The sequence below is a fragment of the Carya illinoinensis genome, chromosome 13 (genome assembly GCF_018687715.1).
Source record: "Carya illinoinensis cultivar Pawnee chromosome 13, C.illinoinensisPawnee_v1, whole genome shotgun sequence".
NCBI classification, from domain to species: Eukaryota; Viridiplantae; Streptophyta; class Magnoliopsida; order Fagales; family Juglandaceae; genus Carya; species Carya illinoinensis.
In genome coordinates this window covers 9,257,167-9,328,615 of record NC_056764.1, presented here as the reverse complement: position 1 = coordinate 9,328,615, position 71,449 = coordinate 9,257,167, and the positions used below count along the sequence as shown (strand labels likewise).

The 71,449-nt window shown below is 33.9% G+C and overlaps 9 protein-coding genes and 1 non-coding gene across 16 annotated transcripts in view; 6 read left to right on the top strand and 4 right to left on the bottom strand.

Moving 5' to 3' along the window:
* The window catches only part of LOC122290816 (protein THYLAKOID ASSEMBLY 8-like, chloroplastic), a 2,386-nt gene extending 1,375 nt beyond the window's left edge, over nt 1–1,011 (top strand). The window contains exons 2-3 of one of the 2 annotated variants that reach the window (XM_043098480.1): nt 223–613; nt 721–1,011. In XM_043098480.1, the coding sequence (XP_042954414.1) occupies nt 223–612 (390 nt within the window). In that variant the 3' untranslated portion in view covers nt 613; nt 721–1,011. Of the gene's footprint in view, nt 1–222 lie in introns of both variants that reach the window. The other variant, XM_043098479.1, reaches the window with a different exon arrangement.
* Nucleotides 1,012–6,628: 5,617 nt separating this feature from the next.
* On the top strand, nt 6,629–6,710 carry TRNAS-AGA. The gene has a single exon. It is a non-coding gene; the product is annotated as a tRNA-Ser (tRNA).
* Nucleotides 6,711–20,207: 13,497 nt separating this feature from the next.
* Nucleotides 20,208–22,970, top strand: LOC122292006. Of its 2 annotated transcripts, XM_043100153.1 has the most exons (6): nt 20,210–20,705; nt 21,445–21,541; nt 22,005–22,171; nt 22,287–22,362; nt 22,458–22,518; nt 22,762–22,970. In XM_043100153.1, the coding sequence occupies exons 1-5, from the start codon at nt 20,583–20,585 to the stop codon at nt 22,472–22,474; spliced, it is 480 nt and encodes a 159-aa protein (XP_042956087.1). In that variant the 5' UTR covers nt 20,210–20,582; the 3' UTR covers nt 22,475–22,518; nt 22,762–22,970. The 2 variants fall into 2 exon arrangements, with proteins under 2 accessions (XP_042956086.1, XP_042956087.1); XM_043100152.1 differs by lacking the exon at nt 22,458–22,518 and having other exon boundaries at nt 20,208–20,705.
* A 121-nt stretch (nt 22,971–23,091) lies between these two features.
* LOC122292002 (D-inositol 3-phosphate glycosyltransferase 1) lies at nt 23,092–25,991 on the bottom strand. 4 transcript variants are annotated; one of them, XM_043100146.1, is made up of 3 exons: nt 25,848–25,991; nt 25,598–25,679; nt 23,092–24,904 (listed from the first exon to the last, which is right to left on the bottom strand). In XM_043100146.1, the coding sequence occupies exons 2-3, from the start codon at nt 25,651–25,653 to the stop codon at nt 23,539–23,541; spliced, it is 1,422 nt and encodes a 473-aa protein (XP_042956080.1). In that variant the 5' UTR covers nt 25,654–25,679; nt 25,848–25,991; the 3' UTR covers nt 23,092–23,538. The 4 variants fall into 4 exon arrangements, with proteins under 4 accessions (XP_042956080.1, XP_042956082.1, XP_042956079.1 ...); XM_043100148.1 differs by lacking the exon at nt 25,848–25,991 and having other exon boundaries at nt 23,092–24,899; nt 25,598–25,728; XM_043100145.1 differs by lacking the exons at nt 25,598–25,679; nt 25,848–25,991 and adding an exon at nt 25,140–25,341 and having other exon boundaries at nt 23,092–25,061.
* LOC122292004 lies at nt 25,688–26,655 on the bottom strand. The gene has a single exon (XM_043100149.1). It carries the CDS (start codon nt 26,394–26,396, stop codon nt 25,782–25,784), a length of 615 nt encoding a protein of 204 aa, XP_042956083.1. The 5' UTR covers nt 26,397–26,655; the 3' UTR covers nt 25,688–25,781.
* Nucleotides 26,656–27,003: 348 nt separating this feature from the next.
* Nucleotides 27,004–28,400, bottom strand: LOC122292005 (universal stress protein PHOS32-like). The gene is made up of 4 exons (XM_043100150.1): nt 28,037–28,400; nt 27,796–27,905; nt 27,509–27,627; nt 27,004–27,314 (listed from the first exon to the last, which is right to left on the bottom strand). Exons 1-4 carry the CDS (start codon nt 28,209–28,211, stop codon nt 27,224–27,226), a joined length of 495 nt encoding a protein of 164 aa, XP_042956084.1. The 5' UTR covers nt 28,212–28,400; the 3' UTR covers nt 27,004–27,223.
* Nucleotides 28,401–36,060: 7,660 nt separating this feature from the next.
* On the top strand, nt 36,061–38,492 carry LOC122291296. The gene is made up of 5 exons (XM_043098967.1): nt 36,061–36,553; nt 36,653–36,949; nt 37,049–37,370; nt 37,844–37,954; nt 38,054–38,492. The coding sequence occupies exons 1-5, from the start codon at nt 36,248–36,250 to the stop codon at nt 38,167–38,169; spliced, it is 1,152 nt and encodes a 383-aa protein (XP_042954901.1). The 5' UTR covers nt 36,061–36,247; the 3' UTR covers nt 38,170–38,492.
* Nucleotides 38,493–53,656: 15,164 nt separating this feature from the next.
* LOC122292561 (copper transporter 6-like) lies at nt 53,657–54,466 on the bottom strand. The gene has a single exon (XM_043100971.1). The coding sequence runs from the start codon at nt 54,420–54,422 to the stop codon at nt 53,940–53,942; it is 483 nt and encodes a 160-aa protein (XP_042956905.1). The 5' UTR covers nt 54,423–54,466; the 3' UTR covers nt 53,657–53,939.
* A 7,173-nt stretch (nt 54,467–61,639) lies between these two features.
* Nucleotides 61,640–64,246, top strand: LOC122291219 (UDP-glucose iridoid glucosyltransferase-like). 2 transcript variants are annotated; one of them, XM_043098864.1, is made up of 3 exons: nt 61,640–61,792; nt 62,123–62,697; nt 63,027–64,246. In XM_043098864.1, the coding sequence occupies exons 2-3, from the start codon at nt 62,163–62,165 to the stop codon at nt 63,905–63,907; spliced, it is 1,416 nt and encodes a 471-aa protein (XP_042954798.1). In that variant the 5' UTR covers nt 61,640–61,792; nt 62,123–62,162; the 3' UTR covers nt 63,908–64,246. The 2 variants fall into 2 exon arrangements, with proteins under 2 accessions (XP_042954798.1, XP_042954799.1); XM_043098865.1 differs by lacking the exon at nt 61,640–61,792 and having other exon boundaries at nt 61,864–62,697.
* A 404-nt stretch (nt 64,247–64,650) lies between these two features.
* Nucleotides 64,651–71,449, top strand: part of LOC122290922 (18.5 kDa class I heat shock protein-like) — an 8,000-nt gene continuing 1,201 nt past the window's right edge. Inside the window, exon 1 of the mRNA XM_043098593.1 lies at nt 64,651–64,785. Coding sequence (XP_042954527.1) covers nt 64,651–64,785 — 135 coding nt within the window. The remainder of the gene's footprint in view (nt 64,786–71,449) is intronic.

Here is a 71,449-nt window from a genome sequence, read left to right as displayed (position 1 = left end):
TTTTTTTTTCCTTTAAGAAAACTTGGACTTTTCTTTGTCTGAAGTTATGCTTCTTCAGAATGCAGAAACCACAATTTGGTTAGGCCATATCTTTGATTAGAATCTCTATCATCTTCCGCTTGGTTACATTTAACAATAAAATTATGCTTGGTTTTTTACATCAGTGTTTATTTTAACTAAAATTATGCACTTGGGCTTACGAGCAACTAAATGAATTTTCAGATGTTCAGGGTGATACAGAAGCAAGACTGGTACAAGCCCGATGTCTATCTTTATAAGGACCTGATTATTGCATTAGCAAGACGTCAAAAAATGGACGACGCAATGCAGTTGTGGGAAGATATGAGAAAGGAGGACTTATTCCCTGATTCTCAAACATATACTGAAGTCATCAGGGGCTTCTTGAAGTATGGATCTCCTGCAGATGCAATGAACATATATGAAGACATGAAGAAATCCCCAGATCCTCCTGACGAGTTGCCATTCAGGATTTTGTTGAAGGGACTTCTGCCACATCCCTTGTTGAGAAACAAAGTCAAGCAAGACTTTGAAGAGCTCTTTCCCGAGCGGCATGTGTATGATCCTCCAGAAGAGATATTTGGGAGATGCTAAGGTTTCCTTGTGCCTTTATTTATTTATTTTTAAATATTTCCGTTTGATAAAATACTCCTTTACTTGTATTTTTCTGACACCTGAAATGCCTTCTATGAGGATATACAGTAGCATATTCAGATACATGGTATTGGAATCCTTTAGAAAAATTGTTTGACTGGTCGAAGAAAAGAGAAACAATATTTGTGTGGAAGGGAAGTTCTTGATTACCCGCAAGTATGCAAGGGATCCGCACTTCAACTTTTTCAACGTGAGATGGTAGTTCGACACCTTGAACCTGCCTGAGCTTAGAAATAATACAAGAATATGTCAAACATGTATGAACAGTTCAATGATGTCAGAAAATAACTCGTATGACCAAAGCTGTTTGTAATTGAAGATAGAGCTGCATTACATGAATTTGTCTTGGTTCACCGGTACAAATTCGACCTATATATGTACCTAGCGCATCATGATAATAGGATTAAATTGCCCTTTCGAATGATGAACAGCTTGAAGATGCAATAAAGAAAATATGGTGCACCGCCAATTAGATTGATTCAACATCATAGAGTAAGGCTCCATTTGGATACTAAGAGTATATCTGATGATCTATGAATAGTAATAAGAATTGTACTGATATAGTAGTGAATAGTTTGTGAAATAATGAAGTAGTCTGAGAATATTTGAGATCAATTGTGTTTTCAAACAGACCATAAGATTGTACATTGTTTTGTATTTCTTTGTAAGGAATCAAGAAAAATGCAAGTTCTATATAGGCTTATATATGCCCAAAGGATAATGTTGAATTCCATTCACCACCCCTCCACCCCCATACTGAATCTAGAATTTTACGATCTTCCTGATTTTTCTTTTTATGGGGGTGGGGTGTTGGAAGTATTAAAGGCTTTGAGGCTCTGGCTTATCGCGTGTTTATGTTGGTTTAGGCTTGATGTGACTTAGGGTTGATTTGGGCACTTAGAGTATTTTAAAATTCTATAAATAATAGTAAAATAATCAGTAAATAGTAATGAAATAGTTTGAGTTAACATGTTTTATTAGATTTTGATTTTTTAGGAAAGGAAAAAGGGAAAAAATTGAATAAAAAATTATAAAATTATATAAGTTTTATATTGAATTTTGAAAAAGTTGTTGAATTTTGTGTTTTGTTTTGAAATTTGTAAAAGTTGCAATGATTAGGTAGTGATTAGATAAAAAGGTTAAAAATTAGAAATTGAAAAATATTTTATATTTGAGTAATGTTTTGGAAAAGACCTAGTTTCCATAGAGGAAAATTTAGAGGAATAAGGCACCTCTCAAAATAGTATTCTTTACTTGGACAGTAGTTTTGGGGAAGATCTTAACAACTAACAATGTGATACCCCCAAATCCTCACGTATGGACACGGGAAAATCGAGACGTCCGGATGGTGACATCGCGGGTCACCACCCTATCGACGAGTGTCAAGTGTGTGTATAAGCAACAAATGTGCACAAAGAAACACGCAGCGGATAGCAAAGTCATATAACTAAATATCAGAAATTTTCTTTTGTTTAATACAAAGCTGTTCAAAATATACATAATAAAATATTACAAAACACAAATATAGTTCAAATCCAACGACAAAGCATAGACTTCAACTTAGAACTCCGGCGGAGCCGCATCCCCGAGCTCAGCCTCCTCCTCCTTTTCGAACTCTGCATCAAAATCTACGATACCAAAAATGGTGCCGCAGGTAAGTAAGATCCAAACACCACTAGATAAAAACATATTAAAACTCAAACAATATGCATAAAATGCCAATGCACGAAACCCATAAAACCATATTTTTCCACGCACGCCAAAAATCCTATTTGGCCCCAAAAACATATTATTTTCCAAAAACTCGCCAAAAGTCTCATTTGGCTCATAACCAACTCAATCCATTAACCAATTAATCCGTATGCACCATGACCTCCCCTATGGGTCATTCACACACCTTGGTTCATGTGCCACACCGCGGGTAACGACCACTCGTATGACACCTAAACGAGTGATGCCTAGTTTCGCGCCTCGCGCGTTCGTAGCCAAGCATCCTCTAGCCCTCGTCAGCGAAGGGTCACGGAGTCGGTGCGTAGAGCGTTACTATCCCGCCCGCTCCCGTTGTCGCCCAGCGACAACTCAGGGGACATCACTCAGTATTTCACGCTCCCGAGTGAACAGAGGAGTTTCACCGAGATAATAACCCATCTTGACTTGAGCTCGTGAGACACACGCACCCGAAAATCCATTTACGCCAATAAAACAGGATTTTCTCAATTTAAATAAAATGCACGTGCATGCACCATGTAAAATGCAACCACAAGGCACAAACCAACCAACCAATCACACTTCAACAAACCAAGCAACTCCGTCCTCAATCCATCCGACCTCCGAACTTATCGGATTCAGTCCGGAATCAACCAACCAACCAGATAATATATTGTAAGAACAAAATATATTTAAATCTAAAAGTAGAGTTTGGAAAATACTTAGAGCGCTATACGGTATTTTTCGAAAGCTCGCGGCGTTGCAAAAGGAGGAGGAAAAGCAATGTAATAGTGTATTTTACACTGTGGCCGTGGGTAATAAATTATCCATTTTCGAATGGGGACAAACTAAGACACAAAATTGATAGGGAATGGTCTTGAGATGTTTATGAAGTTAAAGGAAGTGAGTTTTGGCCGTGGGTGGCGGTGGAAACGGCGGTGGAAGGCCAAAAAGGGGCTGAACGGAGTTGAGCTTGTGGGAGCTGCTCCGGCAACGGATTCAGATTGAAATTAGGTGGGTTAGGTCGGCAAGAGGTAGGGGATGAAACTGTGAAGAGATTGTGGCCAGAGGTGGAGCGACGGCGCCGGAAAAACTCAAAAACCGTGTGGCTTGGAGGTGCTCATGGCGGCTAACAGTGGGTCGGATGGAGGTGAAACTTGGTGGGGATGTTCACCGGTGGAAGGGGAAGAAAACTGGGTGGGTGGTGTAGGCCACGCCGCCGGCGAGCGGCAGTTCTGGGCTGAGAAAGCAACCTGCGATAGAGAGGAAAAAGAGGGCTGGTGCCCTGACTTCCAGCCATGCGTGGCGGCTAACGGCTGGTCGAATGACCCTGAAAATTGGAGGGGATGATCACTGGTGGGAGGGGAAGATTTTGGTAAGGGTGGTGTACTACACGGCCGCTGGACGGTGGCAGTCTGGGCTAGTCAACAGGCGACAATGGGAAGGAGAAATGGAAGAAGCAGCGCGCGGGGAGAGAGAAACCGGGGAAGAAAAGAAGAAGAAAAATAAAGAAAAGAAAGAAAAGAAGAAAAAGAAAAAGGAAAATGGAAAAATGAAAAAGAGAAAAAAAAACAAATGAGATCCAATCCTCACTCCCGGAAACCAAAAATTGATCCGCCGAAAACGATTTTAAAAACATAAAACGACTAAAATAAATTAAACAGAATATCAAATAAATTAAAACCAATTAAAATACATTAATTTAAAATAAAACGACTACTATATTAATTAAATTAAAAACACTCTCTCAGTGAAAATACACGTAAAAGCGGATCATCACAAACAACTTGAGAAAGAGACACCTTGTTATCCTAGATTGCACCAATTTGGTGATTGTGAGACAGCTAGAGCCTTGTGGGCTGAAGTGTTTAGCTGAGTTGAGTTATCTTTTGTGATGCCGACCATGGTGATTGATCTATTAGCTAGTTGGACACTCTCGAGAGGTGTCCCTCAAATCAAGGCTGTTGTGGAAAATGGTCCCGACCTACATTTTGTGATTGATTTGACAAGAGCGTAACGATTGGACTTTCGAAAACTAGGAGCAGTCACTAGAGGAACTTAGTTTATTGTTTCTTCTGTATTTTATTTCTAAGGGCCATAACTTTAGATTTTAATGGCCTAAATTTTCATAAATTTCTTGTTTCGACCACCTCGACCTAGATAGGTCTTACCTCTTATATACCATCTTGTATACTTGGGTTATGCCCATTTCTATTAATAAACTTTGTTCACTTATAAATATATATATATATATATATATTGGAAAAAAATTGTGAAAAATATTAAGAATTTTCCATTTCATCTTATTATCTAAACGTACCTGCTGCGTCATTTGTTTTCAGAAATGAGATGAGATGAGATAAGTTGAGATTAAAATTGAAAGTTAAATAAAATATTGTTATAATATATTGTTTTAATATTATTTTTGTATTGAGATTTGAACAAGTTAAATTTTTTATTTTATTTTTATATTAAGATTTGAGAAAGTAGAATTGTTTATTTTATTTTATATGAGAATTTGAAAAAATTATAATGATTAAAATGAGATAAGATGAGATGAGATGTGAGTTTTCTGAAAATGAACAATTCGATTGAGTTGGCTTTGAAGATAAATTAATTCAGTTGCTTGCTTTTTCTTTTATACAATTTAATTCACATTTCGAGTTAGTCATGGTGACTTTTTATTGTTCAAAAGGGCAAAATAATGTGCATCACCTAAGTCGGTCTTATTCAGAGTAATAGTAACGTTAACCATACTCAAGGATAATGTGAGCAAACGACTTATATTACCACCTGTTGATGCATTTTTCAGCCAAAGCTGAATGCCAACGGTATGGTCATGAATTGATTCATAGTGGCGCTTAGACAAAGGTACAATGCTCGGAATGCTCTCATCCATAGCTCAAATGGTAAATAAGATGTAGGAAATATAAGTAGAGAGAGAATGATTTAAGTAGTTCGGCATTAAAGCCTACATTTATGGTTAACGTGGAGGAGAAACTCGCTATTTTTTTAGTTTGTTAATGCAAACTCTCATAGTCTCATAAGCTCACTAACACAATGGTAATGGAAGTAGAAGAGAATGAGAGGTTGAAGGTGATGATCAGGTCTTGTGGTCCGTAAAAGTCTTATTGCCTTGATCCTGCCTCCTCATTTTTGTACAGCTATCTCCTTGCTTTATGTCAATTCATTGACCGCTTTAGTCAATCAATCAGTGATTGAGGCCATGTTTGAATTTGGGGAAGAGATGGAATCATCTATCTCTGCTTGTATGGTAAAACCATTCTCAATCCAAACGTATGTTTTCAAATTACTTGAGATTGTTTCATTATTTTCACTAAAGACAAACTAGCCAAAAGGCAAAACTACTCTCATCTTTTTGTTACCTATCACTTTTTTGCTTTTGCAAACCATACTACAATGGGTGAGAGACGAATCTATGTGGCGTGTAATTACTTCAAATCCCTTCCCCTATTCCGTGCCCTTCCTTCTACGCACCCCATTTCTGTATCTCGCATCCCTCTGCAAAGAGTAAAGGTATCTCACATCCATTTGCAAAAGTTCTTAAGATCTCTGTATCCCGCAAAGGTAGGAGTTTCTTGAACCTCATCTTGCCTTAGTCTTGTGTATGTCATCTTGCAGCTTTACTTTATATCCCCTCATAACTAACATACCAAACCACTTATCTTTTATTTCTTCTTTCTTCCATTAGGATGGACTTTCAATATGCACATAGTTCTCAATTGACCGGTAATCATGGTGATTTTAATTCTTTATACTCGACACACCCAATCATTCTTGTGGATATGGGAAGTGCATCATATAAAGAACTACTTTTGTTTTGTTTGTTAAGTTTTAATTTTGCCTTGGACTCTCAAGCGACCATTTTTATGGTTACAAGTTATCTCAAGGCTCCCTAATCCCTCTCTTGCAACTAATTATTCTGATAATTGTTTACTTCCTAAAAGAGATCATAAGTACTAAAGTTTTCTCAATGGTTCTTTCTTACCTCCAAAAATCATCAATCTCATCACTTTGCTTTTGTAGTCATCCCAAGTTTCTCTCTCTCTCTAAATTAAGACCCACATCTGTAACAAATGTTAAATTAAGACTTTGTTATGTATTTTCCTTTTTGTTTTTGCTAACTAATTCTTTGTTATGTGTGATTCACATTTTTCTGCATGGGAAATGGTACTGGAACATAGAAAGTACTGTATATATTATTACAGATTCACCTACAGCCCATCGAGTGGGCGTGCCGGAGTGGTTATCGGGCATGACTAGAAATCATGTGGGCTTTGCCCGCGCAGGTTCGAATCCTGCCGCCCACGGTTTTTTAATGTTCTTCTGTTTGGTCTTTTTTTAAATTAGATAAATGATTTGTAGAAATACTAGACTCCATTAATAAAGAATGAAAAATTTTATACATCATGTTACCATTTCACTAAATAAAATATAAATAATCTATTAGATGTTTCTTTATCATTCAATAGTGATAAATATGTCATATTTTACTTAAAAAAATGAGAGTACGATGTATAGAATTACTCATACAGAATATACCTAGCATTGCTCTTTACTTTCTTAATTTTCTGTACGTCTGTGTGCATTATGACCAAAGTGTAAATGGTCCAATTGAGCTAGGCTTGCAAATGCTCCAACTTCTTCTCCTCATGTCATCTCTAAAGTGTATATTGTAATATTATTAATAGCCTAATAAGATCAATAAATTTATAAGAAGTGCTATTTTGGAGTCCAATTACCTTTCTATATCAAATAATATTTGTGGACAAACCTCTTTGCAAAGTTGGGATTTGGGTAATAGTTTGTGATGGAGAAGGTAATGTCTAGGCAACGTTAAGGGCATGGTTGGGGTTATGGTAGGAAGTTATTTAGATGTTATATAGTAAATAAGTTAAAAAGTAGGTTTGAGAATTTTGATGTTTTTTCTCAAACCTACTTTTTTGGATAATGCAAAACATAATTCAAATTTTAAAATAATTGTTAATGATAGAAAATACCCATACAACTTTCGGATGATTACAAATTTCAAACTTTCAAAATTATAATCATAATCTTAATTTAAAAAAAAAAAAATTATCATTTCTATATCAGAAATCGCTTTTTAAATTTATTTCTATATAAATGTAATATATTTGAAAGTGTTTTAAACATATAATTATCAAATAGTAAATAATTTTTTAATAATATAACTCATTATTTAAACTATAAGCTATAAATCTTAAAATTATAAACTATATTTCTTAACCTATTGTAATTCTAAACATGCACTAAGAGCTAGAAAAGATCTTTTCCGAGACGCTTTTCTAACTAAGACTCTTGCTGCAGTTAAGGCTTCAATCTTTTGGACAGAATTGGGCTTAAGGCAGGTTATTGTAGAGGAAGATTCTTTAAAAGTGGTTACTGCCATAACAAGCCTTAAAATGCAATAAAGTGGTCTCATTTAGTTACACAATAAAATGATATGAGATATTTTATTAAAAATTAAATAAAATATTATTATAATATAATTTTTTTAATATTAATTTTATTTTAAAATTTAAAAAAATTAAATTATTTATTATATTTTATATAAAAATTTATAAAATTTATAATAATTATATGAAATGAGATGAGATAGTTTAAATTTGGATATCGAAACCAACAGCCATGTCAAGTTTGATCAGTGGTCTCTTCAGCATGTCAACTGGGAAGCAATGTGGCTGATGTACATGATGTACTAGCAAAAAAAAGGCTCGGGGGATATCTGAGGATATATTGCTGATATTGATGAGGAACCCTCTTGTGTTCAATTCTTGTTATAAAGATACATTTCTAATAAAATTTAATTTTTCTATAAAAAAAAAAAAAGAGGATAATATTTAGTGATGACGATGGTGCATGTATTACAATGAGAGTACTTTTTTTTTTTTGTCCTTCTAGCCAAGGTGTTACAACTTACAACTGTATCTTATAATGGTGGTGATAAGTAGATACGTTCATATAGACTATGAGCAAAACAACATTTAAGGTCTAAAAAAATAGAATAATATTACATATAGTCGTAAAGTGTATAAATATCATATAATTATTTTAAAAAATTAGGGTCTATTAGTAAAAAATTATTATTTTTCATATAAATTCTGTATTTATATATATATTTTAAATAATTACGCGGCGCTTGAACACTCACAACTAAAATTTTCATTTTTCTAAAAAATAATATCAATTTGGGATTGAGTTTTGCTACATACAAGCACAGTCGCGCACTAATCTGTGTACCAATACTGATTTATTCATACTTAAAATTTAAATTAACACTGTTTTCAATAAAATCTACTTTTTAACCAATCACATCACATTGGTACACAGATTAGTGCACAATTGTGCTTGCAACTATATTTTTCCTTTGAGATTGGATTCATGCGATTTCACAAGCAGTGTAGATTCAAGGGATAACTTTTTATTTTTTTTAGTAATATTATATGTGATATCCCGTTTTTACGTGTATTTTCACTGAATGGATATTTTAATTTAATTAAAATATTAGTTCTTTTATTTTAAATTATCTTTTTGAGTTTAAATTGTTGTGTAATTTATTTTAGTTTGTTTTTGGATTTAAAATTTAGTTGTTAGTTTTTACTACTTATTTATTATATTTTAGCTTGATGTGGCATTTAAATTATTTTATTTGTTTTATAGCTTTTAAAATTGTTTTTGTCGAATTAGTTTCTAGACTCCAGAAGTGAGGATTGGACCTCATTTCTTTTTCTCATCTTTTTTTTTTTTTTCTCTTTTTTCTTTCTTTTTCTTTTCCTCCTCCGGTTTCCTCTCTCTCTCTCTCTCTCTCTCTCTCTCTCTCTCTCTCTCTCTCTCTCTCTCTCTCTCTCTCTCTCTCTCTCTCTCTCTCCACCTTTCGGCGTTTTCTTCCACCGCCCAGAACTGTCGCCTGCCACCGCCGTGACCTGCACCACCTACCCAAAAATCTTTCCCTACAGCCGGCGCACCTCCCCACCAAGTTTCACTTCCATCCGAGCCACCGTTAGCCGCCACGAGCTCCTCCAAGCCACACGATTTTTGGGCCATTTCGCCACCGTTGTTCCACCTCTGGCCACCACCTCTTCACCACATCATCACCTACATCTTGCTGTCCTAAACCACCTATTTCTAGTTCCGATCCGTTGCCGGAGCAGCCTCCACGATCTCATCTTCGTTTTTATCGTTTTTCGCTTCCACCACCATTTCCTCCGCCACCCACAGCCCATTCTCAGTTCTACTAGTTTCATAACACCTCTAAATCATTTCCTATCAATTCCAAGTCTTGGTTTGTCCCCATTCAAAAGTGGATATTTTACAACCCACGACCACAGTGTATTTTATATTATTACGTTATTTTTTCTTTGCCGTTTGCAGCTCCTTGATCTTTCAAAAATTATTATATAGTTGTAAGTATTTTCCAAACTCTATTTTAAATTTAAATATATTATTGCTTTTACAATAAATTCATTGACTGGTTGGTTATTTCAGACTGAGTCCGAGGAGTAGGGGGTCAGATGGATTTGAGGACGGAGTTGTTTGTTTATTGTTGATATTATGATTTGTTGGATAAATTGTGTCTTGAGGTGTGCATTACATGGTGCATTTATGTGCATGTATTAAATTGAGAAAAACTAGTTTTATCAGTGTAAATGGATTTTCGGGTACATGTGTATCACGACCCCAAGCCGAAATGGGGTATTATCTAGGTGGAACTCCTCTGGTTACTCGGGAGCCCAATATACTGAGTGACATCCCTTGAGTTGTCCCTAGGCGACAACGGGAGCGGGCGGGATGGTAACGCTCTCGTATCGACTCCGTGTCCCCTTTGCTGGCGGGGGCTAGAGGATACTTGGCTACGTACGCGCGGGGTGCAGAACTGGGTATCACTCGTTACGAAGTCACACGCATGGTCGTTACCCGTGGTGTGACAACGGGTACCAGGGTGTGCAACGAGTTTTACATACTTTTTATATAATTTATTGATGTGATCGATTAAAATAATTATTTTATATTAAAGAGTAATGCAATCAATTATATTAATAAAAGAAATTAAAATATATATGTAAAAATCATTCATATAAAAAGTTTTGTTAGGTAATTACGAAGGTAGAAGCTAGCAGAGAGTGAAAAGAAGAGGAAAGAAAAAAGTGGATCTATGATCTATCTAAAAGATTGTGATCAACATCTTCGGCTTTCAGTTTTTATAGAGAGAGAAACTTTGACTTCTCTCTAGAAAAATCGATCATTTCGTTCAGTTTTGTCAAAGAGGAAGGTGTGAGTCTCGACTCTATCTTTCTCTTCATCTCGCTTTCTTTTTCGGTTTCTTTTCTGCTAATTATATGTGAATATGTTTATATGGTAATATTTTTTTACTGGTTCAGATTTTCTCATTCCGGTCTTGAAAAGTCGACAAGTGCCCCACCACGACGTTTCCCTCTCGTCAATCCACTAGGACGACACGGAACCGTACCCAAAATATCAGCGCATGACCCTCACGTTCGGCTTGTTTCCACGCGTTGCCTCTCACCAACAACTCTACGGGCTACACGCTCCATACTAACAAACTCCTTACCCTTCGATCCTTCATATCGGCATGATCCCACCACATTTTCACTAGTGTGTGGCCCTCGTGCGCCACTACAAGAGTGCAGGTTGTGTGACGCCCACAAATTCCGTTTGGGATTGGACAAACATTTGAAGCGTTGAGACATGCAACACAAGGTTACCTGCCCCCGTTCATGACATATAAGATGCAATGTTCCTAACATGCATATAATAATATGCAATATTCGCAGCGGATAAATTTTTTTCTTTAGCAATACTATGCACCAAATTGAAAATATCCCAAATGCTTAAAACATACTTCATACATAAAAACCCATTGAACAACTAAGATCACAACACTAGTCCAAAATGGTTATGATCCAAAAAGTACTAAAAATGCAACTCCATTATACAAGTAGTAATTTACGTTAACTACTATATTAGTCAACTGTGTCTAGTTGATCAACTCCTGATTCTCCTTCAGGTCCTGTAATAAGATCTACCATTCGGAGGGAATGGTAGTTGAGACTACCAAAGTGAGATTTGATTACAAATCTCAGTAAGTTAACAAAAAACTTCCACACAAACTAATGATGCATGCATGACAGTAAAAGCATAAATGCATAATCAAATTGATAAATAATTAAAGCATAACTTAGCGTACAACATAACATAATTAACATAACTTAAATTGAAACATGAACTGAACTTGACTTGACATGAACTTGATCTGAAACTTGACTTATCATGAACTTGTTCTGAAACTTGACTTAACATGAAAAATACATACTCCACAGTTGTTGTGGCCCCATGTATTCTACGTGTAAATACATACTCCACAGTTGTTGTGGCCCTATGTATTATACACATCATAATGCAGTTAAATACATACTCCACAGTTGTTGTGGCTCCATGTATTCTACACAAACTGAATGTACTCAAGATGAAACGTGACTGGAAAGCGAAAGGACTGGAGCCCTGACGTAACATAACGTGATTTGAACATAACTTGAAATACATGACCAACTTGAGATAGAAACATTTCGTAACATGGCATAACATATAATAGACAACATATTTAACATGACATACTTGTAATGTACAGTACTACATGACAGAAGATATTATGTAACAAATAAAAATTGATGACAGAATAAATTCTGTATAATAGATAATTACGTGATAACTTGGTATGGCATGAGATATATGATAACATACATACATACACTGTAGTTCCTTTACTTAGCACACCTACACAGTAAACTGCTAGTAAGTTAAAAGCTAACTTACCTCGATCTCCGTGTTTCTTATAAAACTTCAAGTGCGATCACGAGGAATTGTAATTGTGATTCTAAAAGTTAGAACTAAATCACTAATAATTTGTAATATGGAAAATACTAACTTAAAGAGTAAAATTTTCATTTTACTCTCTACATGTGGAAAAATGACCGTTTTACCCATAACTTAAAGATTTTGCATATTAACTCTAAAAGTTTCCAAAATTTACATTCCTCATGTAAATTTTGTTCTAAACTTAAATATCAACTCAGAAAAATTTAAAACAAAACACAACTATGGAAAACACACTATGACCGAAACATCCATAGGCCATTTTCCTTGATTTTTTTTTTTTTTTTTTTTGCAATTCCTTTCAACTTCAAAACTCATGCTTAAACCAAAATTTTGCAACAAACATCTTTCAATCCTAAGTTCAAAACCATACTTAAAATATCCATTTAGAAAAAGCTAATAATTAACACCAAACTTTTTTGTAAAAAGATCCAAGCACTTGAATCACAAGTTTTGACTTTAAATCAAAACATCTCCAAGAATTTCAAAAATCAAATCTTACTTCTAACATATTCATAATATCATCCTAACATCAACCATGCTTTAAATCATCAAACTAAAGTCACCAAAATCACAAAATAACATTTGGAGTTTTTGGTTTTACACTTAGTCCAAAAACAGAAACTTTTTCCTCAACTAGTTTTGATAAATCTCTTGATCTATGACTTATAAATATATGATCTTCAAACCAAACCATTACATGGTTTAAAAAGATGTCCTAAAACATATATAAACTTCTAATTCAAGATCACATGGTTAGAAATTAACCAAAACATAAATTTAGCCAAGAATATCCACACTTTGGCTTATCTGAATATCTCTTTGCATAAAATTTCATATATTTGAAACTAACATCAAATATCTTCAAAATAATAATATAACATATATATAAGATGCTTAGGATCCTCCAATAAAATTATCAAAGTCATTGGAATAGGTTTAGACCACCAAAGAGTTAAACTTTCTCAAAACAGAAACTGTTTTTCCTCTTCCAGTTTCTAAGTTTCTAAATCTAAGAAAATCTTTCATCAAAACCTTTAATCATGCAAAAATCCTCAACCAATAATCATATACACATGTTAACAATACTCCATAAAAATTTCGAACCAATATCTATCCATTAGCTTGGTCAAAAACTCCAAACTATAACATATTCTCCAGTTTATCTCCCAGAATGACCTTTCTATAGTTTATACAATATTTGACTGACCAAATAATCTTCAAATGGGGAAAATAAGATATCCATGTAAACTAAACTAAAAAAGAAACAACTTATATGAAGGAGACTTTATGATAAAACACTTACAACAACTTCGAAATGGGCGTGCAAAAGACCTCCTAAAAGCTGTCCGAGAGAGAGTGTTTGATATTCTTTCAATGGAAAGTGTAAATGAAGATAATTTCGTGGGGAGAGGTGGCTGGAGATACTTATGGATGAGATATGGAAGAGATGAGGCTAGAGTTGAGAGTTGAGTGTAGTTTTCTCCTACCCAAAATATCTATAAAATATTATCTCATAATATTCTATCCAATAGTATCTACAAAAAATCAACTTAAGATATTTTTATCTAATAATATCTATAAAAATCAATTCAAAATATTTTTACCCAATAATATTCATGAAAATTACCTCAAGATATTTCTTTTTATCCAATCATATCTACAGTTTTGAACAGACGTTTTGTCCGAAAATATGAAAAAAATGTTATTGCGCCATAAGACTTTAAATAACCCTCTGAGTCTAATGGCACAAACCATAATACATTTTGACACTTCTAACTATCTCCAATAATCAAAAACACACTTCTGATACTATAGTAAATAATAACACTAACTATGTAGTTAGACAAAAACCTATACGATTAATGGATTCGTGAAAACTTATGGGGTTTTCACGAGGTTCCTAAAGTTAATAGAAATTTCACAATGAAATTTCTAGCGGGCTGTTACAGGTTGGCTATTTCGTCACTACATATATGCTCTTCCAATGTCAGTTTATCTGAATTATTATTTTCTCTAATCGGTGATCTTGTGAAAGAGATTAAGGACCTCACCAATATAAAGACGGTATCCTTTTTATAGGGTCTGGGTAGAGACTAAGAAATTAGTCTCAAAATCTATTTTTCTTTTTCTTTTTTCTACCTCATTTATATTGTGATTGTTGTTTTGAGATGTTTTGTTAAGGAAACCTACCTTTTATAATTTGTACCATCTTTTATTTTAATGAAATTTATTTACTTAAAAAATAAAAATAAAAATAAAAATAAAAGATTGTGACTAGACAGATGACGTACAACGTGAGCATCTTCGTCAAGGATGATGTGAACCATATATCACGCGTGAGGCCTGGCCTGTGTGGGTCATGACCATAAAGGAATAAAAATAAAGTAAGAAAAACAAAGAGAGAGGCAAATTATCATGTACGAGTGACCAGAACGAATATCATGTTGTCTAGGTCTGTAAATACGACCCTACCCACCAGTTCGAAACTGGATTGGAGGGACTCAACATATATAGCCTATATCCCAATTATCTCAATACGGATTAATTTACTGTATTCTTAGACGTCTAATATTTATATAATTCTAAGATGAATCTACGATTTAGTACATGTCAAACCAGGCACCCAACTATTATTGAACCATCATGATTGGGAGTAACTTTTAAAAAATATTTGGTTCACAAAAGAATTGATAAAAACAAACTTATAAATTGATTTTGGATACTATAATACGTTGATCTATTTTACACTAATAATAAAAAAAATTACAATTATTGAATCGAAACAAGATACATACAAATCAGACCCCTTTGCTAACAATGAAGATTAGGGGTGGGTCTACACCCATCGTTAGTTCTAGGTTTTTTCTTTCTTTTTTCTTATATGTAGTTTTAAATATTTAAAAAAAATTACAATATTATTAAAAAATAATTCTTTAATCACTAAGTAAAAAAGAAAAATTAAAAATTAAAATAAAAAATTCAAACGATAATACTGAGCAATAAATTTGAATGGTGAGAATAACATTTTTCTTAAGATTAATGAAAAAAAAAAATCACACTTGTAAATTGCCGTGACAAAATAAAAGTTGGCGAGTTATATGTTTCGACATTTAAAATATTCAAGTATGTAGTTGATTGACATAAAAACATATGCTTTTCGTGGGCTATATACGGCCAAAGCGACAGCCACAAAGCCATTAGTAAACAGGTAATTAGAACCATCCGGGCAGTTTTTTCAATCGGCCGGTCGTTTATAGTCCTAGTTGGCGGCCTCTTTCTATCCTTGCTCTCCAAGCAGTTTTGACTTCTACTTTTTACCTCTCTCTCTCTCTCCCATGCGAGCACGTCTACATTTTTAATTTCCTTGGTCTTCAAGCCATTTGTATCTTTGCCTCCGATCCATCTCTAGCTAGCATATATCACTATAAATATTAATAGAACATGATCTTTTACGTACTTCAGTTATCATCATCCATTTCAACTAATTTCTTTCACCATCTCCCAAAGAAGTCCACATTTTCTTACAAAAAGAGATCGAGACAAAATGGCTCTTTTCTCTGCCTTATTCAGTTACTTAAAGTGCTTCAAGTCCCCTCATGTCTCTGATGATCATCCTGTTGGAGCTTCGGCCGGCTGCGTAGAACAACGTTCTTCGGGCAAATCTAAAAATAAATCAAAATCATCCGAAGCTCCGATTGTTGTATCTCACTTCCCCCATTAGCACACACAAATCCTCCTTGTAGTAAGATGGATACGATTAATGTCGACGGGAAGTGTTATTCGTCATCATTTTAATTATTACTCTTTTATCATCTCTCGATGTTCCATCAAATAATTGAAAAAATATCTGTCTTTACTCATTTTTCAATCAATTGATGTCATATCAAGGATAATAAAAAAATGATGATTAGAAAATGACAAATACCATTTTCCTAACGTTATGTTCTCATGACATGTGCTCGTTCCGTACAACTGATGATCAGAACGTCTTAGATGGTATAATCTGCAGCAAGCTGGTTGGAAACCGATTCATGCGGGCATGCAGTTTACTCAAGTCTGCTAAAAAATATTTGAAAGCCATAAATAAGAATTTGATGTTCAGTTGTATCTTCATTTTTTTCTTTATATCGGTATTACTAAATATGTATGATTTGAAAATTTGATGCTCGCCTTGTGAATGATGTGTAATTAAATAAAATATCAATGTTGGCTACCAAACGAGCCTCTTTACAGTCTTAATTAAAATGTCATTATCTTTGAAGGATGAAGGCTTGAACTATATAATTGTAGCAATCTGATAAAAATTTTGGCAATAGCACAAAAATTAAATTTCTAAAGGAATGATGAACCTATATATAATAACTCATCCAAAGTGAAAATATTGTTCCTTAGAGACTGATGATCATATTAAACAATATGGGTAGTGTGATACCTCATATGATAAGGATAAAGATAAATGGTGCATGTATGAGATCTCACATTATTTGAACAAAAAAGTTCTTGCTCTTAATAATGTTTCCATGTGGTTCTAATTGTATCAATGACCAGTCCTTTTTGGATATAAGCCATATAGTTTGAGTATTCCATTAGTGCCTTAATTCAAATAGGCAGATTGTGATAACTCATATGATAAAGATAAAGGTAAGTGATGTATTAGATCCCACATTATTTGAGAATGTAAAATTTTTACTCTTTATAAGGTTTCAATAGGGTTCTAATTGTATCATTGACTACTCATTTTGAAGTATAGTTTATGTGGTTTAGACTTCTATTAGGAAGTTACAGGTAGTGTTTTCAGAACTTGCCCAAAAAATGGTCTCTCCTCAAAGAGCTAAATATATTAGCCAAGACTCATTGGTTCAATGATATGATCTTGATATGAATATATTTAGCTCTCCTTTTTAAAGATAAAATATTTTAAAAATTTTGTACAATTACTTTTACGTATTTTTTGTATACTTATTGATGTGATTGACTAAAGAAAAACTCAAAATATTTTTAAGGGTAAGAAGAAGAAGAGAATCCATTTATTAAAACAATCATATTTTGTTTTTCTTTTTTGTTAAACTAATTATGAATAAAAGAAATGTGAGATCACTTTTATTTCATAATAATGATATAGGTACAATTCTTACTATGCAATTATGTTCTAAACTAAGGATATTTTTATAGAATAATATTATTTTTATAACTTATTTATAAAAATATTTCTCATTTAAAATAAAATTATATAAAAAAATGTGAAAAAAGTTCTTTTAATTGTTCAAGAGATTCTAAAGATAAATAACTTTATTTTATGTTAGATAAAAGCACTCCTATCTAGCCAGTCTGGCATATAAATATTCTTTGTCGTTTTTGTGCTTTCATTGGTGGCCACCTGGTCACCCAGTACTTAGCTTTTTAACACAATTTCCAGAATTTACCCATATATAATACTTCAGATCATTTCAAATACTTTCTTTTTGTTTTGGAATTATTCAGTCAGAATTATATAAAAATAATTTTATATAATTCGTCAAATTTCTTTTATAATAAAAGTTATTTTATAATATGATAAATCATATTAAATCATATCAATTTATAAAATTATTTTTATATAATTATTTTGTAATTAGTGTATTTTCCTTTTCTTTTTTTTTTCTTTTGTATTTAAGAGTGTAATTAAGTGGTACAAGCAGAAAGTAGGGGAAAAAAAAGGCAATAAATAAATAAATAAATAAAAATAAAAAAATCGTCCGGCTAAAAGAATCTGACGGACATATCATGTTGATAGCTACACAACGGTATCTCGTAAAGGATATGAACCATATGAGTCTGAAATCGTGTGGTGGGTGACTAAGGACAAAAAAGGCTTGAAATCACAAGAAAAACAGCTCGAGTAGAAGTGACGAGAGCCAAGGTGGGGTACAGCTTGCAGCAATATCTTACTCTCTGCTTGAGCTGAGCTAGCAGGGTTAGCTTCAAAGTTTAAATTAGTTCAAACCATCCACTTGAACAGTTCAATATTTCAAAATATAAATTTTGCATGTTTTTTATTTAAAAAGTGAGATCTATCATTTAAAAAATAATCATAATTTTAATTTTAAATTTATCTAATTTTTTAAAATAAAATTTGCGAAGTATACATGCCTGTAAATATAATTTCACGAGCTGCATGATTAATGGCCAACTGATCATGATATCAAGCAAACTTGATCGTATACATGTAAATGCAAAAAGATATAGTACTCATCCGTTGCATAAATTAGTAATGGGATCGGAATAGGATGAGTTCTAATCACGTATGATTAGTCGAAACTGATATTCCACTGTATTTCCAGGATCTGTTCAATGAGTATCTGTTACAATATGCCTTTGAGAAAGAACATATATAGGTAGATTGAGTGATACTTAACAACACTTCGAACTTAGAATTTTTATTTTGATATATATTATGTAAAACCACTAAGAGTCTCAAAAATTTAAACAGATGTGAAAAGATAAATTTAATCATTTATATCTGTCTTTAACACTGTACGTACGTACATGCAAACTGTTCTTCATGTATGAAATATATATATATAAAACAGATCTTGACATATATTCGGATTCTAATGATAGATATTACTCAATAATATAGTACTACCAGTGATTAATGCCACAACAATGAATGAAGTCATTACTCTTCTAGAAGTAATAAGAATCGATGACGTGAGTTGGGTATAACGTATTCAACTAAAATAGAGCAGTTTGCAGTATCAGAACTGAACAAATCCTTCACCAGAAAAAATTCCACTTTTTAATATAGAAATCGAAAAACTAATACCACGAATGGAAAAAAGGGTGATTAATCCTACAATTAGTTTCCAGACGTACATTTTAATATTCTAGACTTTGATGGGGATATTGTCAAACGATCGATCGATGACACTTATCAGAAACATCCATGCAAGATGAAGCTAGCTAAAGCAACCCAGATCAGACGGCTATTATAAATCGAAGCCAACTTTTCTTGGTTTCATCCATCCTTCGAGCTGGAGAAGTCCAAATCGTACTACTTGTACAAACCATTCAGAATGGAGCTCAATAATATGAAACGTCGACATTGATTGCAGGCCTGCATCCACATATTACTGCTTCCTCACCTGCAATGACATATTCCTCCCTCGGTTCAATCTAGCTATACACTACCGGAAGTAAGTGTGTAGAAATGATGGTTATATAAATTGTGCAAATGCATGAATGGCTTCTTATTCCTTGCGATCCCTTCCGAATTTGGACATTAACCACATGTACGGCGGACGAGCGCGATCCACCTTGATCTAAACATCTTCACTGAATAATCTCTCTCTTGAAAGGAATGATTTGATACTTCTTCTAGTTTTCTCATGGATTGACGTGTAATTTTGTAAATGGCATGTAAGACTTGCTAGAACCAGAAGGCTGACATATACAGGATACATGGTCGCTAGACCAGAGTTCCTAGTATCTCTACTTTTGATATTTGAGGATAGAGACAACTACTTGAACAGTGGCCACACAATGATGTTATATCCGAATAACTTTTGAGTGGAAAACAACCAGCTTATCTTGTTATCTTCTGGTGGGATCATAAATATTGAGATCTCTTTCACTTTCTAACTCTCTCAAAGTCTTCGGACCGATATCCGAGAAAATCACTCCAAAAGAGGCTCATTGGCTAGGAGAAGAAAATGGGGTCGGATTGAGGTTTTGTGTGAAGGGAGGAGGGGATGGACATGAAGTTCTGTGATTCTTAGGGAGCGAAGGACAGACGTCGCAATCATCCACTGGGGACACATAGCGAATGATTCTAAGCCCACTTGGGTTTAGGAATGGACCCCACGTGGCACTTATCCATATTTTTTAGGAAAAAGATGATGATATGATATTATATGCAGAGAACAGAAAGTGAATGGGAGCGGTTTAGGATAATCCAATGGAAATTGTCAAATCTTTGATAAAATGGGGGAAGTGTGAAAACCAGTAAAATATTGTAATTAAGAGGACGCCGCCTTTCTCTTCTTTTTGTTTGGGGGGGTCACGAGGGCACATGGGCGGCATGGTCACTGCCGTCTTCCATTGGAGTGTCACCATAAATCTACCATTTTGTGAAGCAATTTAAGTTCACCTCGCATACTGTGATCTTTCACGAGGACTGTTTCCACTGAGATTTCTTTTCCTGCAAATCTTAGCTTTTTCTTTCGTCTGGGTCTTCTTTCTTGGTTTGATTATCTTGTTTTGGAGGTTTGAGTTGGAAACGAAAGATAATGGAGAATAAGAAGCAGGGGTGTTCACCTTCCTCGATCACTGCTGATCTTTTTGGTGCCAAGGAGTCGTCACCAACATCGTCGGCAGGAACTTTTGCGTCTATTTTTCCGCCTCCATCTAAGGTATAATCTTAATTACTGTTTTCAACCTAAGAAATGAAATTTACAGTAATAGTTATAGACTGTCCAAGCGCTTTTTTATGGACCTCGCTCTTTTTAAAAAATGATGATTTGTATAATTCATGATCTAAAATTATTAAATTATATCTGTGATTGATGAACTTAATATGATACTAATAAAAAACAAAATCAGGGAAAATGTTCTTTTTGGTCAGATTTAGAAATTCCTTTTCAGGATCTAGGTGATGCTTGTGTTTTTTAAGAGTATATAGAATGGTGATAGGCCTAATGTAATTTGTTATGCACATGAAAAGTATGTAGACATCCATTTCAAGACCAAGCATCCTTACTTTATTCATGTTTTCAATGTTTACTCGAGGAAGTCTTGGAAAAACCAAGAGACTTCAGAAAACTACTTCAGGTTATTCTTTAAAAATACAAGGCTTTTTTTTTTTTTCCTCTCTACAATGTTTGTTCGAAAAACTCCTAATTTAGTTTGTTCATGCTCATTTTCATTCTCTTTCGCTTTCTACTATACTTTCAGTTTGTTATAAAATTCACGAGATGATCCAAGTTAAGCATATAATGGAAAATAGTTGTTTTCTCCAGCCAGTTGTCAATTGGAATGGAGAAGTTGAGTATACAATTCCAGTGTTTTCCTCACTGGAAGAACATATATATCAAATCTGCCATGGGGTTCACGTGCGCCTATATCTGAACTCTTCATTTTTTCTAATTTCAGCTGATTGGGAAGAACTCCTCGAGTACTGAGGTAATAGGATCTTGGCAAAAACAACATTCCGAAAATCAAACATGGAACATGAAACAAGGAACTCCAGGTTGATGATCAAGCCCCATCCAATTTCCTTTTATGTTCCACTGTACCTCTTTTCGCCACATCAACAATATATGGGACCTGTTGTTTATTTGCATGCCATTTAAGTTCAATTAATCTCTCTCTCTCTCTCTCTCTCTCTCTCTCTCTCTCTCTCTCTCTCTCTCTCTCTCTAAGGTGGTGAGCAAGAAATTGTCACTTCATGTTCATTATCTATATTGTCACTAATTTATTTGCTCACCATTTCTGGTAACTTATATCCATTGGAGCTAAAATTGTTAGAACCTGTGTTTGCTAAGAACCAATAAGAATGTCTTCTCATATTTTGTTAACTTCTATTTTCTGGCTATGCTTCCCTGTAATCTCCAGAATTATCATCTGCTCAAACAAACTTCTTATTACCTTAGTTTAAAAGTATATGCTTGGAAATATTGCCTCAAAAATTGCATTTTTTTCAAACTATACAGCTATCGGTAGCGACGGTGCACACTGTAGCATAGCCAACAAGGACAGGAGTTCAATTTTCCAAGAAGAAAGAGTGGAACCATGCCATCTAAGTTCATCTCTTTACTACGGTGGGCAAGACATCTATTCTCAGTCCCCGAGTACCCAATCCTCTGGATCATACCCTCTTGTGAGTCTTGACTGGTTGACAATTGATAAACATCTGCTGCTGACATATGGTCAGCTTGATTAATTGATGACTGAGATGTAAACCTAATATTGTTCATATCTTTGTAATGAGTTAGTTCAAACAAAATGTGGGAGAGGATGAACCGAATGGAAACAACTCAAACAGTGCATCTCGAGGAAATTGGTGGCAAGGTATTGATGTTGTAATTGAAGATTCTGTCGTAGATCATATATTTGGTTTTCAACCATACTAACATAACTGTTTTTTTTTTTATTATTATTATTAGGTTCACTTTATTATTAGGACCTTGAGTTCCTAGGCTTAACAGTTCTCCATCTGTTCTCAAGGTATGTACATAACCGACACTATTGATCTCAGTTTTTGTATCAATTTGAGCTAGCTAACTTATTGCAATCACTTCTATCTCAAAAAATCTTCAACTATGACACCTTTTTGTGCATGCTTGCACTAGTCTTTCATGTTGATGCTTTCCAAATCCTTTTCTATAATTTCTCACACCTAATTTTGATCCCTGCTTCATTTTGTGTCTTTCAACCTAACGATTTGTAATTTCTCTGTTCTGTATGCAGGAATCCATTTATCCTTGATATGAAGTATGGCAGATCATCTGCAATATAAATAAGTACCCAAAATAGCTTGAGCAGCCAATGTAGTTAAACAATCTTGATATGCTGTTTTTAAGCCTGTATTTGTGATAATAGATGGAGAAAAGGCCTTGAATTGTTCTGCAGATGTCAACATAAATGCTTCAAGGTTCAATGATGGATTTTTTTGCCTAGTTCCCCCACTTTTTACTTTCATCGCATATTGGAAACCAAACATTAAGGATAGTTTGAGAATTAGAAAATCTAGAATTCCGTCACGCATCTAAAATTATCACAGATAATTCACGCATGATATAAATGATAAAAAATCCTCATAATTATCTCAGTTAACTGGTCTGGTCGTTTACTATCAAATTGAGCAAAACATAAATACCATTTTGCAATTCAGGAACCTGACAGACGCAGCCTATTACTTCACCCAAGAAACAAAAAACAAAAAAGAATGCATTCAGCAAAATTCCTTGCATTTTCTAGGTGTTTGTGGGCAAATGATAATACTCACCAGTAGCTTTTTGCTGGCTAGATTCACTTGATGAGGTTACAGTTTCACACAAGTAGCTACCATGAATATGAACCCAATATATTCGAGGTCCAATGTCATTATGATGTAGCCCTTCCCCTTTCTCCTCCCCAAGTTTCCTCGGAAGGAATGCTGCAAATAAAGCTTGATAACGCTTGCTTGCACTTGGTCTTATTGTTTCTTCACCAAGCTCTTCCGAGCTGGAGGTTCATGTCACCATTTTAATTAGAAGTAGACTGGCATTGACAATAATTGTCACTATCCTTCCCATTCCCATCAGTTGATATGCATAGGAATAGCCTCTCATACGCGGCAGCCATCTTGGTGGCAGTGAACAAATCCAAACCTCTCTGCAGAGCAGCCTGGCCTTTCTTCTCCAGAGCTCCTCTGCCATCAAGCCAAGCTTGGTATAGGGCCTGTTTTAACGAAGTTCGCGTTGGCGAAAATGCATAGCCCATTTCTGTGCCAACGATCACAGACCCTGTAATGCTGGCCAGCCTCGTAGCCATCACTGGCTTAGCAGAAAGCATTGCTTCCAACAGAGTATGATCCAACCCCTGTGCTCGAAGAGTTGGGTTTACAAAAATATCAATGGCATTATAAAACTTCGCTAGTTGAGGTTGTTCTAGAGGACCCAGAACCAATACATTTGCCCCAAGATCTCTGTATCTAACACCCCAAGGACCATCCCCAGCAATCAGAACAACACTGGTTTCCCGGAATGTAATGTTTTCCTTGAACATTTCCTTCAGAGTTTCAAACATCAACGGATGTCCTTTGTCCTTTACCAATCTCCCAGCCACTCCCAGAACCAATAACTTCAAAGCTGGAATGCCAAACTTTTGCTTAAATTCCTTTCCCTTGGCAACATTAGGCTTGAAAATCTCCTCATCTACACCATTGAGAATAATATGAACTCGTTCTTCTGGGATCATGTAGATTCTTTTCAAGACATCTCCAGCATGATCGCTTGTAGCAACATGGTGGGCATACCTTGTGAAGAACTTCACCTCTTCAACAACCTTCATAGCTCTTTCAGTTAACGCATGTGCCTGCGGTTCTTCAGAAGGTCGTGCAAGTTCTTGAATGATGTCAGAATGAATGGTTTCATATGCAATACCATGCCATGTAACTGCTAATTTAGTCAGATATCGCGATCGTGTATGCCTGAGTCCAACACTTTCAGTGTGGATCACATCAAATGGCCTTCCAGTTGTGTTTTGAGTTTGAAATTGCTTCCAAACTGACGCTTGATCAAGATAACCTGCAGGGGTTGGTTTTGAGAGGTGAAAATATAAATTGCTTACTAGATATCTTGGGAAGGAGTTTGAGGAAGAGCTGGTGAAGATGTGAATCTCATGGCCTCTTTTGGCAAGAGCGACGTGGAGGGTCAAGGCATGCCGTTCAAGCCCCCCTGCATGAGATGGATCAGGCCATTTCTTGATAAAGAGTGCAATCTTAAGGAGTTTGGGAGTTGGCTCTGAGGAAAAGGTAAGTTGATTCCATGCAGAAGGGAATCTAAGGATGTCAAACGGTTGATTCTGCGTTTGCTCCCTCATTTGGTAATGGGAATAGCATTGCCCTGAGCAGTGACACCAATAAAAGACTGAGATAAATGAGAAGGCACAGAGGATGTAGATGGTGTTGCAGAGAAAACGGATACTCAAAATACTATTACAAGCCATGGAAGTGAGCAAAATGTGAGACCAGAAGGCGATTCTGGCAAGTTTTTCCCAAGAGAAAACTGCGAAATTATTGCGAAGGGAATTCAGATTTGTATATCAAAATAGACCTAGCAGCAAAATAGCAATAGTTTACTTACGTAAGTGGTATTCTTGAGAATTCCAACGGATAAGCTGCACTAACTTTCATAATCATATTTTTTTCCCTTTTTTTCGGATCCAAGAGGCAACTGCACATGGTTTCTTCCTGTATAATCAAAGGAGGCCCTAGAAGGGAGACTTCTACCAATTGACTTTGTTCATGGAAGATGAACTTAATGTATAAACTAATATTTCCCCCGTCTGCCCCCATTTTTCTATTTCCTTTAGAACATGGCAAGAAAACAAATTTGAAGCCACCGTCACTGCCAACTCCCAACAATAAAAGTAATTAAACCCAAAACCAACAATTTTATACTGCAGAGTCAACCATGTCATGCACCTCAAAAACACTGATTCAGCATAAACATAATCAAATAAAAAAAACAGAAAGATTTGGTAATTCCAACCCTCTGAACTATATAAACAACTACAGATAAAAATAATTAATAACCAACACCTTTTTAGGCGTTGAAGCGACGTGATCAGCCCATCTAAAGTCGTGACCTTCATCATTTCTTAAAAAAATCACTTGTCGGTAGCTGTCACGAAGTGAAGACCATGCATTATTTATCTTTTATATACAAATTATTTCTATGTATCATAAGCATACAGACTTGGATTTGAGAATCTGAAAGCCCCTGCTAGCGAGTAAAGGCGTAAAGCACAAGAAAAACATAAATGAAAAGTGCCGAAGGGACCAGAATCACCAGAGGCCCAATCGCAGCGAAAGTATACAGACTCCCACAAGCCAATACCCCCAGCTTGATCTGAACCAAATCCACCAGCGCCATCATTAAGAACACGCACCCGAAAACAGACCCGATGGCGGAAACGAGTATCCCGAGCCTCAACGTGACCATGTTAAGGTGCCCCATGGTGACGAAAAGCGCCTCCTCGCTGTCGCCAACGATCCCGGGTTTCCGAATTTTGATGGCTTGCTTGAGGGCCAGGGCGATAAGGCTGGAGAAGAGGAAGGAGCTGAAGGAGTACACGTGGTAAGCCACGAGATCTTCGGCGATGTCGGACCCGGCAGCGCAAGATTCGTCGGAGCCGACGAGCGGGGCGGCGAGAGCGCTGGTGGGGTACCACGCGAGGCCGAGGAAGAGCGCCAAGGTGAAAAGCGAGTTGGCGTTGACGATGCCGTCTAGAGCCATAATGTGAATGGTCGTTGTGTTTATTTTACGGCGTGACTGTTGACGCGTCGGACATTGTTGGCCGAGCGGTGGAAGGGAAAGCGGAGGAGGATTCAGAGACATGTTTTTTGTTCTGGTTTAGGCTGTGCGTTTCTTTACAAGAGAATTGGTTTTGGTTTTGGTTCTGTTGGGAACAGTTGATCAGGAGTGGCGTTAAAGTTAGAACCTTTAGGAATCGAAACGTGTCTTCTCCGGCAAGGAAAGAGACGAAGGGGGATAAATCGGCTTGAGTGCACTGCTTCGTTTAGCTTCTAAATGGGGATGATCTGCTCTCATGCGCTATCCATTGGGGTTAAAAAGCACAAAATCAGGCTGCAATCATGGGCTCTGTTAGACTGGACCATCTTTCTCACGTACGTGGTAAATTAAAAACCAGTTTTACCATCTAAATAGTATATCAGGCTTTCTTAATTTCTTTTGATGGATCAAATATTTCTCTCGCATTGATTACGGATTAATCTCACGCTTTCTCTCTCATAAATACCATATATCATTGCTTAACTTTAGCATCTTCTGTTACTGATTCAATCTGCATTATCATTCAATTTTGATCTTTGATAAGCACGACACATACCAAAATCCTCTTTTCAGTAGTTCTTACATTATGGTTTAGTTGTTTACAAGTAACGAAACTGGCCAAAACACGAAGCGAAAGTCACAGACATGAATCTTTGCAAAGCCATGTAACCATGAATAATAACGTCTGGTACAAGGATCAGAAAGCAGGCATAAAAAACATTGAAAACCCAGAAATTTTATCTCTAAGTTCAGGTACTGTTCAACCACCCTTTATTAAGATGAGCTTTTCCCCTGAACAGGCAAAGCTATCAGAGACAGGGCACCATTATTTCAAACTAAATACCCCCTTAGCAAACTTCATGTGCGTCAAATCAAACGCCCTGAGCACTATAATCCTTTACGACGGTCACAGGGCAAGTCGCATTGCCTACAACATGGCTGGTCACACTACCCAGGAGTACCCTGCATTCAGGCAATTGAATTATCAAAACTAGAGTATTGACGATACAAACTAGCTGTTCAATCCATTCAACTATCACGGAAGGTTTTTTTTCATCTTTTGAACTCTGCAAGATTTTGGTTTGATACAACCTTCTAAATCCTTCTATTGTGATCTTCATAATTTCGGGAAAATAAAACGAAAAAGATATGAATACCTTTGGATGCTGCCAAGGCCTCTGCTGCCCATGACCAGACAGTCAAGCTTTAAATCTTCAACAGCCTCACAGAGTTTGTCTCTTGCATCGCCCCAGTAAAGCTTTGCCACCACCGACACCTATATAACATACCAATACAAGGATACTGAGGGCGGAAAATAAATATATACTCAATAATATTTATTGATGCGAATATCTATCTCTCATTGTAACTCTAAAGTCGGGATCTAGATCAACAGAAAGATAATACAAACACCTACTTACTGTGACGAAGTCAAAAGGGTTACCTGTTTTTGCCTAGAAACAGTGTCCAGCAAGCCCAAAACTTCAGGATCATGATCTAACTCGTACTTTTGGATCAACTGATGCTCACGAAACTCCACCAATGGAATCAGAGCTACATCCAAGATCCACGAAATTCAGATCAACACATCACAATCACCAACGATCTCAAAACTATAAACAAAAAGAAAATTGCAAACTCTCTCTGATCGGTAAAATTAGCCTAAAAGTAAAATCTGCACTTACGTGAACCGGAGGCGGACCAAAGGAGATTGCGAGACTCGTCGCCTAGAGAGTGCTTGACGAGGATGACATAGAGGGTGTCACCGTTGTCGAGCAGATTATCAATGGCCCATTTCAGAGCAAGTTTGCTTCCCTTCGAGAAGTCCATGGCCACCCCAATATTCCTATCTTTCGCCATGTTCTCTCTTCCTTGATCTTTAGGGTTCAGTCAAACCGGAATGGAAGCACGAGGAGAAGTTTGAGGAAATGGCACAAATGTTGAGTTGATGAAACTACAACAAAATGGTATCGTGCTGATCGATCGTTGAACATTAGTTGGGCTAGCTTTCAACAGCTTTGCAGTATATCACATGTATTGTTAAATAATCCAAGCCTTTTTCCATGCATGAGATGGCACATTCACTCATGTTCCTTTTTATTTATTGATAACTTAAATGGAAAGAAAATGCAAGTGGTTTTATCTTTTCGATGTATTATTTTATCTCTAAGTAAGAGCATTTTCATCTGGTGTCCCAAAGCGCCCCAAAGTACCAAATTCTCCAAAGAGCAATGCTATATACAGTTGTGGAATTGTAAACGTCGCGCAATCGTTTTGAAAAAGAGTGGGGTCCACAATTAAAAAGTTAGTTTTTTTTCATGTGGGTTTCATATTAATTTATTTTTTTCAAAGCGACTGCACGCCACTTGCATAACCACGACTGCAAATATCATTTCTCTTCTCCAAAATATGAGAAAATATTTAGGGATTTCATCCCAAACCACCTTCATCCCATTCCCTATTTTGAGGTGAATGGATGTGGTTGTTACAGTGAATCCCCAAATGTGAGGATCTATTGTTTGTCTCCAAACTATTATTTTAAGTTTATAAAATTATTTGTAGTTAAGTTTATAAAAGGAGGTGAGAGAAAAATGTAATAAAGAAATAATAAAAAAATATTATTTTAATAAAATAGAAAAATGATAGGGAATAGAATGTAGGGGAATTTTGAAAAATGAGTAAAATTTAAGAAAAATTTTAGAGAATATACTTTTTAGCTAAATTATAGAAAATTTTATGAGGAATGGAATATAAATACTTAGGTATATACACAGAGAAATACGTAGATGAAGTACTTTTTTTTCTCTAATCATGTAGATGAAGTACTTATACATAAAGGCTGCATGCATAAACTATATATAATAATTAAAATATAAATTGTATTCAGAATTTGAGAGTATGCTATGCAAATAGACTCTCTTTAAAAAAAAAAAAATTCAGCAAAAATAAGAACTAAAGATGTTATCATAGCAACTGTCTGCAGGTTGTTTATATGTAACAAAATAATATAAAAATAAATCACATCCATTAATGAGTTTGACTGCGAGATCCACCTGTTTAGAAGGTACAAAATTCGACTTTATGGTGACAGGTAACTTGTTTTAAATTATTTTTTGTCAGTCTTTTAAACAAAGAGTTATTATAAATAGCAATTAATGATAAGACAACGACTCCTTTATAATTTTTTTTATAATCTTTAAATAAAATGATATTTTGTGAAATATTTAATTTATTTATGATTTTAATTTGATGTGTTTATATATTTTTTTAAATATTATTTTAATGATAAGCTGTAAATAAAATATTGTTGAGTTATAACCCTATCATTGTTCTGTTTAAATTAAATACTACTTAGGCCTTATTTATTTTTACAAAATATTTCATCTCATCTCATCTTATCTTATTTAATTATTATAATTTTTTCAAATTTTCATATAAAATAAAATAAACAATTCAAAATTTTTAAATTTTAATATAAAAATAATATTAAAGTAATATATTTTAATAATATTTTATTTAACTTTCAACTTTAATCTCAACTTATCTCATCTCTTCTCTAAAAATAAAAGATAAAATATTTGATATGAAAGAACAAAGTTTTCTTAATTATTTTTTTTCAAAATCTGGAAGATTGCTAATTTTATTTTAGATATAGAAAATAGAAGTTATAACAATTTAAAAAAAATAAGAAAATGAGCTGAAATATATATTTTAAGGCATAATTGCATATATAAATGTACAATAACGGTTTGGATGTTGAGAGATACTCAATACATTTTAACATTCTTCATTACTATTTATTATTTTATTATTACTTTTCACCTATTTTTTACTACTATTCATTACTTTTTACTATTATTTAATATTTTATTATTACTTTTTATCTACTTTTTTACTACTATTCACAACATACCTCAACACTTTTCAACACCTAAACCCAAAGTGACTCCAGGTTGTCTATACGTGCTTTGTTCTCGTCAATCTCTACCATCTTTTAAGGCCAGAGGGCTAATGAACGCTAGGGGTGCTACCCGCATATGCAGGTGCGGGGGCACCCCTTCCCCGCACCCCGCCCCCGCATATGCGGGGGGATGGATATTCCATCCCGCACCCTGCCCCCGGGAGGCGGGGGGGCGGGGCGAACACACCATCCGCCCACCCCCCCGCCCACTTCAGTAAGTTCCACATTGTTTAAGTAAGACTCTTGTATGGCATTGGAGTTCTATATAAAGTGGCCTAGGGTGCGCAAGCCATTTGCAATCTTGTGAACAAGTCTCACTCTCTTGTGAACAAGTTTAACAAATTGTAATATATATTTATATATATACAATTTGTAAAATATAAATATATATTTATAAATATAAACTGAAGTGCGGGGCGGGGGAAAAGCGGAGCGGGGTTGAGCCTTGCCAGCCCCCCGCCCCCACTTAGGATATTTCATGCGGGGCGGGGTTCATGTACGGTGCGGGGTACCCTGTCCGTCCATGCCAAGGTGGGGCGGACAGGGGCGGGGTAGCGGGGGGCGGGCCCCCGCTGCCCACCCCTAATGAACGCCAAAGATCAAAGGTTTCTCATTAAAAAATATACAGTCAGATAGACGTCATAATGTGGATTGGCAGTCTCATAGTATTTAAAGCATTGAACAAAAGTCAAAATCTCACCTTCGAGATCGTTAAGACTTTGCCATTTCCTCCGATTAGAGTTTTCAATAAAGTAAGTGACCTCAAAGAGCGTGACAGAATGATCAACACTAGTGTTACTATAATATTCAAAGTACCATTCAAGTAGGTTAGCTCATACGATCATACTGGAAATATGAGGGAAATGTTTGCGAGTAAGTTGTAAGTTTAGAATTTGCATATTATATAATTTACCTCATTCTTATATGAAAGTACATTCTTTTTCATTATGTTTATGATTACTTTTCTATTGTAATTTTGAGATAATGAGTTTGAATTATGTGAATTGATGATGTTATGGTTTTCAAGTACTGAGTCTTACCATGTGCCTATCATCATGCATGGGTTGAGGAGTCACTGCATCATTCCTACATCATGTTGCCATGAGTTTCATTGGGTAAGGTGATTCCTCGTGATGATTGGGGTGGAATGTCGTCGAATTGGCCTCACTTGATAACATGGGTAGAGAGAGTCCATAGATTGATCATGCGTGGTGTCCTTGTGCGTGTTGACCGGGTAGAATGATTCTCCGAGTCGGATGGTTTGGGTTTGGTACATGAGCTCATGCGTTAATCGGGTAGAGTGATTTCCTCTGTTGAGCGGGTGGAGCTACTTTCCGTTTGTACTTATGTAATGAAATATTGTGAAATTTATGTGAATTGATAAGAGCGCAGTGCCTTGCTTTGTTAATAACTATACATATATGATATTTAAGGTGATTTTTTGCCATACTTATATACTTAATATTTATTCCGAGGGTGATACCTCACCTTGATTATGAATAAATGTGTTTTTGTTTGAATGGTGATTTCTCACCATGGATAAATATATGTTCATGTATTTATTTATATGAAACAGTATATATATATATATATATATATATATATATTCATTTCCTTTGTCTCTCATTAATAGTAATGTCATGGGTTTTAACCTACTTGGATTTTTTAGAAGTTCATTGTGGTGGTTCCACTTGATGTTTCTCATGAACATTTAGTATTAGTCTTTGACTAATTCCTTTACTTATTCTGCTACAATTTTAATTTCACTTGGTGTGTGCTTAATTTGAGAATACACGCCTAACCTTGAGTAAGATATGGAGTGTTGACGATCAGTTGACACTCCTGGCATGAGAGATACTCGCCTCTCTTTATCAAGTAACAAGGACGCCATAACTCCATTATCTAAAATACTAACATGAAAGATGAAAAACATTTAATATAAGCTTCACATTAGAAGTCATAGACAATTTAATTCAAGAATTGTGCTGTAAACATCTAAGTATAAGCAAAGTGCTACAAAAACACCACATTGGAACCTCTAGAGGATGTGATTAGAGATGTAACCAGTTCGGTTCGTTTTGATTCGGTTTTGGACAAACGAGTTTGAAAATTTAAGAATTGATATAGACCAATTCATCATCAAAACCAAAAGTTTCTATTTTTTTCGATTTTGGTCCAATTTTTTCGATTTACCATTGACATATATGGCAATACATAAGCTTAGAATTATAATTTATTTAATATTAAACTTAATTGTTAGGATTTATTATTTATTATTAACAATTACTAATTCATTAATGTCTAATTATACTAGTATAGTATAACTAATGTGTAATTTATATCAATGTTATGTTAATTTTATGTTATAAACTTATAAGATTAATATATTTGAATAATATATATAATTATAATTATATATACTTACAATAAAAAAAATAACCCAACCATCAAAACAACGTCATTTTGGCAAAGCGGTGCCGTTTTGATGGCTAGGTTTTATTTTTAAATCTACCCATATCAAATCGACGTCATTTTGTCAATGGCAAAACGACTCTATTTAGAGATAGGTTTTAAGTCCTCCTTCCCCCCCTCCCCGAGCCAACCTCCCGCGACCCCCATTTCTTATCTCTCTTTCTTTGACTCTCATCTTTGTCGAAGCACTCCCTCGGCGCTGCTCTCCCTTTCACCTGCCGTAAGTCCTCCCGATACCGTCATGAGTCATCGCTATCGTCATCATCTGTCAATCTCGCTGAAGTCACTGTTTATCATTCTCAACGAAGGTAAAACCGATTTCTATTAATCTCATATTCTCATCTAGTTTATTATTATTATTATTATTATTATTATTATTATTATTATTATTATTATTATTATTTATGGAATATGGATAATAGAGAATGAGATTGTGAATTATGTGCTATAGAGGGTGAATGTGCATGTGAATAGACCGACTGTCGAATATATTTATTCATATAAGAAACAATTAACTACTTTGTGTTAATACACATGTGAATAGGGGGGAGGACGTATGGAGGTCCACCCCCGCACCCCATGTAGCGGACGAGGTACCCCACCCCTGCATGGGGAAGGGGTGGGCTCGCCCTATAGGGGGCGGGTAGCACCCCTAGTTAGAACCCTTTTAAGGTAAATCATCATCAAGCAATCCAATGAAGAAAAATAGAACAAATATGAAAATTGAATAAAATATTATTAGCATATTATTTTTTAATATTATTATTATTTTAAAATTTGAAAAAATTGAATATATTATTATATTTTGTGTGAGAATTTAAAAAAGTTATAATGATGGTATGAGATAAAATGAAACACTTTTACCATCCAAACAAGGCCTAAATTAAAAATAATAATTTTAATAAGCATACTTATTTAAATTGGATAAAATTTATGGTCTAGTATGTGAATGTCTGTGTACTTTCTAGTATACAAAATCGGTACAAGTTACAACAATAGTATAAAATGAAAAAAGAAAAATATAATTAAAAAAAAGAAGAAGAGAGCAAACAAAATAAAATTACTCAAAAATCATCCCACGTTGAGAAAGGGAAAGAGTCTTCTTCTCAAAAGAGACTCGGCAGCAAGTCGTAAGCCTAGTGCTGAAAAGAGAGACCAAAAGCATCTACCAACGCCCCAAGTTCCAACTAAAGAAAAAGAAAAATGGCCACAATGTAATTCTACGCATCAAACAAAATCTACTACCCATAGGGTAAGACGCACTTTTATATATTAAAAGATATAAACATTCATACTAATTACTACGTATGAATGTTATGTTTAGATTAATGCATTCATACATACATATAAACATTTATAGGATAACTGGATCTGGATTTTTCGCAACCACCTGGATAAAACCGTCCTGATTATGTCTAGATTTTAGATTTTTAGATCTGACTGGAAAAAAATGGGTCCGGATGAACACTCCTAATAAGATGTATTAGATTAATACTATTTTTAGATGTTAAAGTGGTTTTTAATAATTTATAAATAATATTAAAAAGATAGTAAATGGTTTATAAATAATAATAATTTATTAATACATTTTATTCTTTTTTAAAAAGAATATGCGATGTTTATATAACTCGTAATTAGAATTATTAAGTTATCTTATTTTTTAATTTTCTTAAATTCTTTATACAATAAATACATACACGAACTAATAAATGATATGATACGGCATTTAATGATTTATAGATGAAAAAAGAAAACTTTAAAAAATGGAGCAGAAGTTGCACAGCTGGCTATTTGTACGGTCCAACGAAAATAGCTGAACCAAAGATAGGTTTGATAGTTGAGATGGGAAATAAAATTTTTATTTTATTTTATTTTATTAATAAATTTTAAATAAAATATAATAAATAATTACTTTTTTTTAAAATTTAAATTTAAATTATTTAAATATTAAAATAATAATAATATTAAAAATTAATATTTTATTTAAATTTAAATTTTTATTTAAAATTAAAATTTCTACTCATCCTTCAACCTATCCTAAGAGCATTCACATTGGTCTATGCATATGCATATGCAAAGTCATATTTGCATAATATGAGTCTAAATTCATCTACATTGGATTATGCATCTTCAAATATTTGCATAGCTATGTACAGTACTTTTACATGTTTAAAGATTTACTATTCACTCTCCAAAACATATTTTATTCATTCTTTTTCTCTCCTCCCACTCTCTTTCTACATATTTTACCTTTAAATATTTTACTACATATTTTACTCATTCACTCCCCAAAAAATATTTTACGTAAATATTTTACATATTTGAATATCAAACCCTATTAAAAAAAAAATAAAAAAAATAAAATAAAATGATAATATTTTATTATTATTTTGTCTCAAATTTGCATAATTTAATGTAAAAATTTTACTTGTATGACAAATTAGATCTTCAAAAGATATGATTTTGTATATGCATATGCCTAAATCAATGTGAATGCTCTAAGCGGCAGAAAAGGTCGGACACAGTATTTAGTGCTACGACCTTTGTGTCTCTCTCAGACTCTCACCCACTTCTTTAATGATTTTTTAAAGCGGCCGTTAACAGCCTCCAACCACAAGCATTTAGGGAGGTTTGAAAAGTGAAAATAAGATAGTAAAAATTAAAAGTTAAAAGAAGTATTATTAAAATATTTAATTTTATCATATGATACGTTTATTTACTTTATAATAATTATACATTCTAATATTTCTTATTAAGTCACGTTAGTGTAAGTCTTTGGTTAAAATATTTTTCTCTATGAAAATATGTCACTCAATTTTATAATAAAAAAAATTAACAAAATAATTCTTAAAAGACTCAAAAAATTTTCCTAAAAATTCATATTCAAACATATTTTTACTGAATCCCAATACTTATTCAAACTCTAATAACATATCTAGAAAAAATTTCTCAAATCAAACTTCAATAAGTTATGCCCTATAGTCAAAATAATTAATCTAAAATCTGTATTATTATTTAATAATATTTAATGAGTTATACTCTATAGTATATTTACATCGTATGTCAAATTTGAAATTATTCACAGATTATTAGATTTAAAGAAAAATAATGGATAAAATACTTATATGATTGAAGTGTCAATTAAATAAAAATTAGGATTTAAAAAGTAAATTAGATTTACTAATCAAATATTACCATTTAAGCTAATTTGATATAATTAACAGACTATAATATCATTCAACCTAATTTGGAAAATGTACCTGTTTCTATTTTCGGTTTGAGAGAGGAATCCTCGGCCGCTAGTACTTTACTCACTGAGTCTGACCCATGTAATAATTTCTCCTATATCATATATGCATGCCTTTATCCCAACCAGCAACAACCAGAGTTATAAGCAAACAAATCATCAAAACTCCTATCTCCGTTGTCTGATCACTGTCACCAGAGCTGAGGCCCGGTATTAATGATGGCTGTTGACCTACACAGTCCGGAGTTACTGCTTCCCTCTAACTTACTCTATGACGCGGAAGCTACTGTTGCAGAGACGAATCTCAATCTCAAAGAGTGTTCAACCTATTATCAGTCCTGGGAAGCTCTACCCGGAACTGAATCGGTTTTCAGTTCTCCTGTTGAGTCGGAACTCGGTTCGGCCGAGGCAGGGACTGACATGGACGACGATTACATTGCCGAGCTAGCTCGCCAGATGGCTCACAGCATGCTCGACGACGATGGCGAAAACTCCCTCCCTTGCTCTGAGAAATCCGGAAAGGTGTTTTATTTTGTCAAACACACAGTTCAAGATTTTTTTTTTTTTTTTCATTGTGCATGGCGAGTATTGTTTTGTGCGTTAATTTTGTTGGTGTTTCAGACATGGGGTTCGGCTGATTCGCCACAATCAACGCTCTGGTCACCGCTGGGCTCGAACCTTGGAAGCCCAGATGGTCCATCTCAAGAACCATCGCCACCACCTACTCCTCTCATCTTTGGAGGAGACCGGCCCTTTTCGGATGGCACCTACGATGTTGGAAGGTTGGAGAAGATGGACCTAAACGATTACGAGATGCCCAAATACCTAGATGAAGGACTTCGGAGCATGCCATTCAAACCAAATGTTGGGTTAAACTCAAACGAAGCTCTCACTGACGATCAACTGCGTGCTATTCAAGTAATAAAACTTTTTGGTTTTTAGCTGTATATATGATCTTTTTAGACTTTTTGTTGCGAGTTAATTTGTACTTTTTTTTTTTTTGGATACTTTTTATAGTTCTCTAGACCGAAACAGCGTGTTCCGACCCAACAAGGCTCTCCGAATTGGGGAGGACAAGCTAAAATTTCTCAGCAACCCGAGCGAAGACAACAGCCACAGCAGTTTCAGAAGAAAGGTGGGTCTGTCGATGGAGGAAGGGCAACTCGTACAAACCCATGGATTCAGACCCAGCAACAGGTAAAGTGTCACCAGCAAAACGGATCGGGTATGAAGATATTTTTCCTGGGTAGCGATTCAGGAAGTACCGAGTCATCATGTGGGACAGGTGTTTTCTTGCCTCGCGGAATCTGGTACTCTTCGGAATCACGCAAGAAACCAGGTACTACTATATATATCTATTACTTTGCTAGCTTTTTGTGGGTTTTGCCCGAAATTCGTTTTATCTTTTAGGGTTCTTTCCTTTGGGTACCATGGTTGTTGGGAGTAGTTGGTCTTGAAGTGGAATATTAACTACTCCATAGTAAGCGATTCCGTTTTGTTTTGGGATTATTTGTCAAGTTTTATTCCGAGTGTGAACTGGAATCTTCCTCTGCTGTCCATTTGCCTACATTTGCGCCCAAAAAATTGAAAAAGAAGTGGAAAATGAAAGAATACCCAACTTGGGTAACCCTTTGATTAGTGCTTGAGTTATGATTGAGGAAAACATGTGAGGGGGGAATGAGACAAACACAACTTGTGCTTCTTATCGAGACTTAAAATTAGTTTAATGTTAGAATTAAATTGGGAATTTGTTGTCCTACTCAATCGACTCCTCAGAAGACTGATATGTTTGGTTTTATCTGATTTGTTCAGGATGCTCCCCTGTGTTTATCCCCGCAAGAGTAGTGCAGGCCCTACAGCACCATTTTGACCAAATGAGCGTGAGGTCTCAATCCAATGCGGGTGGTTCTTCTCTTCAACATGGTACAGTTAATCGCCATTATCCTCTCTGTCGTTTCCTCTGTCGTGTCTTCCACTTAATTTGAAGAAATGGTCATTTGGTTTTTATTGGTTTGCTTGCAGATGCGTCGATGATGGGTAGGAGAAATATCTTAAATTCAAAGCAGAAACGCCACAGTCGGACGGTGCCAGTCACGAGCCATCATGATATCGGTCTGCCTCAAGAATGGACGTATTGAGCGTTTGACGCCACACCACTTTCGTATACCTTGTTCTTCACTTCTAATCTGTCGCTGATAATGTCGTTTGGGCAGTTTTTGCTCGAGGAAAAGAAAAGCGGAGGAGGATTGAAAAATGAATAAAAGGGGAAAATAAACGAATGACTCGTGTTGGGTCAGTTCAAAGAATCTCCCAACTATTCCTCCGTGGATGACGATAATAAGACAGACAAACAAGTCAATAGACAAATTGGAAAATATATTATATATGTTTTACTTTTCCTTTTCTTGATTTGATATGGTTAATTTATGTAACAAGAGGAAATATTAAATAAATAAATAAAAAGGTTGTCTGGTTAAAGTCTAGTTAGGATGAATATCTGTTTGAAATGCTTGGAATAATTCTTCAGCACATGCATTGCGAGACTACTTGTTCTTGTTCTTGTTCTTGTTCTCCTCCTCTGTTCTTCAGTTTTAATATATATATTTTTTATTTTTCTTGAAAAGTGTATAAGTTTTGCCTCCGAACGGATGAAAGAATCTGTCAAAATGATGAATCTGTAAATATTATGTAATTTATTTAAAAGATAAATTTTATTTAATTTTTATATAATTATGCTGTATTTTTACACTATACAATTATAATTACTCGTCTGGCATACTTGGGAATGCAAATTACAATGGCTGGCTCTCTTGGCATAAAGTTCTAGAATTTTTCAACACAGTTCATTTTTATTAATTAGCAATTCCTTGTTTCGGTATGAGGACAAATTTATGGTAATGTAAATTTAGAACAGCTATGATTATATAATATTGGTGGCCTTGAAATCATTTATTATTCTTAAATTAATGCCTTAAAACACTGCAATAAACAAATAATTGAGTTAAAGGGACTGGTTTTTGAGGAAACATTTCATTTGATTTGTATTTCTTCTCCCAAGGATTTTAACTCTAAAGTCTACAACAATAATAATTATTTATGGCCATTGTCTCCTCCTGATCAGGCCGAATAATCTTTCTTTTTCTTTTTTTATTTATTTTTTATTTATCGAAACTGAGGATTTCAGAGTTACCACGAATCCCAGTTGGGATGTGTGACACCAGGTTCCCTCGCCAGGCTTTAATAGTAGGAAAATGGCAGGCCCTCAGTCTTAAAAGCTCATATATTTAATTTTTTTAATTTATATTTTTATTTTCTAATTAAAGAGGTAATTATTAATAAAATTATATATATTTTTATTTTTTTAAATGATTACAAATGTTAAAAATTTCTCTAAAAAATAAATTTTTTAAAGATTCATTTTTCATGTAATATAAGATTTATTTATTTAATAAAAATATGTGAAATTTATATATTTTAAAATTATAATATATATTTTTTAGTTTTTAATGTCTGTTGACTCGGTCAAAAAGTAAAAATAGAAAAAAAAGTATCATATTATAAATTTATTCATTCAAAAATATAGAAAAATGTTTGAATGTGATCTTCCTGTGCTCTTTCAAAGTGATTGCTGGTTATAAATTTTTATTTTTAATTTTTTTATTTAATAATTAAAGAAATAATTTTAAATATATTGGTATATATATATTTTTTAAAATATTTAAATATATTCAAAAATACGATAAAAAAAAAGACGTGTATGCGCTCAAAATGAACTGTATACTCTGAGCGGCAAAGTATCACCGCTCAAAAATATAGTCTATCATTCGTGTCGTGACTTGATGCTTTTTCTACCCACCACTTTTTTGTTTCTCGAGTTTAGGAACGAATAGAATACATGGAAAAGTGGCAAAATCCATCGAGAAGGGAATATAATCCTTGGGATGCTCCGACTATGATTAACCTAACAGTGCAGTAAAGATTAAAACAAAGTGAGAAATGAAGCAGAATTAATGTTCTAAGTCATGGTTCTTTTGACTAATTAGGTACTAAGAAAGGAATTGTCATTAAGACTGTTAATTTGATAGTCTATAATAATAAGGAAGTCATTGTTTTATTCGCTGTAGAAAAGGACATCGCAGGAAGGGACACATTGTTGTACACTGTAGGAAGAAAAACTTTGGAAAACTGTCTCTGAATTCTCAGCGAGAGTATAAGTTTTTTAGAAAGCAACAAAATAGTGAGATAATCATAGCATAATGACAAAGTTATGAAAGAGCTCCATTAATGGTAGTTGCATGGATGTACCAAAGCTGATAGATATGCCTGGAATTGATGGGCAGATCAGTATATAAGAAACGGAGGGGTGAGGTGGATGTGGGTGATGGAGAGGTGTGGTGGTGCGTGGATCTCACGTAAAGTCTGGACAGATTGTGTCGGACCCATTGGCCACTTGAAATGGAACGGTAGGTATTAATAGATCAGCCGCCAGAAAAGACAAGAGGAGCATGTGCAATATCTCTTTAGGAGCCTCAATGAATGGTGGTAGATCAACTATCAACTATCGAAGAGAAGAGAAAATCTCCCTGCTCAGAGCAGATTTTGTACTTCCTACTGTGAGAAAGGACTCAACGCTCACTGTTTAAAATTACAAAGCAAATAATGCATGGCCAATTTCACATGTTAAGAATGGAGTCATCCTATACATGATTACCAGAAAAAGGACGAGATTCAAATCTACATCATAACCTCGATCACTATAACTGGATAGCGTATCTTCTTTTTTGTAGGCCCATCTATACCCCGTCTCGGTAGATGAATTATATTAAAAGGACTTAAGTGGTACATGAATTACATACTGCAAAACTAGCTACCCAGCCAAACGTGAATTTATTCATTAATTAAGATAATTATAAATTTTAGATGAGAAATAATATAATCTTAAATTATAATTTTCTTCAAATTAAATAAAATAGAATAAAATTACTAAAGACTAAAGAGCAATCCTACATACAGTCGTAGAATTGCAAACGTCGCGCAATCGTTTTGAAAAAGAGTGGGGACCACGATTAAAAAGTTAATTTTTTTTTATGTGGATCCCATATTAATTTATTTTTTTTAAAACGACTGCACGCCGTTTGCACAACCACGACTGCAAATATCATTTCTCAAGACTAAAAACTAATTTAATGATGACAAAAAGGGCCACTTAAATAATTATGGACAATATACATACACCTCTTAATTTTTGATGAGAGACTGGTCATATTGTAAATTTATGAGTTCTTCTGTTTAATAGCTTACAACACACTTGTTGAAGAAATAAAAAATAAAAATAAATGTGTAATATCGGGCTGCTGAATAGAATTCTTTGTAAACTTATATCGAGTAAAATTGTTAGAAATGAAGAGATGCAACCAAAGCACACAGTAAAATTCTTTCTTCAAAGCCTAGGGGGCTGGATCCCCCCTCGAGTCCCCTGGCTTGTACCTGCCTCCATAGTCCGTGCATGCTAGAAGATCAACCCTTGCCAAATGGTGCACTTATAAAGAAGAAAAGAACTTGGACCTAAAGGGACAACAAAAGCAAGCTAATCTACTGTCAAAACAGAGCCATACATTGATGAAAAGAGGAGAAATTAAGTAAAAATAAAATGAGAAGTTGAGCCGCACCCACCAGATCCAGCATGCATGAACGAAAAATTAATTAGCATTTATACATACACCTGTATCATCTCTTGCTCTACTTTTACCACCTCATTGTATGGTTAATGGAGTAGTTGGAAATTATTAGCTGACAGGAATATCAAACAACGTTGATACACTCGGATATATATATATATATATATTTATACAAGCTGATGAAATATCTGTCATTATATTATAAGAACATTGCTCAATTATAACTAATTTTCTGTAAAAATAATTATTTTTTTATAAAAATGAGTTTGTTTTCATTATAAATAGTAATTCTCGTCGCAAATAATCCATCAGAAATCTTTTAATATATACATTTAATATTTAGCATGCTCCACACGGATGAGATCAATCCAATCTCTCTAAACTTTTATTCCAAAAATTAGTGTAAGGAAAGGCTATATATTCACTTCGTTTAAGCCTAGCTAGCTTTTCAACTCCTTTTATTACACCATATATAGATGCACATTGAGTCATCAATCATATATAATATGTCACCATTAATTCCATTGAATCCGTCTAATTTTGCAGTAAAACGATTTTTAGAACTGGTTTTCATTATTTTCTGTTTTTTGATTAATGCGCTTTGAAAAGGGTGATCAACTGAAAATAATCTCCACCAATAAAAATAAAAAATTCAAAGTTTTCTTTTATGCAGGAAACTGTCTTTTAGCTTAAAAATTTTGAAAACCCATTTCCGATCTTGCTCGACGCTAGCTAGCTGTTGAGTTTGGTATAACATTTCATACAGCAAAGAACCGGAAAAATTAAATTAAACAGCTCAAGTGACTCATGTGATTTCCACTCATTCTCTCAGCATGTTAGTAATTCATCTTTGGATGGTACTCAAATGCACTTCTTACTTTTTTAACACATTTTCATTTTTCACTACTTTTTCACTCTATAGCATGTTGATATTTTAATTTCTTTATCACAGAAGAAAAAAGAAAAATTTTATGCACCACACTCAAATCTCATTTTCATCTAATTATTTAATATGTGACACATTTATTACTATTTGATGATTCTTTATTGGATAATTATTTATCATTTAATGATAATAAAAATGTCATATCTTATTATATATAGTAGAATGAAAATGCGGTCGATGGATAGGAGTTTGGTATTATGGTATCACTCCACAGAAAAATAATGGATCCGCTATTTTTAGTATTTGCTACGACTCTTCTTTTTCCCAAAAACAGTTTTAACTCTATTTTGTTAGCTACTATTTCTAATAAGTTTGGGTGCTTAATTCACCAAAGGAATCGCTCGTTGAGATTAGGGTAATGCGGACGGTTTTAAATGATTATCCAAAACAGATTAGGAGTATCTAATATCTATAGCTGCTATGTTTACAGTCATAACAAACTCACAAGGGAAACTTTTTTCTCATATTTCCTTAGCAATTTCAAAATTTATGCTTTGAACCAAAAAAAAAAAAAAAAATCAAATTACAAAAACTTTCCGTACAACTATTTAATATTATATTTTATTAATTGAAATTGTTATTTATTGCTTAGAAAAAAAAATATTTAAATTATTATTCATTGAGATGCTTTTAAGTGTTTGACCAAGAGTAATTATTCGTATAAGGAAAAATTCTGCTTGTAAGATGGTGGGTAAGGCACAACCTCCATGTTGTTGGATAAAGCATACCCTACCCTTCATGCCATTGGCATGATGAAAAGATTTGATTTATAAAAGAAATTAAAAATTAAAAATTCTTACAAATTAAGTTTTGTCATGTCAACGACATGGAATAACGAGTAGAATGATATTTATAATTATAAAGTGTATAAATATTGTATACTTATTTTGATATAGAAATTATATAAAAAAAATTAATTTTTTAATTAAAAAAAGTACACAACACTTGAACAGTTCATAATTGTATTTAATATTACTTTAATAAAAAAAATGGCTCCACCATGATAAATTATTATTATTTTTTGGGTGGAGCTCTCTTTTTTACAATGGTCCAGACACTTGCACACCTAAAGCTTTAACTGGCATTAATCTTGACTGAATTACTGGTCTAATGAAAAGTTAGATATAACATTAAATGAATCTACACTCTTCAAAAAAAAAAAAAAATGATATTTATAGTTTAAGGTGTTACCAAACATTTCATTTGAAAAAAAGTGGGTAAATTTGCGATTAAAAATTATGTTTTAAGACTTATTCTATTATTTAGATGGTAAATAAAAAGAAAAAAGAAAAAACTTGGGGCCCACATTATACATATTTTTATATTTTTACTGGTAAATTTCACAATTTCTCAAAGCACCGTATGACTATACCTAGGATTAGCACTCCTTCAAAAATCCTATACAAGCAAAGCAATCGTGTGTCCATTGATCTCTCCTACAATTGGAGAAGATGATCAAAGTTTTATTCAAATTCAAAATTAGCATACAAATTATTATCACCATTGACGTATGCGATGAAAAATATTCTTGAAATATAAATGAAGTGATACTTCCAAATGTCATTAATAAAACTACTTATACTTACTCATACTCTTAAATAGGAACGTCATTGGAGAATTTCGTGATTGCAAGTCGTTGCATGCTTATGTTATTTCACCCTTGCATTCAAGCTATAACATGAGGGATTGGCTTGGATTCAGAATATGTTGAAATTGGATCAAGGAATAGTTAGCTAGATGTCCCATAATATATAAGACATAAAACACAAGAATCTCCAATCCCATGATTTCAATTGTATGATGTAAGTATTCTAAGATTGACATTGATATATTTGGAGAGGGGAGTTTTGAACTTCAGATTTCTATTTTGGAGGCTGGGGTAATGCCAAGCAGACCACATACTTTTGTGATTGACATCAAGTTTTATGAACTTACCATCATAGGAAAAACAAGGGTCAATGGACTAAATCAAAAAAATTAATGTCCATAAAGAGATTAATTGAACTTCATTAGGGGACAACCTTTAGAGAATGCAATAAATGACTAGGTTTAGCATGCATTCATTCCTTCACAGCCACGCATCAACTCAATTCGAAGTTATTACTGTAAAGTTGAAATGAATACGAAATCTCTCTCTCAATTTTCTTTTCAATTAATATATTTTCTTGTCAAATTTTATTTTCATTTTTTTTCTAAGTGCAATTTCATAAATAAACTATGTAGTTACATGATATAAGATTCTATGAGGTGGGAGTCTTAAACAATCATTCCAAAACAAACAAACACAACACCAATAGAATAAAAAAAGAGGGATACAGAGCCAAAAAATAGCTTCCATCCGTTTCACACTAAAGGAGAAGCCACTTAAAATGATTTTAGTAAAATTTGATAAACAAACTATTAAGAGTACTGCGACTAAAAATTATAGTGAAACGGAGTGTGTTGCAGCTTGTTTGTCTAGACTGGTTGAAGGAGTCTTCCATGATCATTTTTTCTTAATCATTAGTTAGGAAAAATATAAATATAAGAACGTAGCAATTAGAGGATGGGTAGATACGCCGGCATAGGATCTTTACTGTCTATGGTAGTGCGTGTGATTCATGTACCACTCTAGGAAAAAAGGCAATGGTCGGAACTGAGAGATTTGAAGCCACTAATCCCAGTGGTGCCGTGCGTACGGCGACTGAGGCTTTTCTGGCACATGAAACTCATGCGCGGTATGGGCTGCGCCTGAGACTCATGGCCGCTCTTTTGGAGAGTTTTCTTTGATCAGCCAACAGATTGGAGGCTTGGCGTGGTGGTTGAAGGAGGCCAGTGGGCAGTAGACCTGCACATCTTGGTGCTATGTATAAAAAAGGACAAAAAAATCAGAAAAAAATATTATAAATAGCTCTGGCGTTGGTCGGACAGGAGGAGCGAGGGAGGAGCCACAACCCCAACCCCTCCTCTGGGCAAAGGAAATGGAGAGATACCGATGGTTGGAAGAGAGTAAAGGGCCGCAGGAGAGAGAAATGAAATGAAGAAAGGATAAATTTTCATTTCAATTATAAGAGCTAAGAAAATACTCTATTTGAAGTTTTTTCTTTCTTTTTCACTCTCATGAACATCTTTTGAAAGAGAGACTCCATAAAGCCATATAAATATCTATATTAGTACAGCCAATTATTCTTAATAAAAAGAAGAAGAATATATTAAGAAAATTACAGCGTAAATGTAAGAATCAGAGTGCGACTTGTCTTCTGTGCTATAATTCATTGGAGAAGCTGGAGGATAATGTTGGATTTTGATTAAATCCGAGATCATCAAGATCTCTTGTCAAATCTGTGAAGAAAATTAATAAGAAAACATACATCCAATCACTTGTGATGGATTTTCTATGGAGTTTTAGAGTTCCTGCAAAAAAGAAGAGAAATTTGATTTTATAGAGCAATATTACTCCTTGCCCCTTATGTCTGTGTCTTTCCATTTGTATCTGAGCCCCCTTATTTTTTTAAAGAGAAGAGAAAAGGACTAGCAAAACACACATAGAACTCAATGGACTAGTTATATTTAATTGGGGTGAGAGTAGGGGCCTACATATGTCTATAAAATATAGTATTGCTCCATAGAAATAAACTTCTCTTCTCTTTTGCAGAAACTGTAAAACTCCATGGAAAATCCATCACAAGTGATTGGAGGTATGTTTTCTGTTAATTTCCTTCACAGATTTGACAAAAGATTTTGGTGATCTCGGATTTATTCAAAATCCAACAAGTGGTATCAGAGCCAACTTGTCAGATTTGTGAGGAAATAAATTTCTGTTTTGTGAAATATATTTTTTTCGTATTTGTGTTTTTTTCACCACTCAAGTTCATATTTTTTTTTTTCATTTTTGGACTTCTTGAGTGACCAAAAATTTTCTTGTTGAGTTTCTGTTGCCAATGCCAGTGTGTAGGTCACCGAAAATGTAAAAAACTGCCACTTTTAGTGGCCAAAAATATTTATTTTATTTTTGTATTCTCGCTTTTTGATTAAACTAGACTATTAGAGACGTGGGAGGATGCCAAAAATGTTCTCACCGGCATCCCCTCATCCAGATCGGTCAGAAAAATGGTTTAGTTGGCCAAACCGGTGACTGGAATAGTGCCCAGAACAGTTGTGACGCCAGAGTCCCCTTCTTGCTTTAGTAACTCAGGTCAGAAGAATTACATTTTCTATGTAAGATTTCTAATACAAGTCATGGGTTTGGTTTTAAGTATGAGTTTATTTCTATTATGGATATAAGGTATGATTTGAGTTTTAATTAAGAGATATTTCTTTATAATAGTCTGGCTCATATGTTTTTAGACCATTGTCATAAGAGAGTACTATTGAGAAAATATGTGGACTGATTGGGCAAGGCCAGTACATATGGGATGAAATATCCCATTTCACTTTGACACACCCATGACCCAATTTGACCATCCGGTTTGACCCAGTTTGACCACCTAGTTTGCCCCAGTTTGACCGCCCGGTTTGACCGATTATAATATTATTATTACTTTTAATTAAAAAAAGAGGATATTTTTTGGATCAAATGTAGTATAATAGTACTGTTGTGCTATTTTATCATTAATATATATAATTTTATTGTGGCAATAAAGAATCTTATATGGAGATACTCTTTTGAAGGTTATGTCATTTATTGTAATACTGATGATTTGGAGTGGCTATGTACCCACCTCTCGTGGGACTAGTAATAATAAATTGTCGGAGTTGTTATTATTGATCATACCTCTGCTTAATGATATTATACTAAGATCCATACAGATAGTGAATTTGTCCTGTCGGCAAATCATTATTTAGTATGATGCTTAGGACGATAAGGTTAATAGTTAAGTACTTGGCACTTGGTGGCTTAGTCCTATCCTTTTGGTAGCGGGTCATTTTAAGTCTTTGTATTTAATTATTCTACTTTATCATGCGTAATAGCCTTTTAATGTATCTTGGGTTCTAGCATAGTGCGTAAGAGTCTATTTTGAATAAGACTCTGGCATGGATATAAGATTGTCTAATTGAGACATTTATGGGTGCGTGTTTCTTGTTCCACATGCATAATAATTTTTTATTATATTCTCCTCAGCTTATGGCAATGCGGCTCTGTCTCTCTCTTTATCTGCCATCAGGAGTCTGACGGGAACCAATTTTGAAGATTGGTATGAGTCTCTTACTATTAATATGGCTATTATGGATCGATGCGCTTGTTGAGCCCACTAGTGAAAGTTCTGTAGCTGAAAAGACTCGTTATGAGCAATGGTGCATTCTAATTGGACTTGTCTCATGATTATGAAGTATACTATTGACAAGTCTATCAGACAGAGTATAATTGATACTCATAGTGCTAAAGAATATCTTGATGCTGTTGGGAGGAAATTTACTAAGTTTGACAAAGCAGAAAAGGGAACTTTGATGAAACTTCTTACTACCACAACTTATGATGGGGTTAGTGGAGTCCGAGAGCACACCATGAAGCTTACTCATTCATTAACAAGCTTAAAGGAATGAAAGTTGAGTTAGTAGATAGCTTTCTTATATGGCAAGTGTTTGAGTCTTTGCCACTTTAGTTTGATGCACTCAAGACCACTTATAATGCTTAGAAAAATGAATGGAGCTTGAGTGAAATGACTGCTATTGTAACTCAAGAAGAGGAGATGATGAAAAAGGCCAAATCTCATGCTGCTTTCATGGTAACTGTTGATAAAGGGAAGAAGAAGTTCTTCAAGAGTTGTAACAGCCCGCTAGAAATTCAATTGTGAAATTTCTATTAACTTTAGGAATCTCGTGAAAACCCCATAAGTTTTCACGAATCCATTAATCGTATAGGTTTTTGTTTAACTATATAGTTAGTGTTATTATTTACTATGGTATCAGAAGTGTGTTTTTGATTATTGGAGATAGTTAGAAGTGTCAAAATGTATTATGGTTTGTGCCATTAGACTCGGAGGGTTATTTAAAGTCTTATGGCGCAATAACATTTTTTCATATTTTCGGACAAAACGTCTATTCAAAACTGTAGATATTATTGGATAAAAAGAAATATTTTGAGGTAATTTTCATGAATATTATTGGGTAAAAATATTTTGAGTTGATTTTTATAGATATTATTAGATAAAAATATCTTAGATTGATTTTTTGTAGATACTATTGGATAGAATATTATGAGATAATCTTTTATAGATATTTTGGGTAGGAGAAAACTACACTCAACTCTCAACTCCAGCCTCATCTCTTCCATATCTCATCCATAATTATCTCCAGCCACCTCTCCCCACGAAATTATTTTCATTTACACTTTCCATTGAAAGAATATCAAACACTCTCTCTCAGATAGCTTTTAGGAGGTATTTTGCACGCCAATTTCGAAGCTGTTGTAAGTGTTTTATTATAAAGTCTCCTTCATATAAGTTGTTCTTTTTTGAGTCTAGTTTACATGGATATCTTATTTTCCCCATTTGAAAATCATTTGGTCAGTCAAATATTGTGTAAACTATAGAAAGGTCATTCTGGGAGATAAACTGGAGAATATGTTATAGTTTGGAGTTTTTGACCAAGCTAATGGATAGATATTGGTCCGAAATTTTTATGGAGTATTGTTAACATGTATATGTGACTATTGGTTGAGGATTTTTGTATGATTAAAGGTTTTGATGAAAGATTTTCTTAGATTTAGAAACTTAGAAACTGGAAGAAGAAAAACAGTTTCTGTTTTGAGGAAGTTTAACTCTTTGGTGGTCTAAACCTATTCTAATGACTTTAATAATTTTATTGGAAGATCCTAAGTATCTTATATACATGTTATATTATTATTTTGAAGATATTTGATGTTAGTTTCAAAGATATGAAATTTTATGCAAAGAGATATTCAAATAAGCCAAAGTGTGGATATTCTTGGCTAAATTTATGTTTTGGTTAATTTCTAACCATGTGATTTTGAATTAGAAACTTATATATGTTTTAAGACATCTTGTTAAACCATGTGATGATTTGGTTTGAAGATCATATATTTATAAGTCATAGATCAAGAGATTTATCAAAACTAGTTGAGGAAAAAGTTTCTGTTTTTGGACTAAGTGTAAAACCAAAAACTCCAAATGTTATTTTGTGATTTTGGTGACTTTGGTTTGATGATTTAAAGCATGGTTGATGTTAGGATGATATTATGAATATGTTAGAAGTAAGATTTGATTTTTGAAACTCTTGGAGATGTTTTGATTTAAGGTCAAAACTTGTGATTCAAGTGCTTGGATCTTTTTACAAAAAAGTTTGGTGTTGATTATTAGCTTTTTCTAAATGGATGTTTTAAGTATGGTTTTGAACTTAGGATTGGAAGATGTTTGTTGCAAAATTTTGGTTTAAGCATGAGTTTTGAAGTTGGAAGGAATTGCAACAAAAATAAAGGGAAATGGCCTATGGATGTTTCGACCATAGTGTGTTCTTCATAGTTGTGTTTTGTTTTAAATTTTTCTAAGTTGATATTCAAGTTTAGGACAAAATTTACATGAGGAATGTAAATTTTAGAAACTTTTGGAGTTAATATGCAAAATCCTTAAGTTATGGGTAAAACGGTCATTTTTCTACATGTAGAGAGTAAAATGAAAATTTTACTCTTTAAGTTAGTATTTTCCATATTTCAAATATTTAGTGATTTAGTTCTAACTTTTAGAATCACTAATTACAGTTCCTTGTAGTCGCACTTGAAGTTTTATAAGAAACGCGGAGATTGAGGTAAGTTAGTTTTTAACTTACTAACAGTCTACTGTGTATGTGTGCTAAGTAAAGGAACTACAGTGTATGTATGTGTGTTATCATATATGTCATGCCATGCCAAGTTATCACGTAATTGTCTATTATACAAAATTTATTCTGTCATCAATTTTTATCTGTTACATAATATATTCTGTCATGTATTACTGTACATTACAAGTATGTCATGTTAAATATGTTGTCTATTATATGTTATGCAATGTTAAGAAATATTTCTATCTCAAGTTGGTCATGTATTTCAAGTTATATTCAAGTCACGTTATGTTACGTCAGGACTTCAGTCATTTCGTATTCCAGTCACGTTTCATCTTGATTACTTATGTATGGGGTCACAGCAATTGTGACGCATACACTACGTGAGACACAGCAATTGTGACACGTAGAATACATGGGGCCACAACAACTGTGGAGTATATATTTTTCATGTTAAGTCAAGTTTGTGTAGAATACATGGGGCCACAACAATTGTGGAGTATGTATTTACACGTAGAATACATGGGGTCACAACAACTGTGGAGTATGTATTTTTCATGTTAAGTCAAGTTTGTGTAGAATACATGGGGCCACAACAACTGTGGAGTATGTATTTACACGTAGAATACATGGGGCCACAACAATTGTGGAGTATGTATTTTTCATGTTAAGTCAAGTTTCAAAACAAGTTCATGATAAGTTTCATATCATATTCATGTTAATTCAAGTTTCAGAGCAAGTTCATGCTAAGTCAAGTTTCAGATCAAGTTCATGTCAAGTCAAGTTCAGTTCATGTTTCAATTTAAGTTATGTCAATTATGCTATGTTGTAAGCCAAGTTATGCTTTAATTACTTATGAATTTGATTATGCATTTATGCTTTTACTGTCATCCATGCATCATTAGCTTGTGTGGAAGTTTTTTTTGTTAACTTACTGATATTTGTAATCAAATCTCACTTTGGTAGTCCCAACTACCATTTCTCCCGAATGGTAGATCTTGTTACAGGACATACTTTAGTCTCATGTCTGAGTCACACGCACTGTGGACAAGTCTTATTACCTATCAGAGATAATCTATTTAGTCTATGCCTGAGTCAGGTGGTTGTTAGTCTAAGTTTGATGTCATATATCCTGTCGATATAGTCATTAGACTAAGTGCTACAACTACATTTTGGACAAGGCCTGTTGTTTTAAAAACTTTCAGATTTATTTCTGGGGTTTCTTATGGAAACGGGTGTTTGTCACTCTTTTGATTATTTCCATAATGCACTTCCATCTCATTGGTTTGAGTTACGTGATTGCAATTATTGGTCATGTGTCATATGCTCTATCGGTGTATCGTTCACTAGCTTGTACTTGAAGGCACATTTTGAACAATGTTTTCGGTTTTGAGATGCTTGTTTGTATTTATGTTGTGATTAACTATAATGCTGTCTAAGTGGGAGATTGTTGTATTTATTTATAATGGACTAGTATTATAATTTAATCATTGGACCCATAATGGGATGAACCATTTTATAGACACATGGAGGCTCATACTCTCACCCCAATTAAATAGAAATAGCCTATTAAGTTCTATGTGTGTTCTGCTAGCCCTTTTCTCTTTTTAAAAAAAAATAAGGGGCTCAGACATGAATGGAAAGACACAAACATAAGGGGTAGGAAATAGTATTGCTCCATAGAAACAAACTTCTCTTTTCTTTTGCAGGAACTCTAAATCTCCATAAAAAATTTATCATAAGTGATTAGAGGTATATTTTTTAATTAATTTAATAAGAGATTTTGGTGATATCGGGTTTATTTAAAATCCAACCGACAATGGAGTAAATTCTTTTAATTTACAGCGTCTGGTTCGTTGAAAGCCCTACTTCCAAAAATCAAAAATCCCGAGAAGCATGCATGACCAGCCACGGCAGCCGAAAACACACCACCATTAATGTAGGACATGACAGCCAACATAACCAAATAGCTCATCCCAATCCTTATGCCACAGTACCAGAAGATTTGGAGAAATATTACGACCGGGATATCAATCTATCAAACGTTTGAGCAATTGGGAATGAGCTAGAGAGCCATAGACGTCTCAAATAGAGAGAATTTATTCAAAAGCCTTCTTTTTAATACTACCCTAAGCATAATGTTCATGACGTGGAAGTTTCAAAACATGAACTTATAAAAGGGGATTCTTTTCTAACGAGTTTTGCTTTTTCAGTGATTTTTCTTCTTTAGAACGAAGTTTGTCCTTTTCTCGACCACATTCGTGTTGATTGGAAGTCACGAACTGATCACACTAGTCTATTTTTTTCACAAATGTTGAGATATACTCACGTGATGAGATTTGTTCAAACTTTTCAAGTGTTCCAGATTTCTCAGCCAAGCATGCATCGTTCTCTGAAGATAAGTTTGTTGCTGCAGAAGATAAACGTGTTAATTTTATTGAGATCATATGCTTAATTGGCTGAGAGATATCTAGAACAGTTGTAGAGTTTGAACTCGTCTCTTGCGATGATCTCTCAACAAAACAAATAATATTAAGGAATATGATACTTCCACCGACAAAGTGAACTGATTAGTGTTTTTTTTTTTTAAGCATTTGTATGTATATCATTTAGACATGAATTGGAGAAGATGAGATATCTCTATTCAATTTTTCATCCCAATTCACATTAATTTATTTCGAAACAATACCCCTATATAAGTGATCATACTAATTCCAATTCAATTGTGAATCAATAATTAAAATTACTCGTAATCTAAATTAATTAATAGGAATATTTTTTTATTGGAATTAATAGGAATATTGAATTAAATTAAAGGTTGTTGCATGTTAATGTTATTTCACCCTTGCATTCAAAATATATAAGTAGGGGGTGGGTGCAGGTTGGATTCAGAATCATGTTAGATCTGTTGAAACAATTTGGAATATTTTAGGAATACATGATGTCCCGCACATAAAACACAATCTCTCATGATCCTATGATTTCATTTGTATCCCAACTTTGATTTTATTTTTATGAACTTCCCATCATAGGAAAAACAAGATAGTTCAATGGACTTTCTCAAAAATAATAATTGTCCATTACAGAGTTTAATATTGGAACTTCATCAATGGACCTCTCTTGCTGTATCTTTAGAGATCAATGCGCTCAATTAATAATCATTGCCATTTATTGCTTCCCAACAACACATTTCCATTCACCCAATTCCAATTTGGAAATTATTCTGGAAAGTTAAAGAGACTTAAAAACGAAAACCCTCCTCTCTAAATTTTCTATTCAATTGATTTATTTTCCTGAGAAAATTCTCTTTACAAAGAAAAAGCTAAGAAAATACGGTGTTTTCCCCCAAATATTCCTTGATATATCAAGTGTTTTTGCTAAAAGAGAGACTCCATTTAGCAGTACAAACGTCCTAGCTATCTGAGTAGGGACTATATTCTCAAAACCAAAAAATACAAAGGGATTAAGATTCTTATTACAACGTCGTAAACCTAAGATCAATCAAAATGCAGGGCCCCTTGTTTTCTATTTAACAAGTCATTGGATGATGATCGAATCCTTTGACTGCATTATGGCCCGGCTTGTTGAAAACCCGACTTCCAAAGATCAGATATCCGAAAGCATGACCCGCAACGGCAACCAAAAACACACCTCCATTGTAAGACATGAGAGCCAACATAACCAAATAACTCAACCCAACCCTTATGGCATACAACAAGGTTTGGAACGTTCCGGCCGGGATATTGATCGATCCACGTTTGAGCAGTCTGGAATGAGAGAGCCACTCCACCAGGAAAGACAGCACAAACACGAATACCAAGCTTACCACGTACATGCCAGTTCTCCTGCCGGGCCAGCCGTCGAAGAGCACCTCTGTTTGAGTGCCCCAGAAGAAGGTCATGTGCATCATCATCTTCTTCCTGTGCATGCCATGCATCCCGCTGTTCATGGATGATGGTGGCATCGCTCCAGCCATGCCACTCATATCATGATCACGACTCATACCATCCATCTGTAACTCTCTCTCTCTGATCTCTGTGTGAGAGGAATTCTAGGGTGATTGGACTGTATAAATAATGGAGAAATGTGTACTACATTAATTCGAGGGTGATTTTGGGAGTAAAAATGTGTACTATGTACGATCTACTAATTGATCAGAATGACAGAAACTTCTGTTTCAGTGTGACTTGCAAAATATGGCAACCAAGACCGCCATAAATCAAGTTTGGACATATTCACAACAGATACCATGTATATATATATGGACCACACATATATATAAATATATATATATATATATATATATAATATGAAAAATCTATTTTTAAGTTTTATCTTTTATATATCGAGAACATTGGTTTTATTTATTTATTTATTTTTATTTTTTATTTTTTGAGAAATAGCATATGGCTTGTATATTAAAAATAGATAACATAAATTCTCCAAATACAACAAAGAAAATTACATAGCAGCAAGACCAACTTCCATTGCAATGTTACTGGAAATAAAATCCGGAGGGTCATAGTGTCATACCACCATTGACGAGTGTCACTCACAAAAAGTGCTAGTAGATATGCCATCTCATTTTCTTGTCGACCAACATGTCATGTAAGACATCAAGGGATTGGAAAGAAGATAATAGAAGTTGTATCTCTCACAATAAATGGCTGAAACTTAATTAGTTCTCGTGATTTGAACGAATAGTCTCCACAATAACAAGCAAATTAATCTCCCTTAAGAACTAAATGTGAGGTTTCCCTGCAAAGTAGCAAGAGCCTCAATATCATCAACTATCCTCTCTTCTTTTCGAGACATAGCCATAATTATATCATGTATATCTATCATCTCTTAAGATAACACTCACCCAGAATGTTGTAAAGAGTGAAAAACAGTTTCCACTTTTCACAAGAAGGAGGATGTCACCTTAGTAAGGATAAATTCTTTTGACTTGTCGAGAGTTCCAAACCGGCCAGCTTATAATTTTCAACATAATCAAAACAACCATCCACAATTTCATAGACAATGACTTCAATTTGCTTACAGTTTCAAATTCCAGAATCTCCATATACCCAAGCAATAACCAATAATCTAGTGGGGATATTAAAATCACATTGCTGCATCAATGCCCAAACTACAGATTCAAACCTTACATAAGAAGCAAATAGAACCATGCCATTTTCATAGAATTTTTCCCATATTTTTTGAACAACATAACACTTGCATAGGATATGAAATAAATCATCCTCTACTTTTACATAAGGGACAAAGGCTAGTAGCAATTATTTTGCATTTAAACAAATGATTCTTTGTAGGTAAGACTATCAGTACAAGCCCTCCATATAAATTTCTTTACTTTATTCGGGATCTATAAATTCTCAATGGTCTTCCAAACTAGTCAATTTGATGAATCAAATTTATAAGATCCAGATTCCATTGTATATTTTAAAGTAATATAACAAGATGATAAGCAGATTTAACATTGAAAAGACCATTTTTTGTGCAACCTCGTACTAGTTGATCAGTACCCTAATGTAAAAAAAGAAAAAGAAATTTTAAGTATTTCATTGATCTCGAAAAAAAGAAATACCTGGTTAATTAAATAAGAATTCCATTCACCTAAATTTTCCAATAAGACCTTGACACAAGCAATAACAAACAAGGAATTACAGCTAGTAATAAATCTTCGATTTGTAGAATTTGGCAACCAATTCTTTCTAGATATTAACATGATCCCCCTTCCTAATGCACCATAAAAAACCTGATTTAATTACAGTTTTAGCTTCACCAATATTACGCCAAACATACGAGGGTTTAGAGCCCGATGTTAAAGATAGAAAGTCACCTTTTGAGAAATATTTGGCCATAAAAATTTCAAAAAATAAAGAGCCATTATTTTGTAAGAGGCGCCATCTTTATTTTGCCAACAATGCTAGATTGAATGCTTCTAGGTCACGAAAACCCAAGCCTCCAATAAATTTTGATCGGCAAAAATGGTCTCAACCAAGCTAATAATAAAGAGTGGTGCTACATCCATCGAAGGATGTATCCCGAATTCTCACCGAATCAAGTTATTTATTTTTTCATTCATTTTTTATATTAATTAATTTATATTAATGTCTATATTTAATAAGTACATTTAATAATCCCCCAATATTATCCATTTTTATAATAAAATTTTGTTAGAGACATGCAACCTGGTAACCATTATGATAACAATCTTATTTTCTCAAATAAATATTTATTATTATTTTTATTTTTTAAACTACAATATTCGTCCCTGGAACACGTGTAGTCATGATCACTGGACACACATGGACTCGGTTTCCATGACACGAGTGGGCCTCAAGCCTGTCTTGCAAAGGACATCACATAATCAATCAACACTCTATCTACCATTAAATTGTCTAGTATTTCCTTTGAATCCTTTACAAAGCCCAAAACTGGCTCTGTCTCTGACTCTAGCTCCTGCCCCTCTTAATAAATATTAAAAATAAAGTTTTGAATTTCGTTTTATTCACAGTTTAGATATTAAAATGGAATATTTTTAGTATATTTTAATATAATATTTAAAATAATTATTACATAAATAAATTATATAAATTTTGTATAAATAAAAAATTATAAATATCCATACAAAAATAATTCAGTTAACATATATTTAAGAATAGGTCATATGCTTAACATATAAATAAATTTGGTTATTTAAAAAAAAAAATCTTATGTGGTGATGAGCTTGGACCATCTTCTAGAATTATTAACCCATTTATTGTATGGATAATATAAATGTAAACCCTTTTTATTCATGTAATCACTATTACATTTACCCTCTTGATTCTCACTGTATACACAGAGACAACATGGCCTATTTCAAATAAATACTTTAGTTATAAATGAATTATAAAAAAGTAATCTCACAAGTTGAAGTAGTTTCATGTGCTTCGTTAGATTATAAATTTATTTTTATTATAAAATAGATCTAATAGATCATAGTGAAATTGAGAGAACGGTTCATAAGTACATCTCAATGTCATAATTCTATATAAAAAAAGATTTTTTCTTTTAGTTGAAAAGTTCACATGATCTATGAGCAATTGGACAATTCGGAAAATCAAATTAGTAGAGTAAAGGCTGGTTTGGATTTAGAGTTGAAATAATATGAGACGAGACGATTTTAGATGAAAGATAAATGTTGTTAAAATATTATTTTTTAATATTATTATTATTTTAAAATTAAAAAAAGTTAAATTATTTATTATATTTTATATAAAATTTAAAAAAATTATAATAATAAGATGAGATAATTTTTAAATCTATACCGCCAGTCGAAATATATATATATACTCTTACAATAATATTATTGAAATCTTCACCCGACAAACTTTCACTGATCAAGACTACAAGTACTGCTACAACTTGAATACAAAAAAGTCAAAACTCATAAGCAAACTTTGAGTTTATTGAACACGACAAATGAAACAACACTATATAAGTTGCGCATGCATTCCCATGATTCTTGGAAAAGGAAGGGAATCAAGAGATTTTTATCTAAACATAAAGGGATTATAAACTCATGTGAATTAAGTTTACCGTTTCGAGGGCGAAGAATCATTGATGAGATCATGAGCACATGCAAATCGAATGGGTTAAGCTTTTTCCTGTTCAAGTAACGAGATTAACGTGTTGATTCGGCACAAAACTAGAATTGGGTCAATTGATTTTTAAAAGGGAAAATCAGGGGAGTGGCGCTAGGATTTTTGGGTGGGATGTGAACATCAAACATGAATGAATCCATGTTATTTATTTTAAGAGGAAGACGATGGCGTAGTCTGTAAAACTTTCTATTTTCAAATCTCCATTACAAGCTAATTAACAAGACATGATTTGATGTGTACTTTTTTCTATGGCGAACCCAACACAAGGTTATTGAGTAAAGATCCTATGGATCGATTGCCAACATTTCGATTTCTCATTAAGAGAATCAAGCATCTATTTAAAACATCTCCACTGGAAACGTTTGTTAAAGAAATCAATCGATTTAAAACCAGCTGAATAAATTAAATTCAAGCATTATTAAAAGAAAAACCAAACAAAATAACAAAAAAAAAAATATATATATATATATATATGTGAATTTCTTCCCACAATTAGTTTGTTCTCTTTTCAGTATCGACGTCAACATATATAGATAGTTCCAGGTTGCGTCGATCCATCTCGGAACGACAACAATTACTGAAACGTCGTCATTGATGATCAAAGATCTACATTGAACAACCAGCTGTTAAGAAATTGTTATGATCCTACTTGAGATTGGAGTAATGATGAGAAGACAGATATGGAAATTAAGAACGCGAGAGATAGTAATAGAGATGAAATGTAGGGGATGGAATTCAGAAATATAGGTACGGCTTGGGATCTTTGAGGCTCCCAATTCCCCCAATAATTTCAGATAACATACGTTCCAGAATAATCCCCCATACACTACCACCTTCTTCCATCTATATACTCCCTGAAAATTAGGAGTTTGAAACTGGATACAGATTTGGATATTTGATTATAATTAGATCTAGATCCCGATTCTAAAAATTAGATAGATTATCGTCCGGATTAATCTGAAAATAATGTAGATGAATAATTAGATTGAATCCAATTGGATTGAATCCGGATATTTGAGTTTTTTATTTTTTTATTTTTTTTTAGCTATAAATTCAGATATCTGAATTGTAACTGGGTGCAATCTGGATTTAGATGTCCAAATTTAATTCGGATTTATTAATACTTAAAAAAAAAAAAACTGTTTAAATTACCTAGGTTTTTTTTAAAAAGAAAAAATCAACACTTTTTAAATAAAATAAATAGTAATGTAAATTAAATAATATTGTTGTTACATCACATTGTAAAATATTAGTTTACAAAATAAATTATTGTTGATTACCAATTTTACCCACTTCTTTCTTTTGGAAACCGTTAACACGCCATGGCTTTAGAGATAATGTTCATTGTCCGTACTCTTATGCTAAGAAAAGCTAAATTTGAGAGTTTTCTTGAATTCTTTCTATTTTCACTTTTTTTGGTGAATGAAAAATCTGTTCCTTTTGGATTTGTTATCTTTCTCTTCTGAATATTACTCTACACATTTGATTTTCATTGTCTGGATTGGATTAATTGGATCGAAAGCATATTAGAAGAAAAAGTTTTGTTTCTCTTGTTTTGGAAGTATGGATTTAAAATAAATAAATAAAATAAAAGAAAATAAAAAAAGAAAAAAAGAAAGAAGAAGAAGACGAAGAAGAAGAGGAGAAAAGAAGAAGAAGAAGAAGAAGAAGAAAGAGATCCTATTACGGATACCCGGGTCGCAAAAACCAGATACGGGATTTAATTTACTTGTCCGGGTGTAATCCAGACTGATAACCATCCAGCTGCACCAGGATTCCAGGTTTTAGACCGGATCAGACCGGAAAAAATGGGGCCCAATTCTACACCTATTGAAAACAGAGACTAGATAAAGCGTAAAGGTTATCGACCAACTAACGAAAGCAAACTATAACGCTAACGGCCCAAGAACACACTCCTGGCCCATCCATATACGAACATGAGCTAAAACACTAAAAAGGCATAACATGAGCGCCTCAGCTCAGCCAGACACCGAACCCTAAGCTCCTAACAGAAATGCGAGCATCAAACAAGAACTTATTGCTAGTTATAAACGAAAACAGACAAAAATCAGAAGTGCTACTGCTGTTTCTCTTGTCAGAAGTTTGCTTGATCGATCTCTATCTTCTGGGTATCGATGTAGACATGAATAATCCACTTGATGATTATCAGCTACCGTATGTTTGATACCTCCCATCCATTAATTTAATTTAATTTATCCTGATCATGTTTTAATTTAATTTAATTTAATTTAATTTAGATGCAAGCAGCTGGCTAGCCTAACTCCATTTCTGTTATAAATACTACCTTTTTTTAATGAAATTAAATTAAAGGATGAGAGGGATCAAACTTATGGTCGGTGATTAGGTGAATTATTCGTCATGTCCACGTCACTGATAAGATAAGAAAGATTTATCCATTGGAAAAGGCATGGACAAATCTAATAGCCTAGCTAGATTCCTCTTCTCTACGTGAGTCCCAAATGCACGAGACATCAAGCCTTTTGTTAAAAAAAATTAAAAAAAAAATGATATCTTTATATATATAAAGTGGCTATCTAACGGAATTTTATTGGCTTAACGGTTTTTGTTGTTTTACCGTTAAAATTAACGCCGTTAGTTACATGAATAAATTAAAGTGGCTCTCTCTTCTTAAAAGTTCTTAATTTTTTAATCTCTCTCTCCCCAATCACTTATGAATAAATTCATAATTATTAAAATTCATGCAGCATGCATAATCCTGTAACCTATGCATTGATGATCATTTATTTATGAGGTATATTAGATATCTATATATATATATATATATTCTATTATATATATCTATATAAATTATATAAATATATATTCTATATTCTATTATATATATATGATCTTTTATATAAATTATAATTTATATATCAATTTATTTATGTGATTTAAAATTTTTATTCATTCCTTATATAAACAAAGAGAAATGTAAAATAATTAAGTTTAAATATATTTACCAACTACATTTATGAATACAATTATCCTAATAAAATATTATTTATTTATCAATTTAAATTCATTATGAAACATTAAAATCAAATAATAATATCTTATAAAAACCTTAGTATTTTATTTCTTTATAAAAATTATGTTACTTTTTAAAAATAATCGCTTTATTAAATTAAGAAAACGTGCTATGCACGTTCCTTTACTGTTAACAGTTTATCTCCTGTGCTGCACATGTTTGTTTCAAGATTCTTTTTTTTTTTATAAATTCTAAATGCTTTAAAACTGATTTAAGTCTATTTTACTATTTGATGTTAGAATTTATATATTTTTTTCTAAAAATATTATATTATTATTCAAAATTTTTTCTTTAATAAAAATAATATTTCTATACACTGGACGAACGTCCCTTGGACGTTGCCCAACTACTAGTATATATATATATATATTTTAAATAATACTATTCATAAATATCAAATAGATAAGCCTTATAAATTTTTTGTAAAAATAAATTTCACTAATAAAGATTATTTTTTTTTACCCTTTTTTAATAAAAAAATTTGAATGAATTTTATCCATTTAATACTTATTCCTGCCTCCAATGAAAGGACTACACCGCTGGAGGCCAAGGGCAGCATCACTCCCACTCAACACTGCCTCTCACAGCAAAACCCCAAAGGATTCAGAAAAGTCCAGAAACACACAGCAGAAGATGAGCACTCATTTCAGCATGAAGGAAAGCAGCCTAGTGGAACAGGTGTCACAAGATCATTAGATATAGAATAAAGTTTGTTGTAATCTTTTCTTCTTAGAAATAGTCAGTGTACAGTCTCGGCCAGTGCCATGAAAAACAGAACATAGAAAATCAGAGGAATTCTTTTTAGCCTTGTGTCGAACACCTCTTGTGCTTGGTTATACATAATCTAATGATAAATATCTAACAAAATATTTGATTAGGTAGCATACAAACAAGATCAAGCTTGGCACGTGAAGTCCTGAATTTTAAGTTGAATATAGATTTATTATTTACTACTATTGTAGATTTGTTTTTTTCGGGTGGATTCCAATTTTTATAAGAATTCGGCAGGGTGACAGCTAGCCGAAGAAAGCAAAAATCGATACACTAGATGCAACCTCCTTTGTGTGTATCGTCCCTGAGAGGTAGGCCGAAGATGGAAAAGAACGGACAGAAACATCGCCGCCGGTTAGTTCTACTTCCATGTCCATTTCAAGGACACATAAATCCCATGCTTCAACTAGGTAGCTTTCTTCACTCCAAGGGATTCTCCATTACAGTTATTCACTGCAACTTCAACTCTCCTAACCCTTCCAACCAACCTTCTTTCGAGTTCATTCCGTTCCAGGATGGCTTATCCTGTAACGATGTATCATCTGGGGATATAGTAAGGATTATACAGAGGGCGAATGTCGGATGCAAATCGCATCTCCACGAATGCTTGTCTCAGATAATAACGCAACGGCGAGGAGGCCAAAAAGATGATGTCGCCTGCATCATCCATGATGAACTCATGTACATCTCCCAGTCTGTGGCCAATTCTTTGAAGCTTCCAAGTATCGTCTTTCGCACCACCTGTGCTGCTACTTCTCTGGCTCGTACCGCCATTCCCATACTCAAGGCAGAAGGTTACATTCCCTTTCAAGGTATATATGTGAATGTGAATATAGATAAGTACCCCATTGTTGGAAACCTCCCATTGATCCAAACGAAATCTCATCCGTGGCTTAGGAGAAAAACTGAAATCTCAGTGATTTATAATGCACGGAAAGTATGGGCAAATGAAAAAATGAAAAAGTTTGGAGAATATGTTCCTCGTGAACGAATCTTTTCTTTTTTTCTTTTGGCATGTGGCGAATCTGACGATTCACAAACATCTTGTAAACAAGCCCATTTAATCACTGAGAGTCACCTTTTATTTTTATTTTTTTGGCAGTACAGTACTAGGACTAACCGCTACGAATATGGATTACAGATTCTGAATCACAGGACCCAGTCCCTGGTCTTCATCTACTCAGGTTTAAGGATCTACCCATTCCCAGGTCTAAAACTTTAGGCGGCTTTGAGCAGCTAGTTGTTGACGCGTATAACATTGGAACATCATCAGCCATCGTTTGGAATACCATGGAAAGCCTTGAATTATCATTATTGGAGCAAATCCAACAACAATGCCAAGTTCCAGTTCTTCCCGTTGGTCCTGTGCACAAATTTGCTCCAGCCTCTTATTGCAGTAGCTTATTGGAAGAAGACAGGAGCTGTATGTCATGGCTTGGGAAGCAAACTAAAAACTCAGTTATATACGTAAGCATGGGAAGCTTAGCATTTATGGATGAGAAAGAGCTAACTGAAATGGCATGGGGACTAGCCAACAGTCAGCAGCCTTTCTTGTGGGTGATTCGACCTGGCTCAAATAGTGACGGTTCAGACCAAAGGATAGAAGAACTTCCGAAAGTTCTCAGAGAAACGTTTGGAGAGAGAGGTTGCATCGTGAAATGGGCACCACAGAAGGAAGTTCTGGCGCATAGCTCGGTGGGAGGGTTTTTGAGCCATTGTGGCTGGAACTCAACGCTGGAGAGTATTTGTGAAGGGGTTCCAATGATTTGCAGACCTTCTTTCGGGGACCAGAAAGTGAATGCAAGGTACCTGAGCCATGTATGGAGGGTAGGTTTCGAATTGGAGGAGTTGGAGAGAGCTCAGATAGAGAAAGCTGTAAGAAAATTAATGGTGGATAAGGAAGGGGAGGCGGTGAGAGAGAATGCCAATAATTTGAAGGGAAAAGCTGAACTCTGCATTAGAGAAGGTGGTTCCTCCGACAACTCCCTGAACAGGCTGGTGGATATGATCATGTCATTTTAATTGCAAAGATACTGTTGTCACATGCACAAGGTCACAACTTGGTCTCTTTACTAAAGTCGACCTGCAGCACTTCATGTGTCTTGAGTACTCGTACTACTCGAGCCTAGCTAGAGTCCTCCATAATATTTTTTTTACTTTATTTTAGCCTTCTGCTGAATTATTTCTTAATCCCAAGAAAAGATCGGTGTTCATTTTGTTCATTGATTTTGGCCAACAGTGGTCACTGTTGCATCAATAACTTGAATTGTACTCTTCTAACTTTCCAGTACGGTTCATCCTTTGCATCTCGCATGCATGCATTGTTTAATCGAATTCAAACTCTTTTCATGTTTTGATTCACTCTCAGACGACCCAATGGATCAAATAACATTGAATGAAGCACTTCAGGGAACAAATTTTACCTTTGTGCCAAGCATGCAGTCAATCATAGACGACGAGATTCCAAGTTTTCCACTCTTTTTTCTCATAGTACGTTGAAAGCGGCCTGCGCCAGAACAAACCTGCGGCGGCCAAAATGTTGGATGACACCGACGATGTGTAGTTCGTGAAGTTGCTAGATAGTTATTTGACCAACCGGTTTGTCTCATGAAAGTACTCGAATGGTCGCGTGACCGTTTTAAATTGTACTTAACATATATATAATCTCACCCCTAAAAGCAATTCGACGCAGTCTCAATTAATCATCAATCACGAAATCCGAATTTTGTTTCCAGTCTCCATTGAGCATCAAAATCATAACAACAATGTCGATCATGCCAATTGTCTCCTGTGGCCCACGAAGTAGCGTCTTCGATCCCTTTTCCCTTGATTTTACCGTCCCCTCTTCACTGTCAACTTCATCTCCGCTGTTTTCTCAGGAAAATTCTGCATTTGTCAACATTTTATGTATCTAAGTATTTGTAAAGAATAATTCTAGTACTTCGAGGGACCAACTTCCAGATTTGCAAAAATTGCAATTGTTGTAAAAGGGATTCCCATTGATTTCCATTAGATTCATTAGGACATTTAAAGATATTTTGCCCCTTACAATAGGACCCACGATGACCCACTAAAAAGAATAACTAACAGAAAAGATAAAAGATAACAACCCATTACAAACAACCCAATATAACTTGGCCACTAAGCCCCTCCTAAATCTAAGGAAACAACTCATTAACATGACGATAAACAAACCGACAATAATAATAATAATAATAACCCATTAAGATCAGCATTATCAGATTTAAAACACCATTAACGTGCAGCTCATATGGACCAGGTCAGACTTAATTTGGACAGCTCAGATGCAAGCTCTTTCATCAAGCACATGACAGATGCCCCTCCTTCAAGAACCTTGTTCGCAAGGTTCCCATAGCTAGCCTGAAACTTCTGTAGTTCTTCCCGGGAGGCATTTTCTTCCCCCATTCCAGATCACTGCACTAAAACTTCGGTGGATGCCTTAGAACATCCGCATTGAGTTTTTCATAAAATTTTTTATAATTTAGCTAAAATTCATACTCCCTAAAAGTTTTTTCTAAATTTTACTCATTTTTCAAAAACCTCATATATCCTATTCCTTTTACTTTCTTTATTCTATTAAAATAATATTTCTTTATTATTTATTTATTACTTTTTTCTCACTTTTATTTACAAACTTAACTAATCAATATTTTTTTGTTATGTTTTGAACTATTACTCTAGTAAATATTTTAAACAAAAATTTAAATTATTTTTTTGTCGGTATGATAATATTTTTAAAATTATTTTTTTATATTTTCGTTATTATTTAAATTATTTTTAAAATTATTATTTAAAACTGTAACAAATATGAGTATGATAGAAAGTGTAGATAATTGAAAGAATATTTTATTTTATGTATTAGAATAAAATATTGATAAAAAAATAGTTTAGAGAATAAATAGTGGTTCCCCAAATATAGGGAATAACTGTTTATTCCCAAAACATTTTTCCTAAAATAGGGATTCGGATGTAGGAAATATTTTGATCAAAACCGTATAATAAACATCAAATTATAGGGAATCCAGTGTTTTGAGAAACTGGATGTGAATACTCTTATTGTCGTTGTGTTTAAATCGCTATTGTAGGATCTTTTCTAGGGAAGCACGAATTGACTCATTTGGATTTGTTGGAGGGAGTTGTACCTGTGGCACTGCCGTTGAGCCCAAGCGTTTCTTGAGGCATGAAACGTGAAAAACAGGGTGTAGCGTGGACTCTGCAGGTAGATGAAGAAGGTAAGCTACCTTTTCAAGGGGGTCGTAAGGTTGGAAGTATGTTAACTGGTATTATACCAGTATTCGACTAATGATAGCCACTTAGTCCATTCCTTGGGCTTCTCCCCAGTGAACCATCGTAGATAATCTTCCAAAGTCTGGCTCATTGCTTCAGTTTGTCCATCTGCCTGAGGATGGTTGGAAGTACTAAGATTTAAATGAGTCCCTTGTAACCGAAACAATTCTAACCAAAATGAAAATGGTGTCTCGGTCATTGACTATGGTTTTGGGCAACCCATGTATCTTAATAATATTATCTAGGAAATAAACTAGCCACTATACTTACTGTGTATAGGTGAGTGAGAGAGATAAAATGGACATACTTGGTTAGTCGATCGACTATGACCAAGATGACACTTTTTCCATGTGAGAGGGGAAGACCTTCCACAAAATCTATACTAATATCAAGCCAAGGTCTCTCCAGAATAGGGAGTGGCTGGAGGAGTCTAGTTGGATGTATGTGTTCAACCTTCATCTTTTGACAAATATAACATTCTTTGATATGCTTCCTAATAGAAGACTTCAATCTAGGCCAGTAAAACTCATTTCGAACTGGAGCCAACGTCTTGTGATAACTTGAGTGTTCTTTTAAAGGACTTTCGTGCGTTTGTTGTAATGCCTCTTGATGGAGATGAGAGGAGCTTCCTAGATGCAAACATCCTTTATAAAAAATGACTCCTTGCCATACCGTGTGTTTACCAACTTGTAGCTGGCCATCATGGTGTTACTTCAGTAGTTTTTGCAAGAGAGGGTCTGTTAAGTAAGCTTGCTGAATCTTTTGAAGCCAAGGAGTTTCGGGTCAGGTCAGGATTAATGGGCATAATATCATATCTATAGAGTTAATTCGAGAAAGGAATTTGCAGCCTTATTCTCACAGCCAACCTTATATTCTATTGTGAACTCATACCCAATTAGTTTAGAAATCCACTTTTGTTGAGTGGGAGTTCCCACTCATTGCTCCACCAAATACTTAAGGGCCTGTTGATCCGCACGGATTTTAAATTTTTGCACAAGTAGATAAGATCTCCATTTTTTTTACTGCCATCACAAGAGCTAAGAGCTCTCTTTCATATGTAGACATGTGTAGGTTCTTACCCTTAAGCGCTTGGCTTAGATAGGCCAATGGCCTTCCCTCTTGAATTAGGACTGCCCCAATTACCTCCCTTGATGCATCACATTTAACAATGAATATTTTTGAAAAGTTAGGAAGTCCTAGAATTGGGAGAGTGGCCATAACCTGCTTGATTTAGTTAAAGGTTGCAGTGGCTCTTCGATTCCAATGGAAGGCACATTTTCGTAGTAAGGCCGTAAGTGGTGCAGTTATGCTATCATAGTCTTTAATGAACTTGTGATAGTAGCCAGTGAGTCCTAAAAATCCCTTTAGAGACTTAAGAGAAGTGGGTAGTGGCCACTGCAACATGCGGGAAATTTTGTTGGGATTAACTTGGACACCTTTGGAGGAGATAATATGTCCCAAGTACTTTATTTCTGAACACCCAAACCTACATTTTGACATTTTTCATAAAATTGGTGCTATAGGAGTATCTTCAACACTATTTCTAGATGGAAAAGGTGGTCATTCTAGCACTTGCTAAAGACTAATATATCATCAAAAAATAACAGTATGAATTTTCACAAATCAGGCCAAAAAAATGTCATTCATAAGCTCTTGAAAGGTGACTGGAGCGTTGGTAAGGCTAAAAGGCATTACTAAAAACTCGTAATGGCCTTGGTGAATTTTAAATGTAGTTTTTTGGATGTTATGGGAGTTAAAACGAATTTGGTGGTATCCCAAACACAAATCCAGCTTAGAAAAAATTGAGGTCCATCCCAATTTCTCTAAAAGTTCATCAATAATAGGGATTTAATACTTATCTTTGATAATAGCTTGATTGAGAGCCCGTTAGTTGACACACATGCACCAACTTCCATCCGCCTTGCGAACAAGTAAGACGGGAGAAGAATAAGGGCTTTGGCTTGGTCGTGTAACCCCATTTTCCAACAACTCATCCACAATTCTTTCGATTTCTTCTTTTTGGTAGTAAGGATAGCGATAGGGCCGAACGTTAATTAGTTTGGTGCCATCTATGAGAGGGATCTTATGATCATGACTTCACCGTGGAGGAAGTCCTTTCGGCTCCTGAAAAACTGAGTGATATTGCTTTAATAGAGGCTGTAGCTTCTCAGGTGCAATAGTGGACGAATCATTATTTGAAATTGCCATTAATTGTAGGACCAGCCCCTTTTGAGTCTCTTTTGTCTGCATATAAAAATTTTCTACATCTTCCATAGTTAGATCCGAAGGGCTAAGCCCTTGCAGCTGCATCATTTTTCCAAACCATATAAATTTTATGGTAATCTAGGTGAAATCCTAAAGAATAGGGCCGAGGTGGGAGAGTCAATCTACCACAAGAACTAGATCACATCCCACTAAGGATAGCAAATATAAATTAGTAAAAAGGTAGTTACTTTGAAGATGAAATGAGACTATGTCACAACAGCCTAGGCACGGTAGCTGATCCCCATTAGCTACATTATAGTGAGATTTTGGCTTTTTTTAACACTTAGATTAGCTTTCTTGGCCACGGCAGGGTTAATAAAATTATGAGTACTCCTGGAGTCAATTAGAATAATCATAGATCGTTGTCCTAAGACACCCCATAAATGCATGGTTCAAGGAGTGTGAGTGCCTAAAATTGCATACAGTAAATGCCAAGTAATGCTCCTTCCTAGGGGTGAGTTTGGTCTGGTCTGGTCCGATCCGATCCGAGGAGGTTTTGTGGATCGGACTAAACCTATTCGGTCCAAAATTTTCCTACCCTGGACTGGAAACCCTGGACTAAGCTCCCTAAGGGTCGGGACGGTTCGGTCCCATTCAGGACGGTCTGGTCTAGTCGGTCCGTTAGGTCCACCCTTGACTCTTTTTTTTTTTTTAATCTCATGGTATTTTGTTTAATACTTATGCAATTATATTATAATATATTTAATATATATACATATATTATACTATTATATATATATTAGTAATACGTTAATACTATTAGTCTATTAGTATATAGTAAATTAATAATAGTTATTAACTTATTTACTATAACTAATAACTATATGTATTAATAACAATACTATATGTAATATACTAGTTTTACTATATCTCTTCAAACTCCACACATTTATTAATACTCTATGTCATACTATTAAATAATAGTAAAACTCTTATTACTAATACTCTATGTAGTTATATTAAATACTATATTACTAATACTCTATGTAATTATAGTGATTTAATACTAACATATTATATATTAAGTTAACTATACTAATACTATTATAAATTTATACATATATAATATATTATAATTTATACCATAACTCTTATAATATGTTAATATATTAATATATACTAGTACTATATATTATAGTTAATAGTTATACATAAAGAATATAATAATACATTGATACTAAATATATATATTTATAGACTTATAATGATTTAGTTATTATAAATTTATGATTAGTATAACTATATAATAGTATTAGTATTAGACTATTTATAATTTAGTATAGCTATATTATATTAGTAATATTAGTTTTGTTGAATTAATTAGTTTGTATAACTATTTTCTACATTGTTAGTATTAATAATATTCGTATTAGTTATAACTACATATCCTATATTAAAATTAAGAGCCTTAGACTATATAATAGACTAATAGTATTAGTATAACTGTATAAATATACTATATAGCTATATATTAGTACTAACTATATAATAGTATTTGTATTAAACTATTAGTAATTTAGTATAACTATATTATATTAGTAATATTAGTTATGTTGAATCAATAAGTGAGTATAACTATTTTCTACATTATTAGTATTAATAATATTAATATTAGTTATAGCTATATAGCCTATATTAGAATTGAGAGCTTAGACTATATAATAGACAAATAGAATTAATAGTAGACTAATAGTATAGCTATATATTAGTATTAGTCATACTGTTATAGTGATTTAGTATATTATATTTTCTATATTATAATTTATACTATAACCCTTATAATATGTTAATATATTAATATATACTAGTACTATATATTATAGTTATACATTAAAGAATATAATAATACATTCATACTAAATATATAGCTATAGTGATTTAGTTATAACTATATTAGTATAAGTATTAATGTATTAGTATTACTTATAGTATTTAATATAACTATATAGTCGATATTAGTATAACTATAGTATATTCTAATATTAGACTATTAGTATTATTTTTTTAATACCATATTAGACTATTAGTATTAATATAAATATTAGTATTAGTTAAAAATTATATAATAATTTATAAAATTATTTATATAAATAATATATATAAATTATATTTTATTTTTAATTTTCATTCGGTCCTTCCAAAATTGGACTGGACTGGACTCAATTCAGTCCGGTCCGATCTGGTAAAAAAATGGTCGGTCCAGTCGATTTGGCTGGTCTGGACTAGCCGAATTTCACTTCTACTCCTTCCTCATCTTGTTTTGGTTCTTCTCTCATTGCAGGTCCTTCAATGACATTCTCAAAGATCTCCTTCTCGGTTTCAACCTCCAGCCCCTCCGAAAGAAACATCTTAGGAGTTTTACATCAATGACCCAGAGCCTACTTGTCATCACAGTAGTAACAAAGACCATAGTCCCTCATTTCCTTCATTTGTGCTGAGGTAATACATTGTATAGGGATATTGGGTTTGTTTAGTTTGCTCTATTGGGTTGAGGGGGGTAAGTAGGAGGTGGGGGCCCCAATAGACGAGGGGGATTGGTTGTTGGAAGTCTTGGGAAGTTGTTTTTTGGAAAATTTTGGTTGAATGAAACTGATTGGAAGGTGCTGGTGGGTTTTTGGCTTTTGACTCTGCGCCATACTTCCTCTTTATATAAATGGGCTAACCCAAAGGTTGTGGGAAGGGTAGTTGGTTGAAACATAGTGACCATAATCTGAATATCGTCTCATAGCCCACTTAAAAAGGTACTAATCCGAAAATCCTTCAGAAGTCTGGGGATATGGTTGGATAGTATCTCAAAGTTAGTTTTGTATTCTTCCACAGTGGAAGTTAGTGGAAGTTTGCCTTAATTCTGTAAAATCTACCACTGGGTCATCAAAAAGAGTGGGTGCAAATCAAATTCGCAATGCCTGCACAAACTTAGGCCATGCGGTAATTGGATGAGAAGCCAATAATTATTGGAACTAAGTAAGAGCCTTTCCTTCCATATTGAAG

Coding starts and splice junctions, on each gene's coding strand:
- LOC122292005 (XM_043100150.1), bottom strand. CDS start 28,211: ATGGCGAAAGATAGGAATATTGGGGTGGCCATGGACTTCTCGAAGGGA. Junction 27,906..28,036: donor TTGGTCCGCCTCCGGTTCAC/GTAAGTGCAGAT, acceptor TCTTGGATGTAG/CTCTGATTCCATTGGTGGAG. Junction 27,628..27,795: donor CTGTTTCTAGGCAAAAACAG/GTAACCCTTTTG, acceptor TATGTTATATAG/GTGTCGGTGGTGGCAAAGCT.
- LOC122292006 (XM_043100152.1), top strand. CDS start 20,583: ATGGAGAATAAGAAGCAGGGGTGTTCACCTTCCTCGATCACTGCTGAT. Junction 20,706..21,444: donor TTTTTCCGCCTCCATCTAAG/GTATAATCTTAA, acceptor TTCTAATTTCAG/CTGATTGGGAAGAACTCCTC. Junction 22,172..22,286: donor CCTCTGGATCATACCCTCTT/GTGAGTCTTGAC, acceptor GTAATGAGTTAG/TTCAAACAAAATGTGGGAGA.
- LOC122292002 (XM_043100145.1), bottom strand. CDS start 25,002: ATGGCTTGTAATAGTATTTTGAGTATCCGTTTTCTCTGCAACACCATC.
- LOC122291296 (XM_043098967.1), top strand. CDS start 36,248: ATGATGGCTGTTGACCTACACAGTCCGGAGTTACTGCTTCCCTCTAAC. Junction 36,950..37,048: donor ATCAACTGCGTGCTATTCAA/GTAATAAAACTT, acceptor TACTTTTTATAG/TTCTCTAGACCGAAACAGCG. Junction 37,371..37,843: donor GGAATCACGCAAGAAACCAG/GTACTACTATAT, acceptor TGATTTGTTCAG/GATGCTCCCCTGTGTTTATC.
- LOC122291219 (XM_043098864.1), top strand. CDS start 62,163: ATGCAACCTCCTTTGTGTGTATCGTCCCTGAGAGGTAGGCCGAAGATG. Junction 62,698..63,026: donor AGGTTACATTCCCTTTCAAG/GTATATATGTGA, acceptor TATGGATTACAG/ATTCTGAATCACAGGACCCA.
- LOC122292004 (XM_043100149.1), bottom strand. CDS start 26,396: ATGTCTCTGAATCCTCCTCCGCTTTCCCTTCCACCGCTCGGCCAACAA.
- LOC122292561 (XM_043100971.1), bottom strand. CDS start 54,422: ATGGATGGTATGAGTCGTGATCATGATATGAGTGGCATGGCTGGAGCG.